The following is a 72,089-nucleotide window of genomic DNA, read 5'->3' on the forward strand; positions in this document are numbered from 1 at the left end:
ATTAATTCTTCAGTGCTCAGCTTTCTTTATTGTCCAACTCTTACATCCATACAGGACATTCTTCCAGTTTTTATATTGTTTTGTCTATTTATCGGCCGTGCCATGCAGCATTGTACTTGTACTCAGTCATATCGGACACCCTGCAATCCCATAGACTATAACCCTCCAGGCTCCTCTGTCCATGGAATTTTCCAGGTAAGAACACTGGAGCGAGTTGCCATTTCCTACTCCAGAGGACCATCCCAAGGCAAGGATTGAACCCATGTCTCTTGTGTTGGTGGGCAGATTCTTTACCGCTGTGCCAACTGGGAAGCCTCCTATCCCTTGGCATGAAGGATCTTGTTTCCAGGACAAGGGTGGAACTCATGACCTCAGCAGTAGAAGCACAGAGTCTGAACTGCTGAACCACCAGGGGAGTCCCTGTGGATAATTTTATACAACATTTTATAAAACAAAGTTTCCCTTGGCCTTTGATTGGAAAGGTCATCTTCACCAGATTTCTGAGGTCAGATTAACAAACAATAGTCTATAAATTGTTGCATGTTTAAAATTGTTTTTCTACAACCTGGATGATTTAAATCAGTTTGTCTGGAGATGACATGTATTTTTAATTAAGTTCATTTTTCATTTATCTTTTCTTTCCCTATTTTATTGTCCCTCCTACAGGCATATCACAACATGGCACAATGCAGAACAGTCAGTTTCTCCTTGAAAAATCATTGAACTAATTACCTTTATTTTATTTTTGTTGTACTGAATCATGTCCTGCGGGATGAATCTCTTATGTTGTTACATAAAAGCTTTTCATTATGCAAGAATTATTATGGATGACTAAGATGAGGGTGATCATTGTACAGCTTGTCTATCATTCTGCCTCTTGTATTTCAGTTTTTTTTTAAATCCTTCTTCCTCTTCATTTCTCTACATTCTTTTATTTTAAAAATATATATTCCGGGGACTTCCCTGGTGGTCCAGTGGCTAAGAATCCACACTCCCAATTTAGGGACCCCAGGTTCGGTCCTTGGGTAGGGAACTAAAATTCCACATTCAGCAACTAAAAAAGGTTCCATGCGCTGCAAATAAGACCTGGCACAGCCAAATAAATAAATAAAATGAAAATACATATACAGTCCTTTTGTTTCATCCTTACTGTTTCTTCCAAAACTTTTGGATTTAGAAATTTATCTCACCATGGTTCTTTTTGTTTATTTAAATGCCTAAAAGATATTTCTGTTTGATTAATAATTTGAGTTTTCCTATTAATATTTACTACAGAAATCAAGCAAAGGTACAATGTCTCATTAATCAATCAAAGGATAACTTAATTAAAAAAATGCATAACATTGTAAATCAACTGTACTTCAATAAAAAATTTTTAAAGATAAGTGTTAAAAAAGAAAAAAAACGGTGGTGAAGCCATTCACATGTTTTCATTTGATGCATGTATATCCTTCTGAGACCCAACACCGACCATCTTCTACTTTGTTGGCACATATGAAAAACATTTGTTTAATTTCTTTAGTGCATATTTACATATCCAGACACTGAAAATTTTACTGTGATTTCTTACTATGTTTTAGATCCAGGGAATATGGCAGTGAACAAAGAGAACAGTTAATCTCATAAAGAAAAGCAACACACATCAAGAAGGGAACCAAGTGAAGTCAATACTGAAAGCAGAGCATTTGAGAGGCACAAACTATATATTAGGTTCCCCTGAAAACTCCTATTTTAAAAAAAAAGGAGCAGAGGAAAAAGCTCAAGAGTAAACTAGGGTCCTTCAGTAAGAACATTTATAAGGAAAGTAGATAGCATGTATTACCACACCTTACATTGGTTGGGATTCATGAAGTATCTTCATATATACTGATTGGATAATAAAAAATATGTAACAACCTCTCTTTTCACACTGTCATATATATCAATTGGTAAATCAGTATACTTTATATGGGCACATTAGATCAATTATATATAACATGCTTAGTATGATATGCATTATTTATAAAATTATGTTTATAATGCACATGCATATAATATGTATATATATAATATATATCACTATGCATTATTATTTTGAAATAATAACAGCCTTGTAGAAAGTTGCAAATATAATACAGGGACATGTGCCATACCCTTCATCCAAGTTTCCCCAAGTGTTACATCTTGTATAATTAGAGTACAATATCAAATCCAAGGATTTGTCATTGTCTTTTTACTACATGCATAAGTTCATGTAATCACCACCACACTATATCAAGATTCAGAACCATTCCATCACCACAAATTTTTCCTCATTATCTTTTTTACTAAGTTTTATTAGAGTACAGTTGATTAATTTTTTATTATTATTATTAATTTTATTTTAATTTAAATTTTATTCTTTTACTTTACAATACTGTATTGGTTTTGCCATACATTGACATGAATCCACCACAGGTGTACATGAGTTCCCAACCCTGAACCCCCCTCCCGCCACCCTCCCCATACCATCTCTCTGGGTCATCCCAGTGCACCAGCCCCAAGCATCCTGTATCCTGTATCGAACCTAGACTAGCGATTCATTTCTTACATGATAAGATACATGTTACAATGCCATTTTCCCAAATCATCCCACCCTCTCCCTCTCCCGCGGAGTCCAAAAGTCTGTTCTTTACATCTGTGTCTCTTTTGCTGTCTCGCATATAGGGTTATCATTACCATCTTTCTAAATTCCATATATATGTGTTAGTATACTGTATTGGTGTTTTTCTTTCTGGCTTACTTCACTCTGTATAATAGGCTCCAGTTTCATCCACCTCATTAGAACTGATTCAAATGTATTCTTTTTAATGGCTGAGTAATACTCCATTGTGTATATGTACCACAGCTTTCTTATACATTCATCTGCTGATGGACATCTAGGTTGCTTCCATGTCCTGGCTATTATAAACAGTGCTGCAATGAACATTGGGGTACACGTGTCTCTTTCAATTCTGGTGTCCTCAGTGTGTATTCCCAGCAGTGGTATTGCTGGGTCATAAGGCAATTCTATTTGTAGTTTTTTAAGGAATCTCCACACTGTTCTCCATAGTGGCTGTACTAGTTTGCATTCCCACCAACAGTGTACGAGGGTTCCCTTTTCTCCACACCCTCTCCAGCATTTATTGCTTGTGGACTTTTGGATCGCAGCCATTCTGACTGGCGTGAAATGGTACCTCATTGTGGTTTTGATTTGCATTTCTCTGATAATGAGTGATGTTGAGCATCTTTTCATGTGTTTGTTAGCCATCTGTATGTCTTCTTTGGAGAAATGTCTATTTAGTTCTTTGGCCCATTTTTTGATTGGGTCATTCATTTTTAATGCTATGTTAGTTTCAGGTGTACAGCAAAGTGAATCAGTTATATGTATATCTACTCTTTTCTAGATTCTTTCCTCATTTAGGCTATTACAGAGTATTGAGTATAGTTCCCTGTGCTATACAGCAGGCCCTTATTAGTTATCCATTTTATATATAACAGTATGTATATGTCAATCCCAGTCTCCTAATTCATCCCGACTCCCTTTCCCCAGTTTGGTAACCATAGGATTGTTTTCTACATCTGTGACTCTCTCATGTTACCTTTTTATCCTTATATACACACCTCTCCCCCAACATTTTATAAATCTTGGCAATCACTAATTCCTTTGTCAGCTTTATAATATTTTTTTTAGAGAATGCTATATAAATATACTTAAATAATGTGTGGCCATTTTGAGATTGACCTTTTTCACTCAACACAATGCCCTTGAGATCCTTTCAAGTTGGTAATTCAATCAATTTTATTTCTAAGTGAAATTCCAGAGTATCACAGATGTTTAACCATTAATTTATGAGTTGTTTCCAGTTTTGACCACTCCAAATAGGGCTTCTATGAACAACCATGTGTAGGTTTTTATGTGGACATAAGATTTCATTTTGCTGAGATAATTGCCCAGTGAGTCTGAGTGAATGTTGCTCAGTCATGTCCGACTCTTTGTGACCTCATGGACTATAGCCTGCCAGGCACCACTGTCCATGGAATTCTCATGACTGGAATACTGGAATGGGTAGCCATTCTCTTCTCCAGGGATCTTCTCAACCCAGAGATTGAACCAAGGTATCCTACACTGAGGCAGATTCTTTCCCATTTGAGTCACAAGGGAAGCCCAAATAATTGCTGGGTCATTTGTCAAGTGTAAGTTTAACCTATTTTTTAAGGGAAGGTCAAACTATTTTCCAGAATGGTAGTATTATTTCACATTCCCATCAGCAATGTATAAGAGATCCAGTTTCTCTGTATCCTTGCCAGCATTTGATATTTAGTCACTGTTGCTAATTTTAGCTGTTCTATGAAGTGTGTGGTGATATTCCATTGTGGTATAAAATTGCCATTCTCTTTGGCCACCTCATGCAAAGAGTTGACGCATTGGAAAAGACTCTGATGCTGGGAGGGATTGGGGGCAGGAGGAGAAGGGGACGACAGAGGATGAGATGGCTGGATGGCATCACTGACTCTATGGACATGAGTCCAGGAGTTGGTGATGGACAGGGAGGCCTGGTGTGCTGTGATTCATGGGGTCGCAAAGAGTCAGACCCAACTGAGCGACTGAACTGAACTGAATGGCTAGCGATGTTAAACATGTTTTCTTGTGCTTATTTACCATCTAAAAATTCTCTTCAATAAAATGTCCCTTCATGGCTTTTCCCATTTCCAGTTAAATTAGGTTTGTAATTTTGATAAATTTAGATTCTATTTTTTAATTAATAGATTATGGTTTTGGTGTCATATCAATGACTCTTTACCAAGTTCTAAACCTTAAATGGATTAAGTTTTTAATTTTGATAAAATCAGATGTCTATTTTTTCATTGATGGATTGTGGATTCTATGTCATGTCTAGGAACGCTTCAACAAGCCCTGAGTCCGGAATATTTCTCTATGTTATCTTATCTCTTAACTTTTATGCTTTTATAGTTTTACACTTAAATCTATCATTCATTCCACGCTAATTTTTTGTAAAAGTTTTGAAGTTTAAGCTGAAGTATAATTCTTTAGTATGAATATACATTGCTCCAGCACAATTTGTTAAAGTGTTTTCACCTTTGTCAAAAATCAATTGGTTGTAAATGTATGGAACTGTTTCTGAATTCTCTATTCTGCACAATAGATCTGTCTGTCTATCCCAAGTCCCGTCCTGACTACTGAAGCTATGTAATAAATCTTGAATAACTCTGTTAATCTACTTTACCAGAATATTGGCTATTGTAGTTCCTTTAACTTTCCATAGAAATTTTAGAATAAACTGTAATTAACCTCCAATTAAAATAAATAAATTTATACTTAAAAAATTTAAAAAAACAAGTTTGCTTACATTTTGATAGGATAAACTTGTATAATAATTTTCAAAGAATTGACATCTGAACTTTGTTGAATCCCTTCAATCCATGGTATGTCTCACCATTTATTTAGGTTCTTTTTGAGGCGTAATGTATTTCATCTTTCAGATAGTTTTTTGTTTCCTTCATTCATATTTTATAGTTTTTAGTTTACCTGCATGTGTTTTGTTAGATTTAAACCTCTGGGTTTCTTTTTTTCTTTCCTTTTTTTTTTTTTTTCTTGAGTTGTAAATGGTATTGCATTTTAATTTTTGGATTCTGCAAGTTTATTGTTAGTATATAGAAATGTAATTAATTTTAGGGTGTTGATTTTATATCTTGGGGTTTTGGTGGACTCAATTATCGATACTTGAGATTTCTTTCTTCAAAATACATTCCTGATCACTGGGGTGCAAGCTGGCTCAAGGGGCAATGCTCCCCCTGCGCCCTCAGTGCTCTGAGGCAAGCACTGGGCCCCAGCCCCCAGCCCCTTTGGCTCAGCCTTGGCACTGGCCCCACGGAACACTGTGAGCCTGCTAGAGACCCCAGAGCTGGGCATCGCCGAGTCTAGCAGACCGTGAGCCCCACTGTTGCTCCATGCACTGTGCCCCGGAGCTGCCGTCCCGCCTCCTGCTGCCGCTGCTGATATTGCTGCTCTTGCCTGCAGCGAGTGAAGGTCTTGACCACTCTGTTGAAATGGCATTTGCTGTGGAGCCAAGCAGTGATGTTGCAGTCCCCGGGCAACCCGTTTTTAATGTTGGGCTGCGAGGTGGAGGGAACTCCTCCAGTGCTAATCACCTGGACTAAGGATGAGGTGGAGCTGCTAGACAGTCCCCACTCCCCTGTGCTGGACAATAGGTCCTTGATGATCTTTCACTTCCTGCTGGATGGAGGAGGCAGCCCTTCAGATAACAGGGACTATACTTAGCTGGCTAAGAACCACTTTGGGCTGGTGGTCAGTCAGAAGGCTTGAATCCAGGCTGCAACCATGTCGGACTTCCAAGTGTATTCCTAGGCCACTGGGAGTGAGGAGGGCGGTGTGTCCCACTTCCAGTGCCAAATCCATGTGCTCCCCAAACCCCTCATCACTTGGGAGAAGAACAAGGTCCTCAGTGACATGGACGAGGAGAGGTACACGCTGCAGCCCAAGAGGGTGCTTCAGATAACTGGCCTTCGATCCAAGGACAGTGGAGTCTTCACTGTGACAGCCTTGGGCTCTGGGGCCGCAAGCAGCCTACAGTCCTCGTGGGGCCTGAGAACCCCACCCTGACTGTGCACCAGACTGGTGTGCTTGAGTATGTTACCGCGCCCATTGTGTCCTGGAGTCCCCTGCATGAACACCCCATCAAGGTAGAGGGCACCCAGGTGCCAGGCATGGGGAACTTCATCATCTCAGAGGTGACTGTCCAGTGCTCAGGCGTCTTTATGTCTATGCTGCCAAAAGGCCTGGCACCTGGGTGAGGAGAAGGGCCCAGAGCCGGCTGGTGGTGCAAGCCCAGCAGAGTTTGTCCAGCACCCTCAGTCCATCTCCAGGCTGGCTGGGACTACAGCCATGTTCACCTGCCAGGCCCAGGGTGAACCGCCCCCTCACGTGATGTGGTTGAAGAATGGACAGGTGCTGGAGCCCAGAGGCCCTGACCATTTCTGGAATTGCCTGGAAGATGAGGCCATTTACCAGTGTGTGGCTGAGAACAGTGTCAGCTTCTCTTAGAACAGTGTCAGCTTCTCAAACTGACTCTGCTGTGGGTTGAGGGGCTGCAGGCCCCTGTTGTCCACTGAAGTCCATGTGTCCTGGACTGAGCCCCTGGTGAAGACCAAGGAGATTGTGGGGCTATGCATCAGGAAGGCTGCCGACTCCCTAGAGCTGGAGCATCAGGAAGTCATCAACAAGAGCACCTTCTAGCACATGGTGAGACACCTGGAGCCTTCCACTGCCTACAGTTTCTACATCAAAGTCTACACACCTTGGGGTGGGAGGGGGGCGGGTGCAGTTCAGCCTTCACTCCCACCCTGGCCAGCACTCTAGGCGAACTGCGACTCCCTCCTCAAATGTCAGTGTGGGTCCTGGGCAGCTCCACCTTGTAGCTGCTGTGGGAGTCCTGGAACCCACTGGCCTAGCAAGAGGGTGGCTTCAAGGTATTTTTACCACCCAGCAAGCAAAGGCCCCTTCACAGGCCCCATCCTGCTGCCTGAAACTGTCTTCTCTAATCGCCTAAGCCCGCTTAACCCCACTGCAGTATACCCTGTGAAGCTGCTTGCCTACAGCCAGCATGGGGATGGCAATGCCACAGTCTGCTTTGTGTCTTTGAGGGGAGCATCTAAAAGGGCATCCCTGAGCCCACTATGTGACTGTCGGAAAGAGGAGGCCACCAACTAGACATCCACCATGGGCACTGTCATCGGCATCCACACTGAGGTCACCTGCATCATCTTTTGCATCCTCTTCCTCTTATCTGGCCAAAGGGGCAGGGTCCTCTTGAGTAAGGGTGTGGAAAACCACCTCTCCCCAACTTAGGGCCCCTGGAGCCAGAGGAACCGTGGTGTCCCGGCGCTGAATGAGGTGGGACAGGGAGAGAGGGGCCAGCTGGGCCAAGGCAGGAAACGTGTGGACACGAAGGAACTGGGACAGCTCTTCCCCAAGGCCCTGCCCCTGTGTGAGGAGGCCCAGCTCTCCATGCTGCTGCTTCAGGGGTTCCACCTTCTGGAGGAGATGACATCAGAGCCAAGGCCCCCGCTTCCCTGTCACTCTAGGGGACATAGGCCCTGGCCTCCTGAGTGGAGGACTGGTTGTCCAACGAGCTCCCTCAGGACAGTAGCCGGTGTCCGGCAGGTTCTAGAGGGAGCAACCCCGCATTCTCAGGTTAAAGTCAAGATTTATCCTTTTATGTGGAATTCACCTAGGGGCTTCTCTGTGTTTCTGTCCTGACTGACCCTCTGATTGTCAAGACCTAAAGTAGCCTCAGCAAGAAACCCCTCCAAGGACCCAGAGTGGTTCCTGCAGGAGCCCCCACCTTGGGCCAAGGCCCCCCTTCACCTCTGCTTGTACTCACATGACTTGGAACTGAACTAATGTTTTCCTTTAAAAAAAAAGAACAAACATAAAATCAAAAAAAAAAAAAAAAGAGAGAGAGAGAGAGAGAGAGAGGGAGAGGAAGGTGAATTAGACAAAAATAATGCCCCTGCTGTGGCTGGGTGCCTGACACTGTCACTCTCCACGACTTTATTTTCTCAGGATGGAGTTTTGCTATTTTGGTTTCCAGTGCTTACCTCAGCTGGAATGTATGTCCTTGGGGGAGCAGGGCCATGGCCTCAGCACCCTGCTCCACAGAACGCTGAATGCATTCCTGCTTTAAGCCCCTTTAGGGGCACCCCTTCTTTCCTCACATTGTAGTCCAGACTTTAAAAAAAAAAAAAAAAAAAGTCCCAATTTCCTGGTGGTAAAGAAAACACCTACCTTGAGGTTCACTGGTTCTTGGTCGGCCTGTGTTGTATCACTGGACCTTCCTTCCTGGCTCCTCTCTAAAAATAAGAGGAAAATTTGTTCCTGAAAGTATAAGTTGTTGCTCTAGACTAGAAACTTCTCAGTATGCTACCAGGGCTCCATCTCATCTGCCCGTCCACTCCCATTTTGACCCTCTCAGCCAACTCATCCTTTACTGGGACCCCCAGAACCTTCTCTGAACCTGGGCCTTGGGAGGGTGGGCCATCACCCCACAGCCCGCCTGCCCCCTGTCTTGCCCGCAGAGCTACTGGAGCAGACTGGCCCCTGAAATGTACTGTGTGTGCCGGTTGTGTGTGTGTGGGTGTGTGTGTGTGGGAGGAGGGGCCAGCTCTCTCTTCCCTGGGACACTGCCGGCTTGACTCACCCCCTGGGCAGTGGAGCAACCACTATCAGTAGTTATGGCTGGAAACTATTTTTCCACAAGGTGTGTTTAAGGAATTATGTTCTTGTGACTTCTTGTTTCTCTTTTCTGTTGTGTTGCTTTTTGAAAGACTTAAAGATGAGGAAAAATTAAATGGAAACAAATATATATTTTTGGTTACACTCAAACATATTTTTAAATAGAAGAAACAAAACTTTTTTTAAGAAAAAAATGTATATTCCTTAAGTATAGATTAGGTCATAAAATCCCTGACTCCCAACCCTCTAGGAATGCCTGCCCCAAACTTTAGTGAATTTGCTGAAGAAGGTACTCTCGGTGGCATTTTCGTGAAAGGTTGCAGTCTTGTACCTGTGGACTTGGGGAAGGGCATCGTCCCTTCTCCCCAATGCTGGGCCTGAGACCCAGGCACCTCAAACCTCCCAGGCAGTGCCCCTTTGTCCCTGCAGTGTCGTCTCCACACCCCTTCCTCCTGGAACCCCCTCCCCCTAAGAAGCTTGGATCTGTGGGAGGGGATATGGGGGCCACCTGCCCCATCTTGGGTTTTGTCACACTCATTTTGACTGAATAAAAGCCCTGTAGCCAAAGTGGAAAAAAATAAAAAAGCACATTCCTCAGAGGTGTTTATATGTAGACCAAATTCCTTCCTATCTAGGCAGCCACTTATACCAACTTGGCTAGGAAGGACAGGGATGTACTTTTACTGTTCTACATGTGGCCTCCACTGACACCATGGAGAAGGTAGCACTGCTCTCAGTAAGCCTTAGTAGAAATGGAACTCTCCGTAAGAGCCCCTCTGCCATCCCTCCAAGCAGGCAGGAAAGAGGCTTTTTGTTACTCATAAGCGGAAGAGATCTATAGATTTCCTTTACGCTGTCAACTTAGTCTGAACAGAGTAGTGAGCTTGTTAAGACACTCCAAGGTCTTTGGTGAAGAGAATGCTGGCTCCTGACCATGCCTTCTCTGACATCACCCTGACCAGGAGTTTGGAACACATTATGAAATTTTGGTTTTCCACTCAGTTTTTGCTGATGGAATTGAGAGTGGGGTCCTTCCTTTTTTTTTTTTTTTTTTTTTAATGTGCTGTTTTACTGGAGTAGAGTGGTTATTTCCAAAACTTTCTGTTCTGCATGTCTACCCTTTCTTGGCCTTTTAACAGAGAAAGCATGCTTTTCTTGTTTATTTTTTATTTATTTTTTCTTAAATCTGTGTCCATTGACATTTCTGGGTGGTTGGCTTCACAGTCTGGTATATACAAGACAAAGAGAAAACCGAAAGAATTTACTACCTTATATCATCCCTTTGTTACCATATTCCTAGACAGGCTATCTACTTTTCTTCACCATTCAGCATATTTCTATGTTTGTTTTATATTTAATAATCAGGATTTTAAGTTGCATTCATCAGGAGAAATAGGAAAAATATGTCTAATACAGCTCACCAGAAGTCTGTAATCTATTTTTAATCAAACTGTTTATAGAAAGAGAGGCCCACAAAAACACTTGCTTGGAGCCCTGAACTACTGAGGGATGGCCCTGTACAGAACTGTGCAACATTGCTGTTACCTAGCACCCAGATGGCCTGGTAAAAAGCATATTTTTAGCAAAGCATAATTTCACCCCAATTAGAACTGGGGCTGTCTTAGTAAGCACAAAGAGAAAATGGGTATTTAATAGGAAGCCTGCTGTGTCTGCTTCAAACTCCTATAGTTTAACAACTTACTTTAAAATCATGAGTGTTATAGAAAGCCCAATGTGCTTTAGGTTGAAATTACATATGTACGTATACATATACACATATGTGTATACATATTCATAATTTATATATGCATATTTTAAAAATATATACATATTTGTGACAAAATACACATACATAAAATAAGTTCATGCCATGCTGCCATGCAGAAGTCAAACTAAAATATTGAAAAAGTCCAAGAGACCCAATGTATGTCTTAGAGCAGCAAAGATGAAGTGATGGCATCAATCCAGAGTCCCGGTGACCTACTTGGAGAGATGCATGGTTACCTGAGCAAAGTTTACTCAAGTAAAGCCCTTGGACTTTGGATTCTCAGAAATCCCTTCTTCACTCAGGTATAAAAAAGTCATAAAGGAAGCAGAGAATGTCATTCTGAGATTAGCAAACTATAGGAAAAATGAAAGGAATGGTAGAAATATTGGAAGATTGTAAGACATTTGATAAATAGTTTAGTTTGTATGCAGATCAATGAATATTTCTGACGTCCTAAGGAAGTTCTGGAAATTCACCAAGAATTTTGGAAGGATGATAATAATAAATAAAAAATTTAATTAGCTGATGGATCTTAGAAGGAACTCTTAAATTAAGTGATACTATTAATTAGGTATTGAATGACTACTCTATATACATTTTATTAATACATCAAAATACTTTCCAATATTATGTTTTCCCTAACTGTGTTATTAAAATTCTAAACAGACATAATATAAAGTAATGGAAAACATTTTGAAAACTTTAAATTGAAAAGCAAATCTCCGTTTTGTTACTGTACCCTATCTCTCTTCCAGGATAAACACTGTTTGTGGTTTTCCTCTACATATCATTACAATAACAATCATATATGTGTGCATGAGTGTATTTAATTTTACTCAAATGGCAGCATAATCACACACAATCATTTGTATCTCTGCATCTTCATAATAAAATACCTTAGAGATTTTTCTTTTCCCAACATTGATGAGATCTCATTTTTTTTTTAACATTTTACATACTCTTTTTTCATACTGATGGAAAACTTCATGTAGATAGTGTGAGCTAACATACATATGAAAATGGCCTTTTGCTTCCATCTCCAAGTTCAGTTGTATTTGTTATATTAAAGCTTTTACAATTATTGTGTTGTAATTCAATAACCTGATTACAATGTGGTTACATAGCTTTTCACTAGTATGTTTTTCTACTGTTTCTTCAGACTTGGTACGTGTTTTCATTACGGTTCATTTCCCTAGTATCTGATATAATACTGGCATATAATAATGACATCAACAGTCATTTACTGAGCATCAAGTGCTAGAAGCATGGTGAAGTACTTTGTAAATGCTTGCTTATATAACCTGCCAAATAAATTTAACAAAGAATAAAGTTATTATTCCATTTTTAGAGATGATGAAATCAAGGTTTATAGAGGTCAAATCACTCTTTTATAGATATAGCATTTATGCTTGTTGTCCATCATTCCTTTGAAAGTTTAAATCCTAAACACTGATCTCTGTAATTTCACTGTATGTATTTTTTGCATCATTTAAAAAACAAATTAATAACATATTTAAGAGCCAGAACATGTTTGGGAACACATGTAAGAATTAAAGATTTTAAAATTAAAAAAAAAAAATTAAAAAAAATTACAAAAAAAAAAAAAGAGCCAGAATCCATATGTGTCAAATCATGAAAACTTCATTTAAGCATGTCCTTTTGTTTCTCATGTGTATTTTTTAGTAAAGATAATTTTTTTAAATGACTAAGTATGCAGTACACATCATAGCAGTAAAATTTACTCAGAAAGGTTAAGGAGAAACATTTTCTATAGATTCACATGATATCCAGTTTATCTGGTTCCTAGCAATTCACACACACAAAAATGCTTTTTTCCTCACACAGTACATTTCAATTTAAATACTATGTTTTTCATTAAATTTACATAAAACTTGTATATCTTGTTTACTGCATAAATCCAAAGTCTTATATGAAATCAATATGTCATGTGCTCTATTTTACACATAACATGAGTAGTTTTTCATTTTGTTATAACTCTTTTTATCATCCTGGGAAACATACATGGAATTATGTTTCTTTCAGCCAAGTATACCCTTTTTAGTCTGTGTCTTCTGCTAAGCAACTGGATAAGTAGCAAAAAATCAACTACCTGAGGACCCTTACAAGTAATCTATAGATAAAAGTAAAAAATATGAGAACAAGCTGTATGTGGGTTGGATTCTCAATTTTCTGTTTCTTTTGTGCTTTACTTTGAAGGAACTCCCCAGTCATGAGGCTGTGTAGCAGTGAGTATGCTGTCAGCTAAATCTCCAATTGAAATTCCATCTTTCTAGCCACAGGAATAAGGAAAAAGAGACCACATGTTCCAAAGAGGGCAGGGGGTATCCATATTTTATTTTTATCTTTCCTCGTGCCATTTCCAATAGTGAAACTCAACTAGGGAGTTCCATGACTTGGGTGAGAGTGCTTCAGTCAATATATAACTATTATTTTTATAATATTTATGTGCATATTTTTTCAGATATGCACATGTGCATGTGTATTTAAGTCTCTTAAGTCATGCCCAGCTCTTTGCAACCGTTTGGACAGTAGCCCACCAGTCTCCTCTGTCCATCAGATTCTGTAGGCAAGAATACTGGAGTGGATTGCCATGTTCTCATTTAGGTGATCTTCCTGACCCAAGGATTGAACCTGAGTCTTCTGCGGCTCCTGCACTGCAAGCAGATTCTTTACCACTGAGCCACTGGGGAAGTCTCTAAATATACGTATATATATTTAGTTCTCAAACTCTTATATCTAGCATCCGGTCCCATCACTTCATGGGAAATAGATAGGGAAACAGTGGAAACAGTGTCAGACTTTATTTTTGGGGGCTCCAAAATCACTGCAGATGGTGACTGCAGCCATGAAATTAAAAGATGCTTACTCCTTGGAAGAAAAGTTATGACCAACCTAGATAGCATATTCTAAAGCAGAGATATTACTTTGCCGACTAAGGTCCATCTAGTCAAGGCTATGATTTTTCCAGTAGTCATGTATGGATGTGAGAGTTGGGCTGTGAAGAAGGCTGAGCGCCAAAGAATTGATGCTTTTGAAGTGTGGTGTTGGAGAAGACTCTTGAGAGTCCCTTGGACTGCAAGGAGATCCAACCAGTCCATTCTGAAGGAGATCAGCCCTGGGATTTCTTTGGAAGGAATGATGCTAAAGCTGAAACTCCAGGACTTTGGCCACCTCATGCGAAGAGTTGACTCATTGGAAAAGACTGATGCTGGGAGGGATTGGGGGCAGGAGGAGAAGGGGATGACAGAGGATGAGATGCCTGGATGGCATCACTGACTCGATGGACATGAGTCTTAGTGAACTCTGGGAGTTGGTGATGGACAGGGAAGCCTGGCAAGCTGCAATTCATGGGCCCACAAAGAGTTGGACATGACTGAGAGAGTGAACTGAGCTGAACTGAACTGAAAATAAAAACCTACTGTCAATGTGGTAATTTTTATTTTTAATATTTATGTGTATATTTAAAGTGAAAGTGAAGTCACTCAGTCGTGTCCAGCTCTTTGCAACCCGTGGACTGTAGCCCACTAGGGTCCTCAGTCCATGGGATTCTCCAGGCAAGAATACTGGAGTGGGTTACCATTTCCTTCTCCAAGGGATCTTCCTGACTCAGGGATCGAACCCAGGTCTCCCGCATTGCAGGCAGACGCTTTAACCTCTGAGCCACCAATATACACATAAAAGTATATTTAATATTTTATGTGTATATTCAAAATTTTTATTTTTTATTTGTAAATATATGCATAAATATTGAAAATAAAAATTACCACACTGACAGTAGGTTTAAGTGTATATAGATATATTTGACAACTATAAAATAAAGGAGAGTGATAATAGTAAGGAGTCTTACATGTTTTTAAGACATCTAAATTTCATGTGAAGTACTGAAATATTAAGCCAATTAGGTTGCAAAAGGCTAGACATATGTATGTTTTAATCCTCAAAGCAAAGAATGAAGCAGTAATACAAAGAAATATCACTAGAAGCTTAGTATGTAAATTAAAATGAAATGCTAAAACTTATTTATAAAATGAAAAATAAAGTGGCAATAAACAGGCAAAAAAAAAAAAACAGAAAGAGAAAAGTGAAAATGAGTAATAAAATGTAAGATCTAAAGAAACTGATATAAATAACTGCATAGAAAGTAAATGATCTAAATAGATATTTAAAGATAGATTTTACCTGACTGTGTAAAAAATAAAAATGACTCAACTATAAGCTGTATAAAAGAAGCTCAGCTGTAATATAAAGTCACGTAAATGCAAAAGTCAAAGAAAATGTAAAACTATATACCTTGCAAACAATAATCAAAAGAGGTCTGGAATAACTATATTAATATGATAAATGGTAGGCTTCAGAACAATGACTATTACTAAGGATAACAAGAGACATTAAGCAGTTACGAAAAATCAATTGTCCAATAACTGTCATGGTTCCTAAACAGCACTTAGTAACAGAGTTTCAAAGTAAATGAAAGAAAAACTGATAGAACTAAAATAAGAAATAAACAATTCCACAATTATAGTTGGAAACATCAGTATCTCTTTCCACAATCAATAGAGCAAGTAGATAGAAAAGTAATAAAAGTATAGAAGATTGAATCAACGTGTCAACAAATGAACTAAATTGTCATTTATACAGCACAACTATGGAGAGGCAATGGCAACCCACTCCAATACTCTTGCCTGAAAAATCCCATGAACAGAGGAGCCTGATAGGCTGAGTCCATGGGGTCGCTAGGAGTCGGACACGACTGAGCGACTTCACTTTCACTTTCATGCATTGAGAAGGAAATGCAACTCACGCCAGTATTCTTGCCTGGAGAACCCCAGGGACCTGGGAGCCTGGTGGGCTTGCTGTCTATGGGGTGGCACAGAGTCGGACACAACTGAAGCGACTTAGCAGCAGCAGCACCAGCATGACATCAAAATAGAAAATATTTTCAAAAACACCTGGGACATTCACCAAGATAAATCATATTCTAGGCCATGAAAACCACTAATGAATCTAAAAGACTAGAAACTATTCAAAGTCTTTTTTAGACTATAGTATATAATAGCATTAATACAAAAGTAATATTTGATAAGCTTAAAATATTTGGGGATTAAATATTTTATGTCTAAATCACTGAAGGGTTAAAATGGAAGTAACAAGGGAAGTTATAAAATATTTTAAATGGAATAAAAGTGAAAGCTCTATATAACAAAAATGTGGAAAATAGCAGAAGCAGTGATTAAAGGGAAATTTATAACATTAATACTTAGTAAAGAAGAACAGTGTTAAATAAATGATTTAAGCTCCAAACTTAAGGAACTAGGAATAGAAGAATAAGCTAAATTTAAAAAGAGAAGAGAGTGACTACAAACAGGAAAAGAAAATATTAAAAGAACAGAAAGGAATAAAATTAGGTGGAGGTGTCCGAGATGGCAGCATAGGAAGATCCTGAATGCATCTCTTCCCCTGGACCCACCAGATCTACATCTACATGTGAATTATTCCTTGCTGAAAAAGATCCAAAAAAAATAGATGAATTGCTTCTTCACAAGATAGGGATAAAGGACCACATCAAGACAAAGCAAAGACAGTCTCACTGTGAACCCCTGGTGTGATGACACATGATATAAAATTTGGAGGGATCTCATCAGTCTGTTGCTTCCCCTGGAGGAGTGAGGGGTTGATGCTCTTGGAATCTGTAGTGGAGAAGTGAAGCCCCAAAATATCTGCCAGAGGAAAGCAACAGAACTAAAATTCAAGGGGCTTCCTTGATGGCTCAGTAGATAAAGAATCTGCCTGCAATGCAGGAGACACAGGAGACACAGACTCAGTCCTTGGGTTGGGAAGATCCCCTGGAGGAGGAAATGGCAACATACTCCAATATTCTTGCCTGGAGAAGCCCATGGACAGAGGAACCTGGCAGGCTATAGTCCACGGGGTCACAAAGAATTGGACATGACTCAGTGACTAAGCACCCACAGAAACACTTTAAGAAAATGAGACCCTCTTTTTAAAGGGCTCACATGCAGTCCCACTTACTCTGAGATCCAGTGAGAAAAAGTTTGAAAGCTTCTAAACTCTATGTGAAGGAAACTCATCCAAAAATATCTGTTGAGGATCAAGGGATAATTGAAACTCTCCTGGGTGACAGGGGTACTGGCAGATACCATTATTTCACTCTTCACATGCCCTACTAGGATAGGTAAGTGAGCCCAGAGGTAACACCATTTCACAGCCTTGAAAGAGATAGAGGGGCAATGGATTGGGATGCTATCCCATTGCCTTACTAAAGCTGGAGAGTACCCACAGATGCAATACCTCCTCAATTCCTTATTGGAACTGACTGATCATGACATTTTCCTCCTTCCAGCCTAAAATTCACATGTGCATAGGCAGAGCACTAACCCACCAATGCATTACTGAAACTCGTAGGTGTACACAGTCAAGACATTTTCCTGCTGCTTTTCTGAAGCTAGTGAATGTTCAGTGTCCCCTGTACTCTCCGGCTGCCTAGCTAAAACCACTGGACACATACAATCCACACAGAGGCTACTTGATTGCCTTACTTGGTGGCCAAGGGGGCTGACATTCTTGAGTTGCCCAGACTGGGACAATCAGAAAGACAGTACTTGGCAGGCCTCCATCCCCAGGGTATCGCACACACAGCTGACTAAAACATAACTCCTGTTTTCCTGTAAAATAAATAAATAACAAATGAAATAATGAAAGGCCTGTTTATATAGCCTAGAGTTGTAGCCTAAAGTATAGGCTTCAGCTTTCCAATACATCCAGAGGCTAAGGAGGCATTCTAGAGAATGTAAGCAGTAAGATATCATCCTTGTGCACCCCTGTGGCCTTGCTACAGCTAAAATTTCTCCCAGAAAGGATCATTCATATATATATATGTTTGGTGTCACAATTTTTTACCACTGTCATCCAGGAGACACCTCCAGATTTCCTGGACTGAAGGCCAGTAGGGATTACAATTGAAAACCCATAGGACTGTATATATATATATATATGGCTTTCAATAGTCTGAAACTAGGTGCTGAATGTGCATCCTCTTCTTGGTGAACTGATAGGTCTCAGTGCACCCTCAATAAGAGGGACATGTCAGAACTAATAAAGTTCAGAAACCAAGGACATTACTGGTAAATTCTATTAAACATTCAAGATGAAGAAGAAGAGTCAGAGTGGTTATATAATGTGTCCAAGTCCATATGACCAGAAGTTGTGGGGCGGGGGTGCAAGCTCAGAGTCTCAATCCAAAGTCTTTACCACAAGACATTCACTGAAAGAAATCCCTGTAAACTTGCTAATGATTTCTCCCATTCATATGTGCCATTAATTTTGGAAATCTGTGTTATACAGATTTGTGATCTATAGTTGCAGAGTCCCCTTACAGGACTTTCTTGTGCCCCATTTGAGCACTACTGCCTTTAGAATCTCTTCCAAATACTCCATCAGAGCTGGCTTTATAAGCATTGTGCCCATGGGCCACAAGCACGTTGCTGGTGCTTGCTTCAATGCCATACTTTTAATGTCTTAAAATTTGCACTAATTTTCTAAAAGGCACTTCACATTATCATTTTGCACTGGGCCCTACAAATTTTATAACTAATTCTATGTGTTGTGTCTCATAAGTCCTTCTATCATTGTTTTATCAGTGCTAGGAATAGGATATTCCCTTTCTTGTTTTCTTTGAGTCCAAGATAAAAAGTAAAGTGGTATTCTACTATGTTATTTTAAATCAAATTCAAAAGTTTAAATAGTTTCTCTATGGCCAGAAAATTTTAGGTGAGGATTCAAGTGAGAATGGTTTTATTCCAGAGATCTTGCTCTTTACACATGACCATGATGCTATTCTAAACAAAGTCTTTCCAGGTGGCTCAGTGGGTAAAGAATCCATTTGTAATGCAGGAGAGGCAGTAGACATGGGTTCAACCCTTGGGTGGGGATGATATATAGGAGGAGGGCATGGCAACTGACTTCAGTATTCTTGCCTCAAGAATCCCATAGATAGAGGAGGCTGACGGGCTACAGTCCATGAGGTCACAAAAGATCAGACACAACTGAAGCAACTGAGCACACATATCCTAATAAAGACCTTGTAAAATTTAAAACTAATTCTGGAAAAATATCCACATTAAAATGATATATACAGTCAAGTCATGATTTTGAGTGGGATGACTGACTGAGTACACACAGATGTCTTTCCAACCCCATCACATTGAGATGCTGAATAAATTAAAATGACAAAAATCATTACATCACTGAACTTAAAGAAATGCAATAAAAACCTGTCTGAACTAGAGAATGAAAAAGGGAGTGATGGATGTAACCACTGCTGTGAACTTCCAGATGTTCAAGCTGGTTTTAAAAAAGGCAGAGGAACCAGAGATCAAATTGCCAACATCCGCTGGCATTGGATCATTGAAAAAGCAAGAGAGTTCCAGAAAAACATCTATTTCTGCTTTATTGACTATGCCAAAGCCTTTGACTGTGTGGATCACAATAAACTGTGGACAATTCTGAAAGAGATGGGAATACCAGACCACCTGACCTGCCTCTTGAGAAACCTGTATGCAGGTCAGGAAGCAACAGTTAGAACTGGACATGGAACAACAGACTGGTTCCAAATAGGAAAAGGAGTACATCAAGGCTGTATATTGTCACCCTGCTTATTTAACTTATATGCAGAGTACATCATGAGAAACGCTGGGCTGGAGGAAGCACAAGCTGGAATCACAATAGCAGGGAGAAATATCAATCACCTCAGATATCCAGATGACACCACCTTTATGGCAGAAAGTGAAGAAGAACTAAAGAGCCTCTTGATGAAAGTGAAAGTGGAGAGCGAAAAAGTTGGCTTAAAGCTCAACATTCAGAAAACTAAGATCATGGTTTCCGGTCCCATCACTTCATGGCAAGCAGATGAAGAAACAGTGGAAACAATGGCTGACTTTATTTTTCTGGGCTCCAAAATCACCACAGATGGTGACTGGAGCCATGAAATTAAAAGACGCTTGCTCTTTGGAAGGAAAGTTATGACCAACATAGATAGTATATTCAAAAGCAGAGACATTACTTTGTCAACAAAGGTCTGTCTAGTCAAGGTATTGTTTTTCCAGTGGTCATGTATGGATGTGAGAGTTTGACTGTGAAGAAGGCTGAGTGCCAAAGAATTGATGCTTTTGAACTGTGGTGTTGGAGAAGACTCTCGAGAGTCCCTTGGACTGCAAGGAGATCCAACCAGTCCATCCTAAAGGAGATCAGTCCTCAGTGTTCATTGGAAGGACTGATGTTGAAAATAAATATCCAATACTTTGGCCACCTGATGAGAAGAGGTGATCATTTGAAAAGACCCTGGTGCTGGGAGGGATTGGGGGCAGGAGGAAAAAGGGACAACAGAGGAAAAGATGGTTGGATGGCATCACCGACTCAATGGAGATGAGTTTGGGTGAACTCCTGGAGTTAGTGATGGACAGGATGTGCCTGGCATGCTGCGGTTCATAGGGTCACAAAGAGTCAGACATGACTCAGTGACTAAACTCAACTGAACTGAATGTGATCCATGCTCAAGGTGTTGTCAGACACTGTACTGAGCCAAGGGTAGGACACTGAGGTCCAAGTGCTAGGACAGGAGACTGGTTGACCATTCAACATGAGGAAGCTATACCTAAGTGCCTCCTAGAATCTGAAACCTCAAGAAGATTTTTTTTTTATCAAAATTTTTTTTATAAAAAAAAATTTCATTTTTTATAAAATAGAAAAATTTCAAGTCAAAGTTAGTGAAGTGGTGAGAAATCTTGACACTTTTCTACAGCATTGTGTAGAAAAATAAAATATTATCAATGAGAAATTGAAAAGCCAAACATTTCTTCATTAAGATTTATAATCCAAATGGAGAATGAGTTTACTATGCATCAATACACAAGTTTCCAAATTAAATGAAAATTGATCCTGGATTGCTACAATCTTTGGAGGCTTGACTTGGAATAAAGTTAAAACTCCTGTATAATAAATTGTTCATTTTCCAGGCTTTGCAACACTCTACAGAATGATCAAATTCCATTGAAGTAAGTTCACAATAAAAATAAATAAAAATGGAATTTTATTTGGAAGAGTTAGTGTACACAATAAACAGAATTAATGCACCAAGAATGATAAATAATGAAATCATTTGGAGAGCCTACAAAATCATTGCTGAAATGATTAATGATTTCAGGAAAAAGAAAAAAGAAAGTATGCATAATGAAGGAATAGAATGCTATAAGAAAGAATAGTTTAATTGAAAATGAATCAATTAGAACAATTACATAATGAAAATTCAGTTTTGAATATATAAAGCTTACTTTCAGTGGGTAACCACTGATTACACTCAACTGAAGAAAGAATTCAAGAATAGGCTAATTGATTTTTAAAAATTTGTTACAGCTTGCTAAAGAAATGGAAATTATGAGAGAAGGGGTTAAGAGATATGAAAGATGGAATCAGAGGTTCCAGAGGAATAGATAAGGAGATGAAATAAATGAATGCATTATTAAAGAGCTCAAGTCTAAGGATACTCCAGGATTTAAGAATGAGGTAACTATCCAGATTAAAGATGTATACCGTATACCAAGCAAACTAAATAAAATTAAATGCACTACATATCTCACTAAAATTGCAGAACACCATAGACAAAGACAAAATTTTGAAAAAAAACTGTCAGATTCCGCATTATAGTTTGACACGTTTAGACTTTTTGAAGGGCATCACTCCATACTCAGGTAAGAAAAAATTCTGAAAAAATTAAAATCAACATCTCTTAAATTTTTCAGAGAACTGAGGTAACAGGGTGAATCACCACTCCAAAACCTAGAAAGACAGAACAGAGAATTCAGCTTTCTGGGAGCAGAACCTGCTTAAATGATAAGCACTTAAACAGTAATTGACTAATTTTTGGACTTGAGCACTTGGAGTTGGAAGGAAAAAGCTCCTGGAGGCCCAACCTTAAAAGGACCCACACACTATCATGAATTTTACCATTTAGCCCTACCAGATTCTTGGGGTGAAGATCAAAGAAAAATTCCATCTTGCTTCCAGCTGTAGGAGGAATAAAAATATCAAAATATGCACTAAGTATCATGCTCTTAACAAATGCCTGACTTCGAATAAAAATATTTTCCCAAAGCCTAACTGACTTGGAAGAATGGATATATCCGCCTCAAGCCCATTCTACCCTTCTTGTTTCAGCTAAAAATGGAGGGAAGGGGGAACCTCAAAATCTCAGACTTTTGTGAAAGTCACAGCCCATGGACCCAGGCTCACTAAAGATTTATACTTAATTACAAGATTAGCCACCTGATGCAAAGAGCTGACTCATTGGAAAAGACCCTGATACTGGGAAAGATTGAGGGCAGGAGGAGAAGGAGACACAGAGGATGAGATTGTTGGATGGCATCACCGACTCAATGGACATGAGTTTGGGTGAACTCCAGGAGTTGGTGATGGACAGAGAGGCCTGGTGTGCTTTGGTTCATGGGGTCCCAAAGAGTCAGACACACCTGAGTGACTGAACTGAACTGAACTGTAATGGATCACGAAAAACTCTAAGAATCTAAAGGAAATGCTAGAGATAAGAAAAATATATAAATAATGTCTTGAATATACTTCTCAGTATATTGAATAGGAGAAGTAAAGAATTAGGGAACTTTAAGATATATCAGTAGAAATTTATCAAACTTAAAGAAAACATGTAAAAAGAATTATAATAAATAGAAACAGAAAATGCTAGAAGAATGAGACTATTACAAAGAGTGGAACAGATATATAGTGGGAATATAAGAATAACATAGAACAAAAGCAACAGAAGAAGTATTCTAAAGAAAAATTGTTGAGAATTTTCTCATCTAATAATAGACACCAAATACTATTTAAAAATCTCAGAGAACATCAAGGACAATAAATATATTTTTAAAAATCTATACTTTGGTATACTTTATTCAAACTGCAGAAAACCAAAGACAAAGGAAAAATCTAGAAAGAAGTCAGAGAAGAGAAAATATTTTCCATAGAACACCTTCAGTTCAGTTCAGTTCAGTTCAGTAGCTCAGTCGTGTCTAAACACCTTCAGTTCAGTTCAGTCGCACAGTCGTGTCTGACTGCGACCTCATGAATCGTAGCACGCCAGGCCTCCCTGTCCATCACCAAATCCCAGAGTTCACTCAGACTCACGTCCATCGAGTTTGTGATGCCATCCAGCCCTCATCCTTGGTCGTCCCCTTCTCCTCCTGCCCCCAATCCCTCCCAGCATCAGAGTCTTTTCCAATGAGTCAACTCTTCACATGAGGTGGCCAAAGTACTGGAGCTTCAGCTTTAGCATCATTCCTTCCAAAGAAATCCTAGGGCTGATCTCCTTCAGAATGGACTGGTTGGATCTCCTTGCAGTCCAAGGGAGTCTCAAGAGTCTTCTCCAACACCACAGTTCAAAAGCATCAATTCTTCAGCACTCAGCCTTCTTCACAGTCCAACTCTCACATCCATACATGGCCACAGGAAAAACCATAGCCTTGACTAAACGGACCTTAGTCGGCAAAGTAATGTCTCTGCTTTTGAATATACTATCTAGGTTGGTCATAACTTTTCTTCCCAGGTACTGCAACTAAATATCCCAAGTGCTTCAACTAAGACTTGTCACAGTCGGGAAAAAAGAAAAAAAAAAAAAAAAAGATCAATGTGGGCCCCTGGTGGTGGGTGCCTACTTGTGTGCCAGACCACTGGAGAGTAAGGATGGGTCCCGCATAGATGTCTGTGTGATCTGGGTGGCCCAGGCCTTGTGACAGCCCACTGGTAGGCAGGCAAGCCCAAGTCCACAGGTTAGTGGGAGGATTCCAAAATGGCTTAAACCAGGGTTATTATAGTAGAACAATTTCCCTAAAATGGCTACCATCAACATCTCTACTCCCAAAGGGAGTTCAGTTTCCTCCTGTCTCTTCAGGACACTCTCTAAGACCAGCAGGTAGGTCTGACTTGGACTTCTTTCAAACTTCTTCTGGTGCCCTGGGACTCAAAGTCTGTGTGCCTTTTAAGAAGAAAACTTGTTTCCTATTGCCCTCTTGTTCTTTCATACACAAGACCTTCTGCCCTGTAAGCCAGATGTTCTGGGAACTGGTCTTTCTAGTGAAGGATCCCTAGGCTGGGGAGTCTGATGTGGAGCTTGGACAACTCATTCCTTGGGAGGACTCAGAGGCTGGAATATTCCTCCTATTTGTAGATCATCTATCTGCCTGGGAGTGTTGATTCTGACTCTACTGAATCTTCACTCATTGTATCTCAATTGTTTTGGTCCTTCTTTAAGTCTTTAGTTGTGGAAAATATTTTCTTCTAGTCTTCAAGTTGTTCTCATAGGTAGTTGCTTGGTAAGAAGTGTAATTTGGATGTGTTTGTAGGAGGAAGTGAGCATGGAGTCTTCCTCCCCTGCCATTGAGGTCTTCCACCTGCTTCCAAAATTCTTTGTTTCATTAAAGTACACTTCAAGAGCAAGTCTAAATAAAAGTATATTTTGACAAAACTCTGCAGATTTACCACACAGACTCTTCTTGGAAGAATTACTAAAGGGTATATTTCAATCAGGAGTAAATTAAACCCAGAAAACAGAAGCTGGATGCAAGCATTAATGCAGGAAAATACTAGTAACTGGAAATCAAAAATTGCAATTGCTCAAGCTTGTTTTATCAACATAATAGTAAAAGCCATTCTTTTTCATCCTTTCAGTGCAACAAACACCAGGATTTAATATTTTTTAATTTATTTTTTTTTAATTTCAGTGCAACAACACCAGGATTTAATTTCATATGTCTAGAATATGGTAGACTTTGGATATGTGAATATACACACTTGAAAAACTAGTTTGTTATTTTCATATATCATTAGATACTACCAGCTTTATATTAAGCTCCTGTGCAAACCAGAAGCTATCCAGAAGACAATATTATTCAAATACATGTATCCTTTTGTTTATACTGTCATATCACACTAGCAACTTTTGTCCCTACCAGCTAATTGTGACAAACTGGTAATGACACCCACTGTCTGGGCATATTAACTATAGCAGAAAGGGTACTCAACTTAGGTCAAACAGGCAGCATCATGAGTCATTTTCTTTGGCACAATAAAAGATTTGTCAAGAATAAACAGAAGGCAGCCATAAAGACACTTCTTCCCAGATGTGCTTGCATATGGGTTGAGCAGCACATACTGAAAATACTTTAATTATTATCTAACTAAGCAAATTAATTACTCTACAGCCTTGAGGACATCTTGGAGGTAGAAAAAGCTTGGAGGGTTGTGACATACTTTTGCAATCTCCTCCAGCCCTTCTCTAATGAAGATGTAGTCTCTGGTACCCTTATAAATCTTCATTTTCTGAGTTACTTCAAAATCAGTTCTGGTCTGAAAATTGTCAGACCACAGATTTGTTTTTAATCTAATTTAGTTTAAGCCTATAAGCATATATCACCAAGGTTTATCTTCAAATTCTGAATGAAGCACTATATGTTGACGTGGTTGAGTCACTGAGTCGTGTCTGACTCCTTGCGACCCCATAGACTGCAACACACCAGGTTCCCCTGTCCTTTACTGTCTTCCAGAATTTACTCAGATTCATGTCCATTGAATCGGTGATGCTATCTAACCATCTCATCTGCCACCCTCTTCTCCTTTTGCCCTCAATCTTTCCAAGCATCAGGGTCTTTTCCAATGAGTCAACTCTTTGTATGAGGTGGCCGAATTATTGCTTGGTAAAGAATTCGCCTGCAATGCAGGAGACCCCGGTTTGATTCCTGGGTGGGGAAGAAGCGCTGGAGAAGAGATAGGCTACCCACTCCAGTACTCTTGGACTTCCCTGTGGCTCAGCCGGTGAAGAATCTGCCTACAGTGAGGGAGACCTGGGTTCGATCCCTGGGTTGAGAAGATCCCCTTGGAGAAGGGAAAGGTGACCCACTCCAGTATTCTGGCCTGGAGAATTCCCTGGATTGTATAGTTCATGGCATTGCAAAGAGTCGGACATGACTGAGCAACTTACACTTCAGCTTCAGCATCAGTCATTCCAGTGAATATTCAGGGTTGTTTTCCTTCAGGATTGGCTAGCTTGATTTACTTTTAATGTCAAAAAAAAAAAAAAAATCAGAAATGAAAACAGTAAAAAACAAAAAGTAAGAGTGTGTTAAGGAGGTAGTTATTTGGGTTAAGTTTAGTTCTGGTTTCACTGTGAACTCAATAAGGGTCTCCAGGTAATTAATTTTTTCTACTCAGTCTTCTTATGTGTCACAAATGAAAAATAATAGCTTCTTTAGTCATTTCATAGCATATGTTGAGAGTCCAATTAGTAATCAAAAAAAAAAAGTTTTTGAATGTGTGAATTATCTTATGAATATTATCATCATTGCACTTATTTTGCTAATTAATATGTCTTGGAAGAGTTTAAGTTTCCCAGTGGTTTAGTAACCATGACAGCTATCATTTTTCATTATCTCATTTACTGACTGCCTCAAAACCTCTAGCATAAAGGCTCATGCACAGATAGAAACACAAACATTCAACATACACAGGAATGTACAAACTAGATTCACACACCTCTGTGCTTACTTAACTCCTTTCCTGGTTTGCTCTGTAGAGATTTGTATTGAGAAGCCAGAACGGTAGAAATTTGTTTGACTAACAAGATGGGAAAAGGTGAAATTGGAAGATAACTGAGTAGAAAGCAGAAGAAAAGTCCTAGAAAAGAAATATAAAAACTAATTGTACTTACTAAAGATTTGCTTATTTCCCTCACCTCAAAATGAGCAAGGTCTCAAAGACTGAAAGTAATTATTCAAAAACCAAAAATAAAAAAGTATTTGCTATGCTAAATTATTTTTGGCTTTTGGAAGTTCAGTAAAACACAAGTATAGCAGACTTTCACAAAAGATTTAGGATGTTGTCCAAGGGAGTGGGCAGTTTTGCACACAGAATTACCAAGTGTTTGTAGGTTTGGATGGGGAGAAATGTGCAGTAGGGTTTCAAGACCAGGAGTTGAAACCATTTTTACTTAGAATTTTACAAAAGACTTAGAAAATATCTGTCTACATCAAGAAAAAAAAAAATGCATCTCAAAGATGGAGATTGTATGTGTGGGGGAAGGACTGCAGTGTGGAGATCTTGCACAGATATAGTCAGGGCCTCAGAATCCCACAAAAACATGCCTATGCTTCCCTATAACTTGTGTTTTTTGTTTTTATTTTTTGATTTATTTTTGCTTCTGTTAAAATGATTTAAAATGTACAGTTTGAGTGATATATAGAAACTTTATTGAACACTTCTTGAAGGGACCCACGTGGAGAACTGCAAAGGAAGGAAGAAAGTGGCAAGCTTTTATAGAGGAAAGCATAAGAAATGCTAAAAATAAAAATAGAAAACGAAAAAGGAACAAGGAACTAAGTACAGATCTTCCAAGATTCGCCATGGGGTTAGGTGCTGATAAGGCACTTCCCAGGTAGCTCAGCTGGTAAAGAATCCACCTGCAATGAAGGAGACCTGAGTTCAGTCCCTGGGTTGGGAAGATCCCCTGGAGGAGGAGATGGCAACCCACTCCAATATTCTTGCCTGGAGTAGCCCCATAGAGCCTTACAGGCTACAGTCCACGGGGTTGCAAAGAGTCAGACATGACTGAGTGACTAAGCACAACACACAGCACATGCACTAATAAATCTACTGTAAGCTAAAAATATCAAAAGTCAAAAATTGCATTTGAAAAACATTTAGAAATTTGCTGTTTGAAGCACCACTTTTCCCTCCTTCTGTACTTTCCAATGTCCTCAAGAAAATGAAAAATTTTAATGAATCTAAAATTTAAAATCATTATTTCCGAAAAGCGCTTTTTTTTTTTTTTTGGCATTTTTTAATATGCAAGACTTTTCTCCTTTGATGGAGGAGACAGGTTACTATCTGAATCTAAGTTGAAAAGTTTATGTAAAAGGAAATTATAGTAAAAGGGATACTCTGCTTTTCCAAAAAAAAAAGAAAATATATATGATATACCTAACTTGCCAAACAGCATAGCTTAGCCCAGCCTACCTTAAACATGCTCAGAACACTTAGATTAGGCTACAGTTGGGCAAAATCATCTAACACAAAGCTTATTTTATAATAAAGTGCTGAATGTTTCATATAATTTATTGAATTCTGTGCTAAAAGTGAAAAACAAACTGATTGTATGGGTATAGAATGGTTTTAAGTGTATGGATTGTTTACCCTTTCCATCCTAATGATGACTGAGAGTGCGAATCACTGACATTGCCCAGGGTCCTAAGACAGCATGCTACAACATATCACTAACCCAGGAAAATTTCATAACTCGAGTCAAAATATGGTTTCTATTGAAAGTGTATTGCTTTTACAATACTATAGAGAATTGCTAAGTTGAACCACCGTGAGTTGGGACTGTTTGCATAACATTCAGTGTTGTCTTGATATCTGGGGATTGGATGACTGGATACAGTGCACTTCTTGTCGAGCAGAGCATTTATCATTGAAGTAAAACTAATAACAGCAAATATTACTGTCATAGTCTATCAGAAAAACAGTTGTCCACTGCATGTTTTTCTTCTATATTTATTCTTCCATAGAGAGATAATTCTCTTAGACTGAATAATGAATGTTCTAGGCCCCCTGGAAGAACTTTTGAGTCTAGAAATGACCTATTTCAATATTTAGGGTGGTTTTTCTTTTAAAAAACTTCTAGATCTCCATAGAAAAATGAAGACTTTTGCTCATATTTTGTTTTGCAGACATACCTCTCTGTCTGATTTCTTAGGTGTTTAGATGACAGCTACTCAAAGAATACATAGATAGATGAATGATTGATTAGTTATAGAATCTGTTCCCCAGGGTGAATTACACAACTAAGGAAACTGAACTAGACAGAAACAATGATGGATGTCAGACATAACAAATGTCCATACTTTTTTACTGCATTATGGACCTTAAAATTTTCCACAGGAAAGAACTGCAAAGGTTCAAAAAATAGTAATAAAAATCCTTAAGAATGTAAAATTATAAGATAAATATTATCATAAAATTATGCTTATTAATTCTATATGATTCTCTCATATCCAGTTACATGTCTTTAGAGTAACTTGACAAAATCCTATACAGCTGCTAGGTATTATGTGGTCTTAACATGGAAGGATTACATCCAGTGAATATCAATTTTCTTTCCCATGCTGGAATTAAAAATTCAGACAGAAAGATATTTTATTTTGATCATCAATATTTCTATTGTGGTTATAACAAGATCCAAGCAGATCTACTTGAAGCTAAAGTCAACAGACAAATGGGTCTTTTACATTTAAAAAATAAATTTGGAGAGATTTGAAAATCACTATTCAAAGCTTCCCTGGTAGCTCAGTGGTAAAGAACACGCCTGCTAATACAGAAGGCATGAGTTCAATGCCTAGGTTAGGAAGATCCCCTGGAGAAAGAAATAGAAACCCGCTCCAATATTCTTGCCTGGAGATATCTGTGAAGAGAGGAGCCTGACAGGCTATAATCCATGGGGTCACAAAAGAATCAACACAACTTAGTGACCAAAAATCACAATTCACTATATTTCACAGACATATCTACACTAATTTGTAGCACCTAAGGGCCTCCAAAATCTTATTCCCAGTTAATATTTAATCTGATTTCATTTCATCATGAAAGATCTATTTAGAAAAAAAGGGGTGCTAAAATACAACTCACATGCTAGCAAAATAATACTCAAAATTCTCCAAGCCAGGCTTCAGCAGTACTTGAACTGTGAACTTCTAGATATTCAAGCTGGATTTAGAAATGGCACAGCAACCAGATCAAATTGCCAACCACTGGATCATTGAAAAAGCAAGAGAGTTCCAGAAAAACATCTACTTCTGTTTTATTGACTATGTCAAAGCCTTTGACTGTGTGGATCACCACAAACTTTAAGAGATGGGAATACCAGATCACTCGACCTGCCTCTTAAGAAATCTTTATGCAGGTCAGGAAGCAACAACTAGAACTGGACATGGAACAACAGACTGGTTCCAAATCGGGAAAGGGGTATGTCAAGGCTGTATATTGTCACTCTGCTTATTTAACCTATATGCAGAGTACATAATGAGAAATGCTAGGATGGATGAAGTACAAGCTGGAATCAAGATTGCCAGGGCCCCAGATATGCAGAGGGCACCACCCTTATGACTGAAAGTGAAGAAAAACTAAAGAGCCTCTTGATGAAAGTGAAAGAGGAGAGTGAGAAAGTTGACTTAGAGCTCAACATTCAGAAAACTAAGATCATGGCATCTGGTCCCATCACTTCATGGGAAATAGATGGGAAACAATGGAAACAGTGGCAGATTTTATTTTGGGGGGCTCCAAAATCATTGCAGATGGTGACTGCAGCCGTGAAACTAAAAGACACTTGCCTCTTGGAAGAAAAGTTATGACCAACCTAGACAGCATATTAAAAGCAGAGACATTAATTAGCCAGCAAAGGTCCATCTAGTCAAAACTATGGTTTTTCCAGTAGTCATGCATCGGTGTGAGAGTTGGACTATAAAGAAAGCTGAGCACCAAAGAATTGATGCTTTTGACCTGTCGTGTTGGAGAAGACTCTTGAGAGTCCCTTGGACTGCAAGGAGATCCAACCAGACTATCCTAAAGGAAATCAGTCCTGAATATTCATTGGAAGGACTGACGTGGAAGCTGAAACTCCAACACTTTAGCCACCTGATGTGAAGAATTGACTCATTGGAAAAAACCCTGATTCTGGGAAAGATTGAAGGTGGGTGGGGTAGGGGATGACAGAGGATGAGATTGGATGGCATCACTGACTCAATGGACATGAGTTTGAGTAAACTCCAGGAATTGGTGATGGACAGGAAAGGCTGGTGTGCTGTAATTCATGGGGTTGCAAAGATTCAGACACAACTGAGTGACTGAACTGACCTGCTGCTGCTGCTAAGTCACTTCAGTCGTGTCTGACTCTGTGCGACCCCAGAGATGGCAGCCCACCAGGGTCCTCCATCCCTGGGATTCTCCAGGCAAGAACACTGGAGTGGGTTGCCATTTCCTTCTCCAATGAATGAAAGTGAAAAGTGAAAGTGAAGTCGCTCAGTGGTGTCTGACTCTTGGTGACCCCATGGACTGAAGGCTATCAGGCTCCTCCATCCATGGGATTTTCCAGGCAAGAGTACTGGAGTGGGTTGCCATTGCCTTCTCCAAACTGACCTGACTGAACCGAAAATACATCAATCGATTTAGTGTGATGATTATAAAACTTCATTGTGTATTCTAACAGGACATATTTTCCAGTTATTACTTATGTATTTGCAATAGGTTTGGATGGCCAAAACTTTAATAAAAGCCAGGGTTACTAAGTCTCAATTCTAAATACTCTATACTCTCTCCAAAGAACAAATGAAACAGCACATCATCTAAAAGGTGAATTTCAGAAAATATTGTATTTGTAGAAAAAAATTATCATAAAGCTCATCTGAGTAAAATTCAAATTTTGAAGTACTTATTTACTTATTCAGATTGTGACCTCATTAATTGACCTTATTTATGGAATAAGGGCAGTACTAAAGAATGCTCAAACTACTGGACCGTTGTACTCATCTCCTATGTTAGTAAAGTTATACTTAAAATCCTTCAAGTTAGGCTTCAGTATTACATGAACTGAGAACTTCCAGATGTTCAAGCTGGGTTCAGAAAATCAGAGGAACCAGAGATCAAATTGCCAACATTTGCTGGCTCATAGAGAAATCAAGGGAATTCCAGAAATATATCTACCTCTGTTCCATGACTACACTAAAGTCTTTGATTCATAACAAACAAAGGAACATAACAAACAACGGAAAACTCTTAAAAGATAGGAATACCAAACTACATTACCTGCTTCCTGAGAAATTTGTATGCATGTCAAGAAACAAATCAGAACTTAACATGGAACAACAGACTGGTTCCAAATTGGGAAAGGAGATGTCAAGGTTGTGTATTGTCACTCTGCTTATTTAACTTATATAGAGAGTACATCATGTGAAATGCCAGGTTGGATGAAGCACAGGAGTCAAGAATACTGGGAGAAATATCAATAGCTTCAGTTATGCAGATGACACCACCCTTATGGCAAAAAGTGAATAATTAAAGAGCCTCTTGATGAAAGTGAAAGAGGAAAGTGAAAAAGTTGGCTTAGAACTCAACATTCAGAAAACTAAGATCATGTCATCTGGTTCCATAACGTCATGGCAAATAGAGGGGGGAAATGTGGAAGCAGTGACAGATTTCCTCTTCTTTGTTTCTAAAATCACTGTGGATGGTGACTACAGCCATGGAATTAGATTTCTTCTTGGCAGGAAAGCTACGACCACCCTAGACAGTGTGTTAAAAAGCAGAGAAATCATTTTACCAACTGATAAATGTCCATATAGTCAAGATTGTGGTCTTTCCAGTAGCCTTGTACAGATGTGAGAGCTGGACCAGAAGGAAGGCAGAGCACCAAAGAATTGATTCTTTAGGACTGTGGTTCTGGAGAAGACTCTTGAGAGTCCCTTGGACAGCAAGGAGATCAAACAAGTCAACCTTAAAGGAAATCAACCCTGAATACTTATTGGAAGAATTGGTGCTGAAGCTGAAGCTCAAATATGTTGGCCACCTGATGTGAACAGCCAACTCATTGGAAAAGACCCAGATACTAGGAAAGATTGAAGACAGAAGTAAAAAAGGGTGACAGAGGATGAGATGATTGGATGGCATCACCAATTCAATGGATATGAACTTGGGCAAACTTCAGGAGATGGTGAGAGATAGGGAAGCCTGGCATGCTGTAGTCCATGGGGTCACGAAGAGTCAGACATGACTTGGTTCCTGAATAACAGTTTATTCATTCAAATTGTGACCTCACTAATTGATCTTATATATGAAATATTTAGTTTTAAATGTGATAGACCTAAAATCAGAAGCAAATGTGGTATTTTCTTGTTATAGATCATCATTATTAAACTAACATTTTTACTAAAGAAAAATTAATTTAAATAAACAGGGCTGGATCATCACAACACTTTTATTTTATTAAAGAATCATAGAACATTATAATTAAGAAATATACACCTTAAAAGCTAATATAATTAATAGACATGTTTTCCTTAAGTCCTTCATAGTAGGAGATGGGTACATATGTCTACATATGTACATGTATGACAATCTTTACTGTCAAGACTTATGCTATGTGGTTAGCAGATGCATTTTCCAATCTGTATAAAATGCTGCCAAATAAGTAAGAAATAAAATAATTAACTTAGAAGAACAGAAATGAGCATGTACTCCTGACTAGAACCTTCAGGTTACAATTGAAATGATTATTAAGATATGAAGGGAAATCATAGAATATGCCATAAATTAAAATCCAAATATATTTTAAACATATTCATTTATAAATATGAACGCTTATAAACTATTTAATTAAAATGCTTCCTAGAAATTCACACATGCTATGTATACCCAAACACACTAGATCTGTGAAATGTTAAAGAGTGATACCACTCCATAGCTTTCTTCTGAATGCATGCTCAATTTTCTACAAACAATACCCCTGAATGAATATAAATGAAGGAAATATTCCTCTATCTGCTAGTTTGACTATTCATGAAAAAAAAAAAGGAAAAAAAGAAAGTTTTATGGAACTAGTGCAACCTAAATTCCATTGTATTTCCTATATCAGTGAAAGGCTAACTGTCTTCTCAACTGGATTCTTCATGAACCATGATACCAATCTAAACACCCATATTTTTCACACTTGTTAAACAAAAGATCTAATTTTAAAAACAATTATTACTGAGAAAAATTTATTTCTCTACTTCAAAAGTTAATAATTTCTTTTAAAGGCAAGATGTATTGATGCTGTCTTTTCAACTGCCTTTAAATGTGATGCATACCCTGTATTTACCTAATAAATAAGAGGTATTGATTTGGTAAGTGAGCTTCTTGCCCCTGGATTATGGAAACAATGAATGGAAACATATGTTAACATCACCCTTGATACAACTTCAGTTATAATATCTAGTAGGGCTGAATCAGACAAGGTATTCTGGATTGAGAAGCTTTAACAACTTCTAATAAATCACACTAACATATTCAATTCAATGCACTGTTATTAATACAGTACACCCTTTACATATGAACCTTCAAGTTTTAAATTTTCAAAGGTGCAAACATGCATCTGGTTCAGGCAAGGAACCAAAACCCGGTGCCATCAGCATCAGGTGTGAGTTAAATTTCAGCTTGCCTTCCCTCTCATATTGCTGATGATCCTTTGTTCCACCATCTCCCACCTTCTCTCCCTCCTCAAGTCTGTAATTCATCTAGCTTGTTCATTCAACACCAGCCCATGGATGTCAACAGTTGAACTGTACTACTGTACTTTTCAAGGTACTGTACTGCAAGGTTTAAAATGTTTCCTTTTTATATATTTTTAAAGTATTATTTGTGTGAAAAGTATTATAAACCCATTACAGAATAGCAGTATGTAGCCAATTATGTTAGTCAGTACCTAGGCTAACATTGTTGGACTTATGAACAAATAGGACTTACCAGCGTGCTCTTGGAACAGAATTTGTTCTTATGTAGGGGACTTACCGTATCTGCAATATGCCTAAACAATGCATATTCAGGGATTAAAGGAAGCTTACCACATTCCCCAGCAATTACTGTAAAGAAATAGAGGAAAACAATAGAATGGGAAAGACTAGAGATCTCTTCAAGAAAATTAGAGATACCAAGGAAATATTTCATGCAAAGATAGGCAGAATAAAGGACAGAAATGGTATGGACCTAACAGAAGCAGAAGATATTAAGAAGAGGTGGCAAGAATACACAGAAGAACTGTACAAAAAAGATCTTCATGATCCAGAGAATCACGATGGTGTGATCACTCACCTAGAGCCAGACATCCTGGAATACAAAGTCAAGTGGGCCTTAGAAAGCATTACTATGAACAAAGCTAGTGGAGGTGATGGAATTCCAGTTGAGCTATTTCAAATCCTGAAAGATGATGCTGTGAAAGTGCTGCACTCAATATGCCAGCAAATTTGGAAAACTCAGCAGTGGCCACAGGACTGGAAAAGCTCAGTTTTCATTCCAATCCCAAAGAAAGGCAATGACAAAGAATGTTCAAACTACCACACAATTGCACACATCTCACATGCTAGTAAAGTAATGTTCAAAATTTGGCAAGCCAGGCTTCAGCAATACATGGACCGTGAACTTCCAGATGTTCAAGCTGGTTTTAGAAAAAAACACCAATACAGTATACTAACACATATATATGGAATTTAGAAAGATGACAATGATGACCCTGTATGCAAGACAGGAAAAATGACACAGCTGTGTATAATGGACTTTTGGACTCAGAGGGAGAGGGAGAGGGTGGGATGATTTGGGAGAATGGCATTCTATCATGTATACTATCATGTAAGAATTGAATCGCCAGTCTATGTCTGACGCAGGATACAGCATGCTTGGGGCTGGTACATGGGGATGACCCACAGAGATGTTATGGGGAGGGAGGTGGGAGGGGGGTTCATGTTTGGGAACACATGTAAGAATTAAAGATTTTAAAATTTAAAAAATAAATAAATAAATAAAACCAAAAAAAAAAAAAAAAAAGAAAAGGCAGAGGAACCAGAGATCAAATTGCCAACATCTGCTGGATCATCAAAAAAACAAGGGAGTTCCAGAAAAACATTTATAATTGCTTTATTGACTACACCAAAGACATTGGCGATGTGGAAACTGGAAAATTCTGAAAGAGATGGGGATATCAGACCACCTGACCTGCCTCTTGAGACACCCGTATGCAGGTCAAGAAGAAACAGTTAGAACTAGACATGGAACAACAGACTGGTTGCAAATTGGGAAAGGAGTATGTCAAGGCTGTATATTATCACCCTGCTTATTTAACTTACATGCAGAGTACATCATGAGAAACACTGGGCTGGAAGAAGTACAAGCTGGAATCAAGATTCCTGGGAGAAATGTCAATAACCTCAGATATGTAGATGACACCACCCTTATGGCAGAAAGTGAAGAAGAACTAAAGAGACTCTCGATGAAAGTGAAAGAGAAGAGTGAAATTTAGCTTAAAGTGCAACATTCAGAAAACTAAGATCATGACATCTGGTCCCATCACTTCATGGCAAATAGATGGGGAAACAGTAGAAACTGTTTTATTTATAAAAATAAATAGTTTTATTTATAAAAATAAAGCTGACTTTATTTTGAGGGCTCCAAAATCACTGCAGATGGTGATTGCATCATTGAAATTAAAAGATGATTGCTCCTTGGAAGGAAAGTTATGACCAACCTAGACAGCATATTAAAAAGCAGAGACACTACTTGGTCAACAAAGTTCCATCTAGTCCAAGCTATGGTTTTTCCAGTGGTCATGTATGGATGTCAGAGTTGGACTATAAAGAAAGCTGAGCACCAAAGAACTGATACTTTTGAACTGTGATATTGGAGAAGACTCTTGAGAGTCCCTTGGACTGCAAGGAGATCCAACCAGTCCGTCATAAAGGAGATCAGTCCTGGGTGTTCATTGGAAGGACTGATGTTGAAGCTGAGACTCCAGTCTTCCACCTGATGTTAAGAGCTGACTCATTGGAAAAGACCCTGATGCTGGGAAAGACTGAAGGTAAGAAGAGAAGGGGATGAAAGAGCATGAGATGGTTGGAAGGCATCACCAACTCAATCGGCATGAGTTTGGGTGAACTCCAGGAGTTGGTAATGGACAGGGAGGCCTGTCATGCTGCTGTTCATGGGGTTGCAAAGAGTTGGAACACGACTGAGTGACTGAACTCAGCTGAACTGAACTACCACATGGGTCCTATGAACTTGGCAATTGCAGAAAAATTACAGACTTTTGAGGGAAATGTGTCTTCTATTGTTCTGTCCTTGATCTCACACATAACAAATAAGTGTATTAATAATCCTTGTAAGAGTCATATGAAATAATATATAAGGGTATATATTCATGTATTGCTAGGTGGATATAGATATGTATTTGGTATATACAAATATATAGAGAGAGAGGGAGAGAGAGAGAGAGCAAGATCCTCAGTCATGAGTGGCTCCATTAACCACTGTCAAATCTGGATGCCAATTTCACTTTCTCACCTGTTCTCACTCTCTTGACCCCTGGTACCCTCCAAACCTACACTTCAGATGAACTGAACAGCAAACAGCTCTTGAAAATGGGAAACTTTCTAGGTGTTCTGGTTTGGGTGTGGAATGGCTTTTAGCAGAAACAGGAGTCAGAGCAGAAGCAGTAGTGGTATTTATTCATAAACCTCTCCACAATCTCTGCTTCTCTTGATTCACTGATGCTCTAATCTTTAGATGAAGCTGTGATTTAGGTTTTCTTTTTATCAAATACGATTCTCAGCTAGAAGTTGTTCTGTTTTGTAAGGAAGTATTTGAAAACTTAAAGGCACATTATTGTTTGTCCCAAGGAGTGAAAAATGCCCCTGCCATTTGGTGAGCACAAGGCAGAGTTGCTAAAGGCATTGGAGTGTCCTGTACAAGGCAGAACTGCACATCCAGATTGTTGATGATATGCCATTGAAAATCCCAGAGGAATTGGGGAAGGCCATTCTACACAGTTACCAAGAGGAATATCAACAACCTCAGATGTGCAGATGATATTACTCTATTGGCAAAAAGTGAAGAGGAACTAAAGGGCCTCTTGAAGAGGGTGAAAAAGGAGCATGTAAAAGCTGGCCTGAAACACAACATTTAAATAAAAAAAAAAAAGTTAAGATCAGAGCATTTGGCCCCATTGTGCTAATTTGATTCAGTCTTCTCCAACTCTTTGTGACCCTATTGACTGTATCTTGGAGTCTCCTCTATCCATGAGATTCTTCAGGCAAGAATATTGGAGTGGGTTTTTATCACGCCCTTCTCTAGGGAATCTTCCCAACCCAGGGATCAAACCTGCATTTCCTACGTCTCCTACATTGGCAGGCAGATTCTTTACCGCTAGTGTCACCTGGGATTCAGTCCCATCACTTCATGGCAAATACAAGGGTAAAAAAATAGAAGCAATGACAGATTTTATTTTCTTGGGCTTCAATATACCTTCAGACCGTGACTGCACCCATGAAAATTAAAAGACACATGTTCATTGGAAGGGAAACTAGGACAACATAGACAGCATGTTAAAAAGCAGAAACATCACTTTGTTGACAAAGGTCTGTACAGTCAAAGCTCTGGTTTTTCCTGTAGTCATATATGGATGTGAGAGGTAGATCATAAAGAAGACTGAGTGCTGAAGAACTGACACTTTCCAATTGTGGTGGAGAAGATTCTTGAGTGTCACTCTAACTGCAAGGTCAAACCAGTCAATCCTAAAGGAAGTCAACCCTGAATATTCATTGGAAGGACTGTTGCTGAAGTTGAAGCTCCAATATTTTGATTACCTGATTCAAAAACCTGACTCATTGGAAAATACTCTAACTCTGGGAAAGATTGAAGGCAAAAGGAGAAGGGGGTGGCAGAGGATGAGATGGTTAGACAGCACCATGACTCAATGGACATGAATCTGAGCAAACTCCAGGAGCTAGTGGATGACAGAGGAACCTGGCATGCTGCAGTCCATGGGGTCACAAAGAGTCAGACATGACTCAGAAACTGAATAGCAAGGACAAGTGCTACACAGAATCACCAAAGTCTATTAGACCGTTCTAGGGCTAAGACATTCAAAACTGATTTATTCTGATATTCTTTAGCTCCTGAAAAACTGTAGATTTTCACAAATTGCCTGTAGAGTGAACAAGTGAATAAAGGGAAATTTGAATAATTTCCAGCCCCTTCATAGTGTCAGTGTCCCTGCTTTGTCCTCTGTAGGTATCAGGTGCTTAACCTTAAATATAATTATTTAGTAATTACCTCCAGCTATATATATAGCATTTTTAAAGATGATACAAAAAGTAATGGGCTTCCCAGGTGGCCTTAGTGGTAAAGAATTTTCCTGCCAATGCAGGAGACGTGGGTTCGCTCGCTCGGTTGGGAAGATCCCCTAGAGAAAGAAATGGCAACCCACTCTGATATTCTTGCCCGGGAAATCTCATAGACAGAGGAGCCTGGTGGAGCTACAGTCCATAAGGTTACACAAGAGTTGGATATGACTTAGTGACTAAAAAAAAACGATGACAAATAATCATGGCAGAAGTATGAATAAATACATAAATGCATTTCACATCCAAAGAAGATCTGTTTAAGAATGTATGTAGTTTGTACCTTATACTCAGAAATGTTTATTAAGTACTAATTCTGTGACAGGCTCTTTTTATAAGTGCCTGAGAAAATCAATGATAAAACAGACAGCATATGAGGTTGGTTTTTGTGCATGTTGTTTGAATCCTGGACTCCTTGATGAGCCAAAATTACTTCAAAATACTGGCAAAGCTTTACCACACAAAGAAATCTAATTATCCATATTTGAGGATACCTCACCTCTGTATGCCCCCAGCATCACTTAAATCCTCTTCTTACAGAAATTGACATTAAACTTTATTAACAGAACTTCATCACTAGATTTCTGCTGGTAAAATCCATCTCTCCATCTTTCTGTGCTAAGTCAATCCTCAGATATTTCAGACAGAGGGAGAATTGTAAGGTTTCTTTCATACCATGTGCCAGGGATGAGAGGAGAGCTAGACTTTGTTCCATCTTGTGTGACTGACTACTACTATGTTGAAGAAACTGTCACATTCGTGAGATCAGTGAATACTTAGTATCCTGTGAATGACCTAACTACACTGGATTTTGCTCAACAAACTTTTCAAAACTTTCCCTAGTTTTGAAAGGAATAGTTGACTTTAATTGACTAAAATTTCTGGATTAGTGGACTTTCAAGCTTTCTAGCCCCGTTTTCTGATATTGTCTTTAGAATGTAAAATTTGAAGTCAAACAGACTTGATTGTAAATTATAACTCTGATGTTGGCTTTGTTATTTTGGATGTACAACATGAGTCTATACTTTTTATGAAAAAATGAAAATAATGTCTCATAATTGAAAAGTGCTAGGCAGAGATTTCACTTTTGGGTTTCAAGCAATTCAAGACTTCACTGAAAACATAAACTTGTGTATCAGTCTCTCACATGTCCTTTTACTATTTTTTATTAAGATAAAATTAATATATAGCTTTATACAAGTTTCAGGTGTGCCACATTATAATTTGACATATATAGAGACTATAAAGTGGTCCTTTACTCTTAAGACTATGCTTGATTTGTGGAAATGACTAGGAAACTCTAAAATGCATCTGAGATACTCGAATGTGAAAGTTGGACCATGAAGAAGATTGAGCACTGAAGAATTGATGCTTTCAGATTGTGGTGCTGGAGAAGACTCTTGAGATTCTCTTGGACAATGAAGAGATCAAACTAGTTAATCCCAGAGGAAATCAACCCCAAATATTCATTGGAAGGACTGTTGTTGAAGCTGAATCTCCAATACTTTGGCCACATAATAGGAAGAGCCAATTCATTAGAAAAGAACCTGATGTCTGGAAAGATTGAGGGCAGGAGAAGATGGTGGCAGAGGATGAGATGGTTTGATAGCATCACCGACTCAAAGGACATGACTTTGAGCAAATTCCAGGAGATAGAGAATGACAGGAAAGTCTGGCATGTTGCAGTCTATGCTGTCACAGAGTTGGACACAACTTAGCAACTGAAAAACAACAGCAGAAAACTATATTAGGCTAAATTATGGAATAAGTCATGGAATAACTAAGAACCAAATCTCTTTCTATAAGATTGCTATGAAATAGTGTAATATCATTTTTTATATACCTTTAAAATATAAAATGGCCATAATTTTTTTAACTTTTCTTGAGTATTAGAAAACACCTTTAAATGAACACAATTGTTAAAGTACGCTCTTATCTGAGTTAACTACTCCTTCATGAGAAATATCAGTGACCGTAATTTCTTTAAAAAATAAAAAATAAAAAAAAAGAAAGTTTGCAGATATTCTGGACCCAGATTGGCCAAATTTGAAGCGTGATTCTGTTTACTACTAGCCCTATGATGCTGATAAATCATTAAAAATCCCTGTGTCTCAGTTTCCCTCTCTGCAAACTCGGTAACGACAGTAAGCAGCTACATCGCAGTGTGTTACAAGAGTTAAATATAGAATGTTTAGAAGAGTGTCTGACACATAGTGAATGCTCATGCTTATTGTTTTCTAAGGACACCTCAATTTGTGGTCTTACTCAAACGTTTCAGAATGACCCACAGATGCATCTTGGAAATCTACAACTGTCATTACCTTTGTTTGACCTGCTATGACCTAGTTTGGACTAGGTGCAAGTAATCTTCATCAAAAGTAAATAATATATGTCTTATTTGTGTGTTTTCAAGATCTAATGCAAGCATGTTATTTGAAGCACTTAACAGTTATTTATTCATAGGACACACATTAGAAAAGAAAAAAGTTAGAAAATAAATCTCCTCTTCCTTTCCATATTTTTCCATGAAACTGGCATGGCTTTATTTCTGAATGTTGGTCCATTTTTCTACTACTCATTTTTTACCATACCCAGTAGCAGATCTGAATCTAGTTTATTTAAAAAGTGAAGGAGAGTTTAGAAAATGGCTATGCTCCATAAAATGGCTGGATTGCTCTGAAGGACAGCTTGCACTCAGCTGTTTTCACAAGACATAGTTTCCTCTAACTACCTGCTCCCTTTCAGTCTTCTCTAACAACAAAAAGAGCAGAAAGCTGGACTGGGGGAAAAAAAATGGCAGGAACAGATGGGCAGCGATTCTTCTGGCAACAGATCTTGTTTTCACTATGTTTTTGCTTTGGTTGAATTTCATAGTTCAGGACCTAGAAGTTCTGGGGACAACTTTTTCATTTAAGTCATTAAAAATTTATATTGCAGAACTTCACCTTCTCATTCTGCCTGGTTTTAAGACTGATGAATGAGGTGTGCTGAGGGTAAAACTCTCTGATGAGCATATGTGGGTGTATATTCAAGCTCAGATTATGGAAGCTGTGTGATTGATTTCCACCAGAAGCTTATATGGTGGAGCAGTGGGTTGATTTGCTGGGATGGAGTCAAATAAAATATTTGTGATTTAAGTAGGCAGGCACGGTAAAGGAAGAAACTAATTTGGAGAGATTTAATCACTGTTAAGATTGAGTGAAAGAACAGAAATGATCAGATCTTTCACTGCCTTAGAGAATGTTTTAAGTCATGCTGCCTTTACTGCCTGTTTTGGGGAAAAATAAGAGTGGTTCCACTGGGTTAATTGACTATTTAGTATATCAGCTGCTAATCCCACTTCTTTCATTATCACTCTTTTTTTGTAAGTCCTGTATTAGAGGTCACTGAAGTGGACAAGATAGGCACTTGATGAAAACTGGAAAGGAGAATTTCAAGTGCGTTAGTGGTGACTGTTCTAGCTTGCAAATGTACAACCCTAATTTGAAATATTTGAAGCAAAAGATTTTCCCAGCTCAATGGTTCTGGGTTGGACGTCTTAATGTTTGTTCCTCTTGATCCAGTCATGGTTTTTTCTACCTGCTCTATTCTTGGGATGCTAACCCATATGAATTATATCTATGATATCCCTGTTCTTTGGCCTCTTGTTGGTCCTGGCAGGAGATCATACAGATGAGCAGAGTGAGGTTAGTATACTCTTCTTGCATCACCTGGTTTTGGCTATGGTTCTTTGTTACCTTAGATTTACTGTCATAAATCCTTCTCTACAGAATTTTCTTTCTGCCTTCTGGTAATTTTTTCCCTCTCCTTGCTCCTATAACCTTAGGAGAGGTGATCCATTCAGTTCAGTTGCTCAGTAGTGTCCAACTCTTTGCAACCCCATGTACTGCAGCATACCAGGCTACCGTGTCCATCACTAACTCCTGGAGCTTACTCAAACTCATGTTCATTGAGTTGGTGATGCCATGTAACCATCTCATCCTCTGTCATCCCCTTCTCTTCCTGCCTTCAATCTTCCCCAGCATCAGGGGCTTTCCAAATGAGTCAGTTCTTCCCATTAGGTAGCCATAGTATTGGTGCCTCAGCTTCAGCATCAGTCCTTCCAATGGGTATTCAGGATTGATCTCCTTTAAGATTGACTGGTTTGATCTCCTTGCAGTTCACAGGACGCTTAAGAGCATTCTCCAACACCAGTTCAAAAGCATCACTTCATTGGCAGTCAGCTTTCTTTATGGTCCAACTCTCACATCCATAGATGACTACTGGAAAAACCATAGCTTTGACTAGATGAACCTATGCCAGCAAAGTAATGTCCTGCTTTTTAGTATGCTGTCTAGGTTTGTCATAGCTTTTCTTCCAAGAAGCAAGTATCTTTTAATTTCATGACTGCAGCCAGCATCGACAGCAATTTTAGAGCCCAAGAAAATAAAATCTGTCACTGTTTCCCCTGTTTCCCCATCTATTTGCCATGAAGTGATGGGACTGGATGCCATGATCTTAGTTTTCTGAATGTTTAGTTTTAAGCCAGCTTTTTCACTCTCCTCTTTCACTTTCATCAAGAGGCTCTTTAGTTCCTCTTTGCTTTCTGCCATAATGGTGGCATCATCTGCATATATGAGGTTGTTGATATTTCTCCTGGTAATCTTGATTCAAGCTTGTGCTTCATCTAGCCTGGCATCTTTCACAATATACTATGCATATAAGTTAAAAAGGCAGGATGACAGTTTATAGCCTTGACGTACTCCTTTCCCGATTTGGTAGCAGTCCGTTGTTCCATGTCCAGTTTTAACTGTTGCTTCTTGACCTGCATACAGACTTCTCAGGAGGCAGGTAAGATGATACGGTATTACCATCTCTTTAAGAATTTTCCACAATTTGTTTTAATGCATACAGTCAAAAACTTTGGCATAGTTAATAAAACAGAAGTAGATGTTTTTCTGGAACTCTCTTGCTTTTTCAGTGATTCAGTGGTTGTTGTCAATTTGATCTCTGGTTGCTTTGCCTTTTCTAAATCCAGCTTGAACATCTGGAAGTTCTCGGTTCACGTACTATTGAAGCCTGGCTTGGAGAGGCGATGGCTCTCCATTATTACTCCCCGATGCCTTGTATTTCCCCGGCTCTAATAATTGTATATATCTCTTGATAAAATTATCCTCAGTTACCCAGCTTAAAGGAAGCATGTCTCACTGATCTCTTTGAATTTGGGTTAATCATCATCATCTTGATTGTTTTAAGTACTGTTAATCCTCAGTTCCAGGGTTACTTTTTTTCTACTTGAATTCAGTTTTCTTGGGATGGTGTTAGATGAAGCAGCTTATGTCATGACTATAGTCTGGTTATCATATCATTAACTTCCTCTACCTGGTGGTGTTTCAGTATCTACGACAGCTCACAGGATATTGCTCAGAATATTATATAGCTCCTGAGGAGGAATTAAGGGTGTTGGCTTTGTTTAATACCTAAATTTTGATTATTTTGTCTTGCCTGACCATTTTCCTTTGTTTTTGTGTTTTTGTGCTTCTCTGATTAAATTTATTCTTTAGAAATAGGGGAAGCCTTAGGAGGCTAAAGTTTTTCTGCAAACAAGAGATAGGCAGAGGACATGACAAGGGAGTGTCTTATCCCAGGAAGGCCCCATAGAGGTCCTGCTCAGTTACAGTCTCATCAGTCATATCTATTTATAAGAAATCAGAAGTCTTTCTGCATAGCCTCACTTTTGCCTATGTGGTTGGCCTGGCTTCTATGTCCCTGTTTTCTGTATCACAGCTTATTAGTATTACCTGTTCTCTCTGGACTGGGTCAAGTCCATACATTTCCTGATTATGTTTCATCTTAGTGTTCTCTCTGCTGAGATCTTAGTGTGCTTATTATCTGGGTTAGTAAATTGTTGCTAATAGTATGCTTTGAAATTTTTTACCTTTTTTATTTTCAAAACTAGATTTTTAGGCTTTTGAGTATAAAATGAATCATCTAGCATTAATACACTCACTATGCTAACATCTACACTGACACACTCTCATCCTCAACTCTTTCTATTTCCAAATGGAAACAACCTGAAGAAATTCCATAAGCTCTCATGAGCTTGACTGTGCTATCTTCCCAAGGGAATTTATCAAAGCTACACTCCAATGTGACTTCCACTGACCCCAGTGATCTTCAGCAATGGCAGATATAGGGAATCCCTGACTTCTCTCTACTTCTGAAATCTGAGAAGTCAGGTGGCTCAGATGAAACTTTGACCATGCAAGTTGACTTTCTAGAAGCCACCTGGAGGAGTTGGGTTACCCAACCTAAAAGTGTGGGGAATCAATCACTTGGGAGTGAACCTTGTCAGTTGAAACATAGGTATGCAGGACCCAGCAGATATATATTCTCTATCCTTGCTGTCTTTAAAGGACTGTTTCTAGTCCCGTGACTTCACAGGGCCTTTCTGGAGAGTGCACCATGGAATCAAGCAATGGTTTGTGTTCTCTCAAGACTGTGTACTCAAAAAATTTTGTGAACTGCTTTGTAGTCCTCTCTCTCTCTCTCTCTCTCTCTCTCTCTCTCTCTCTCTCCTGCTTCAAATCCCATTTTTCCTCCTCTTGCTACCCTGCGATTGCAGTCTTCAACCTGGATGACATGGCTCAAAGCTCTGTTTTCTAGGGATCATGCTCTGTGACTAATCTATTATCAATGTTTCTGAGACATGAAATGGAAGAACTAAAAGAAGTAACTTTAATAGGGAATCAACAGCATCACAGATTGTTTCAGGCATTTATAGAATTTCATGTTTACAATAGTATTCTAAGATATTATTGCCTTTCATAAATGAAGAAAATGAGTCTCAGAGTGTTAAAAGGATTTCCTCAAAGTACTATGATTTGTATCTCAAATTCACTAACCCTACTTCAAAGCAAATAATACTTTCATGATTGAAAAGATGAAATTTGCTCTTATTACTTGCATACCATCAAGGATGGGACTTGGGGCACATAGTTCTTACATTATTTCAATGAGATAGGAGATGCTCCCTGGATGAGTGTCTTTCCTAGAGAACCTTGGGGCAGCCTTGGCCACTTTATACAGCCTTATGTGATTAATTACCATTCAACAGTTGGGTAGGGTATCCTGACATTACCCTCATGTCTCTATAGGCCTCCAGAGTTTTGGCCATTCTCTTAAGCTGGCCAATCATTGGGTTTTACAGAAGATTTAGAGGCTTTGAATAATTAGGATATAATTGTATACAACTTAAGAGTCCTCTACTTTCTTTTTTTCCAGACAGTTAAAATTTTCTAAATCATCACAGGCACACTTAGCCTTTTATGAAAGATCTATTAGGAAGATAACTTCAAAGCTTTCTCAGTAGCTAATTCAGAGGCTAATAACCTTTCCAGTCAGTTTTCCCTGCAGTTGAAACTAAATTTCTATGACAAGAAAAACTCATTTCTCTTTGGCATCTTAGCTGAGACACAACATAAACCTGCAAAGCATTATAATAGATTATGAATTTCAAAAACACCAATAGTAATAGACTTATAATTTAATAATAAGACCAAGGAAAAAAAGTACTTGAAGCAATAGCTTGTGAAAAGCTGCTAATTGAAACTAGTGCCCCACAAGGCACTCACCAAAATGGGAAACATACAAGATTAAGTACCACAAGAGAAAGGAGAGAAAGAGAAGGAAAATATTTCTACAAATAACAAGAGTTCACATAACCACCATGCTTTAGGTCTGACACAGACTATGGAGGGCAAATAAGTTGTCCAGGGTCTCTCTGCTATGTAGATCAAGAAATAATATTAGAAAACACTATTCCTAGCAAACTAAGGTAAAGCACTTCCTAATGATTTCACTCAGCAGGCCATAACAAAGAACAACAAGAGACATCAGGTCAATAGGAAATTTGGCAACCTCTCACTTCTGTGACATATCCCACTCTAGTCGTGAGAGGGCCATGGCAGACACTGTCAGCTTCCATGGCAAAAGATATTTAATCTTTTTCCTTTGAAACAAAACCTTATTTTCAAGTATTGGGGAAAATCACACAATTTTCAAGTGACTATGTGTTCATGTCTAGCCCAAGAGGTAAATCTGGGTCCATCTAAGATAATCATGATTATTATATGTTCCACAACAGGATTTAGGATGGGCTTGGGGTGAAGTTTGGGTCAATAAGACAAAAAGTAAAGTCCCCAAGAAACACTCCTATCCCTCTTTAAAACTAGCTGAGGGAGACATTTTTTCCCTCATCTTGTCCTTGGACCTGGCTTCATAAAGCTGTGGTAACCTGGAAGAATAAGGGCCATCATACAGCCATACAAATGTAAAACCTGAAAACCATACCATTGACTTGAGTAGGCATGGTGAAAATCTGGAAATAGAAGACTTGCCAGTTCATGAATTAACTACACTGGGAACCACAGGACCTCCAGAAAAAGAGCTGCATTAAATGTTGAATCTCTGAAACATGGTTTTGGTGAGTAGACCCAGTGGAAAAATTAGCAATTTTTTTTTCCTTGCTTCCTTCCTCCCTCCCTCCCTTCCTTCTTGCCTGTCTTCTTTCTGTTCATCCTTTTATTGACAAGGAATTGGTAGAATAAAGAATGTAGATAATCAGCATCAGCTCATTCAATTCAAAATATGTTTTATAAGCAAGGGATAAGATAAAAACATGATGCAGAGAAAAGGGGGAAAAAAGTTAGACAGTGGTTGAGCAGTAGTGGAGGAGAAATAAGCATCTAAATGAAAAGCTTCCTTTATAAAGGATTCATATTTACTGACAAGGGAAGGATGAGAATCTTGGAAGAACACATAGACTTATACCCAATAAGATGGAAATATGATGAACTTATAAATTAATTTATTAGAAGAAAAAAAGATGGGGGAGAAAGTAAGTAAACTAGAAGTGATTGACCTTTGTCCTATTTCTCTCATTCAGTCATAAGCCAGGACAGAACTTCCTCTCTGTACATGGTAATAATAATGCATGTTCTAGTCACCCTCAAAATATCTTTAATATTAAAATAAAATAATGAGAAAATGCTTGGAAAAGCATAAAATAAATTATCATCATGGTAATAACATGAAAAAATACATTCCATTTACAGGATAACTAGTTTATCATATTTGACACATATTCTTGCAAAGAAATTATATGGATGACATTTTCAGATGAGAAGACTGAGGCTTAGAGAAATTCTTATTTGTCTAAGTGTACACAGGTAATCAATGAGAGAACTCTTCTAAGCTACAATTTCACATATATACAAACTAAAAAGTTATACCTCTTTCATCCCCTTCCCTTTCCATTTACACTGGGCTTGTCCTAAATTGCTGTCTGTAATTTCCATTTACAATAGGGTTGAGATCGACATTTTTACTGCAAAATATTCTTGATAAATTCAAGGGTGATTGACACAGTGGAGGTTAATCATAGCCAATAGGCACTTATTCCCTTATCACTACAGAGCACTGCCACAGTCTAACTTTCAAACACACTGGACACATTTCATGTTCAGCAAGAATAGAGTGGTCTTCTGGCTGAACACAGGTCTATAGGAGTCTAAGTCTTTTCGTTATTAATCTTATGATATGGAAAGTAGTTCATTTGTATGGAAATAGCTGAATTGGGATGATGTGTTCCTTGTTCAGAATGAAACACAGATTTCTGATTAAAAGCCAAATCATTCTTTGAAAAGGTCGAAATGATGACTTCAAATGAAACTATTTCAGCTCTATTTTCTGCGGGTCACTGATGAAATGCCCTGCCAAAATATGATCCAGTTATCCGGTGTTTCTATGTGATTGCAAATTTTAAATTCTTCTTCCACTCAAAAGTTTTGAAAGTAGATACACATTGAATGCCTACATACATTTTGAATGCACACATTTTGTGCTTTGTGAGAAAAAAATAAATTGTATGTTAAATTGTGACTGCAAACTATCAGTACTATAGACAAGGATTACATAAATCAGAGTCCTGGTGGCCATTATATACATTACTTTGTAAGGATGAGCATGCTATTTTATGATCCTGCATTTTTTCTCAAAACAGAGGGATGTACATACCTACAAAAATGAGTCTATATACCCTAAAAACATGTGCATAAGTTGTGCATGGAAAGAATACTCATAAAAGACCTGAAAAAAACCCAAATGTCCACCAACAATAAATGAAAAAATAAAGATGGGTCACACAGATATGATATGCAAATAAGTTACACCCAACAGAGGGCATATGGATGACTTTATTTCCATAAAATATAAGAATAGACAAATATTACCTATGGTGCTCTGGAACTTTCTTGCTTGAAGGCAGGAGGATAAGGGGATGAGAGAGGATGAGATGGTTGGATGATATCACCAACTTGATGGACATGAGTTTTAGCAAGCTCTGGGGGTTGGTGATGAACAGGGAAGCCTGGCATGCTGCAGTCACAGGGTCACAAAGAGTTGGACATGATTGAGCAACTGAACTGAACTGAACTGAACCTATGGTGTTAGAAGTTAAAAAGTATTTGGAGGTTTTTGAAAGATTAAATTACAGGAGTTACAAGAGAATGTGTGGGCTGCCAGAGATGCTCCCTTTTATCCATCTCTGTACTTCACATCTGTAAAAATTCATAACACTGTAAATTTAGGAATGTGCATATTACTATAGTAATTGGATACCTAATAAATAATTCAGAAATAATGGTTTCTCAATTCCACATTTAAAAGAAAGAATTGCACAGATGTTTTAGATCTTTTAAAAAGTGTATGAACGGGCAATTCTGAGTTGATTGGTTTGTTTCCCAGAACTAGTTCTGTAGTGGCTAGTAGAACCAGTTTCCAACTTCCTGTGAATTAGGATAGATAGCCAGCAGTCAATTTGAATTCAGATTTTAGGCAGATTTATAATAATGAGCTCTTCTTACATTTCATTCCAATAGTTGTCTTGTTAAAAGAAAATATATGTTCACAATCTCAAAATCCCTTTTATTAGAAAAATACTATCAAGGTTTTTTTGGTTCATATAAATCTCCTTTACTTTATCTAGAAAGGGTATTCTAATCTGCAATTGCATTCCAACAGTAATAATGATTATAATAAAACTATTTAAGTATAATTAATAAGTATAATTATCATTACATTCTGGGCTGCTTTTCTTAACTTTACATAAAGAAAAAAAACATGAAATCCTTTATGATTTCATTTATGAAAACACTGGCTTTTTGAACTTTATTTTGTATTCTTGGTGCCATGTACAGTGTACAGTTTACAAGGAAATCTATGAATCAAGTTCTGTTTCATAGGTTTGTTTTTTGTTTTTGTTTTTGTTTTGCATAGCTGGACTTTGAGGGATAAATTGGTTTTATTTAAGAAGCTATTTTTAAATTCCTATATTCCTTATATTTTTTCACCTATGTCCTTAACTACATTTTAATGATTTTGAGTTCCAGATAATGATTTATTCTCACAGACCAGAGAGATCCAATTTTAGTCAAATATTTTATTTGTTCACCTCTTATTGCATTGCCTTTTGATTTAGAAAAATTTTGTTTTTAAGGGCATTGACTCAATTATATAAGAACTATTCTAGTTGATCATGAACTTCCAGATGTTCAACTGGTTTTAGAAAAGGCAGAGGAACCAGAGATCAAATTGTGAACATCTGCTGGATCATGGAAAAAGCAAGAGAGTTCCAGAAAAACATCTATTTCTGCTTTATTGACTATGCCAAAGCCTTTGACTGTGTGGATCACAATTAACTGTGGACAATTCTGAAAGAGATGGGAATACCAGACCACCTGACTTGCTGCCGGGGTCCAGCCCCGGTGGATCCAGGGAATTCGAAGGTGGGGACGGCGTCGGCGTCCTTGGAAAAATACATATTTAATTACAGATATATAGAGAGATTAGAAACGGATAGTGTAGTAAGAAAATTAGTGGAGAAAAAGAGGCTAAATAACTTGGTTTACGTGGAATAGCAGCCATGCTCCAGATGGGAATTCAGCCAGAAAAACGAGGAGCAAGAAAGAACGACATGGAGGTATCAGTCTTTCTGGAAACTGATCCAATTTCTTTATTTTTGGGTTTGCTTATATACCTTTTGTTACATATAGGGATGAATACAGAGTCACGCGGGGGTCAGCAGTCCTGACCTTTATCAAAATCAGGTGCTTCACATAAAAAGATCTTAGGGATTTTACATCATTTGGCCATGAGACCTGCTGACATTTTATGATCCTGTCTTTCTGATAACCAAAAATCTTATTTTTCCAAGGATGTTTCTTCTTAAACCAGGCACCACCCTCCAAATAAAGTTGCATTCCTATAGGGTGAGGGTGTAGTGAGTTACAATCAAGAAAGGCATTTATTTAACCCAAGGTTAACATGATTAATCTTAAAGGTTAATGCTTATTTCTCCTATATGCTTAAAGGTTAATATTTATTTCTCCTATATGCTAGTTATATTCATTATAAGGACAGGGAATATGGAGATTTAGCAGCAAACATCAACCCAATAAATGAAAATCCTTTCACCAATGTTCCCCTTAAGATCTATTTAGTCTTAAGATAGTGATAAAGTTGCATTTTTACATAGCAAGGACACAGTGATTTATAACAAAGTACAGTGACCTATTACAAAAGAGAAAATTCATTAACTCAAAAAGTCTAGTATTGCTAACCTTAAAAACTACTATATTTCCTTTTCTATATTCCAAATACATTGATTAATATATTCCCAGGTGCCTAAGGATATGGAGGCCTGGTGGCAATCATTGACTCAACAATGAGAAAAGCCCTATGCTAATTAAGACTCTCAAAATACTCCAAAACTCTCGTGCTGTTTATGGTTCAGAGGTAGTAAATAGTCATGTGCGTAGTGGCAGGAGTATGGATAATCCTGTCAAACGAGCTAGTCTGTCAGCAGAGAAGTTTGACCTAAGACACCCTTGTCTCACCCAGGGAAGGGAATTAGCAGCAATTATTGACACAACAAATGAAAAACCCTTCACCAATATAATTCCTAACCAACCCACTATACTAATAATTTCCAGCTCCCCAAAAGAATTTGCCTTTAGTAAGTCTAAAACATCTCATGCCTCTCAGATTGGGAGGCTGTAAACAATCACATGTGGCTGGACGTACCTATACAGGTGGGCTAGATAACCTTCAGAGGAGTCCGTAAGCTGAAACACTCTTGTCACACCCAGGAATTTTTATTGCCTTGGAGCTGCACGTTTACTCCTTCTCCGAGAGAAACGGTTATGGGGGAGAGCATAAAACAGACTCTGGTTTTGGGGTAGATGCTCGGGAACAGGGGTTTCTTGAGGCTTGATCATGCCTTTACGTATGCCAAGCCTCCTTCCTCATGAACTTTGCCATGGGCGGAGTTCCTCACGCTGGCCCCCCGGCATATCCCCCTTCTTTGTTTTTTAAATTAATCAGGTGCATCTGAATGCTCTGCTGAAGAATCCTGACAACAAAAGGAAGAATGATTAAAAGAAGCAAAATTAAAGCACCAACAGCAACATAACTGAAGACATTAGACAGAATGTTTTTTCCAGAAATAAAGTTAGAGAAGGTGTGGAAAAAGTCATTAGCGGCTCCAGAGGCAGTAAAATCCAAACGAGACTGTTCCAAGGTCTGTATCTGATTATGAAGTTTCCCTTAGTCTAAACTAATATCTGAGCTATTCCAAATACCTAAAATATGATTTTTTAACATATTGGGCATTTGCACTTGTTGAGTCAATGATATTGCTGCCACAGTAACAGTAACAGTAATAGTTGTTGTTATTAAAGCTGAATTCCCTAAAATTAGTAAGCCCACTAACCATCCTGATCACATTAAATCTTAACAAGATGAGAGCATACATTGTTTACAAGACACTACATTAATTCCACCTGTGTAATTCATATGACCATTAAGTTTCCCAGAATCCTTAACAAAGAGAAAAACATAAGGAGAGGGTAGACAAGCTAAAATAGAATAAGTAGAATCATTTTTTCTGCTCAGAGTTTGCACTGCAGCAGCTGTCAGTCCCCCCAGGATCTCGATACTTATCTTGCCTCTCCTGCCAGCGGGCACCAGGTCGCCGCCCTCTCTCCCTCACTGAAGCAGCTTCAGGCTCAGCGGTGCACTGGGCCCCAGCAGCCAGGCTGGTCCCGCCCATCGCTCCTGGTGTGCGGCTGTTCATGCGGCGGCAGCGGCGGCAGCGGCGGCAGGGGCAGAGGAGTGCCCTTCGAAGCAGTGGGGGATCAGTCAGTCCGAGATCCAAATCTAAGAATCTGTGTCCTGTTGAAAAATACAAGCAAACCCTTGACCGCTATGGGTCGGGACCTTTCCATTGTCCGGAGAGGAGATCCTTCCACTTTACCAATGGCTTTGCATTTTGTATTACAAAGAGAGCATGTTGTAAAATCTGATGGGGAGACCTATACTTAAGCCTGCCTCTTGAGAAACCTGTATGCAGGTCAGGAAGCAACAGTTAGAACTGGACGTGGACCAATAGACTGGTTCCAAATCTGGAAATGAGTATGTCAAGGCTGTATATTGTCACCCTGCTTATTTAAGTTATATGGAAAGTACATCAGGAGAAATGCTGGGTTGGAAGAAGTACAAGCTGGAATCAAGATTGCCGGGAGAAATATCAATAACCTCAGATATGCAGATGACACCACCCTTATGGCAGAAAGTTAGGAAGAACTAAAGAGCCTCTTGATGAAAGTGAAAGAGGAGAGTAAAAAGTTGGCTTAAAACTCAACATTCAGAAAACGAAGATCATGGCATCTGGTCCCATCACTTCATGGCAAATAGATGGGGAAACAGTGGAAACAGTGGCAGATTTTACTTTTTCGGGCTCCAAGATCACTTCAGATGGTGACTGCAGCCATGAAACTAGAAGACTCTTTGGAAGAAAAGCTATGACCAATCTAGACAGCGTATTAAAAAGCAGAGACATTACTTTGTCAACAAAGGTCCGTCTAGTCAAGGCTATGGTTTTTCCAGTGGTCATGTATGGATGTGAGAGTTGGACTATAAAGAAAGCTGAGTGCAGAAGAATTGATGCTTTTGAACTGTGGTGTTGGAGAAGACTCTTGAGAGTCCCTTGGACTGCATGGAGATCCAACCAGTCCATCCTAAAGGAGATCAGTCCTGGGTATTCATTGGAAGGACCTATATTGAAGCTGAAACTCCAATACTTTGGCCACCTGATGCAAAGAGGTGACCCATTTGAAAAGACCCTGATGCTGGGAAAGATTGAGGGCAGGAGGAGAAGGGGCTGACAGACAATGAGATGGTTGGATGGCATCACCAATTCAATGGACATGAGTTTGGGTTAACTCTGGAAGTTGGTGATGGACAGGGAGGTCTGGTGTGATGTGATTCATGGGGTCACAAAGAGTCAGACACAACTGAATAACTGAACTGAACTGAACTCATTCTAGTTTAGTTAGCTTACTTGACTGGAGTATATAGTAATAAAGTCAAGTTTTGAGTTTTCATATCTGAAAGGAAAATAGGCTTTGCCCTTTACCCATAAGTCAGATGAGCTGTTCTGTAAATGCCTTTCATGGGCCCAGGGACCTGAGTATCTGGGATCTTTCACCTTTAAGTGAATGAGTGAATAGATGGGTAGATGACAGATACACAAAATTAAACCATTTTCTCAGTTGATAATTTGCTTACCTGTAAATATCTGATTTTTCAGAATTTTAATAGTGTTAATAACATGTTATGCCTTGAAATATGTATTTTACACTCTTCTACATATTTTGAACTAAGGCTCAAATTAAGAGCCTAAAATAAGGCAGACACTTTTCACTGAGCTTAACATGTCGGAATAAATATGGCAAGTCAAATACTCAGGTAATTCATAGCTGGGTGGGGGGGGGCGGGGGGAGGGGGGGCTGTGTATGAAGATACTTTAATCAAGAATTAACATTTAGAAAGTGAAGAGATAGTGAAGTTACTCAGTCGTGTCTGATTCTTTGTGACCCCATGGATTGTAGCCTATCAGGCTTATCAGTCCATGAGATTTTCCAGGCAAGAGTACTGGAATGGGTTGCCATTTCCTTCTCCAGGGGATCTTCCTAACCCAGGAATCGAATCTGGGTCTCTCACATTGTAGGCAGATGCTTTAACCTCTAAGCCACCAAGGAAGCCCATTTAGAGTATACTGGAAAAAAACTGATATGCAAGAAGAGATTACAGAAAGAAGAAAGTGAGTAACTTTATATGAATACTTATGGGTAAATGTGGAAATCAGAGGAAGCTTTTGGAGAAAATCAAAAAGTATCTATGATAGAAGACCTTTCCAGTTTTCTACTTTCCTCTCACCCTTCTGTTTTCTTTCTATCCTAGTGGAATAAGCATCTTCTTATATCCTTCCCACATTTGAAAAATTTGCCTCTTCCTTTAGGGTATGCATGTGGCCTCCTTCTACATCCATCCTCTTACTTCACATACGTTACGCTTTCTCTTCACCCAGAAACTTCTCAGTTTTCTCAAAAAATTGAAGCAACAACTATAGTGAAACATTTCTTAATTTCCATCTTTGACTCTATTCTTTGTCCTATTTAATTCCTTCTTTACTTGAGAAGTTGAAATTACCCTGTCCACTCAGTTTCTATGTCTTCCTCTTCCCTTTACTTACTAGTCCGCTGTGGAACAGATGCTGCTTTTACTAAAAATCACCCAATAAATTCCATTTTCAAAATATTTTGAAATATCTCTGCACTTTCTGGACCTCTCTAGTGCTTTGCTGTCCCTCTTTCTTAAAAGAGTCCCTTCCTTTAATTTTTGTGTTAAAACATCTCCTGGACTTTCTTCTATGTCACAGAGAAATTTCTCTCATTATCTTCTAATGGTTTTCTTTTTGTTTCTTCCTAAGCATGAGTAAGTGGGGATGGCAATGGCAACCTACTCCAGTACTCTCGCCAGGAAAATCCCATGGACGGGGAGCCTGGTAGGCTGCAGTCCATGGGGTTGCTAAAAGTCAGACATGACTGAGCGACTTCACTTTCACTTTTCCTTTCATGCACTGGAGAAGGAAATGGCAACCCACTCCAGTGTTCTTGCCTGGAGAATCCCAGGGACTGGGGAGCCTGGTGGGCTGCCGTCTATGGGGCTGCACAGAGTTGGACACGACTGAAGCAACTTAGCAGCAGCAGCAGCAAGCATGAGTAAGACACTTTGATTCTAACCCTCCTCAATCTACATATTCTTAACTTAAATGACTATCCTTATGATTTCCCAAAGCTTTTCTTCAACATAAGCCTTATTGTTGATTTCAGACTGAACTTTGGAAAATGTTTTTGAAATCCACATACAAGCACACACACATTTGATGGAGGGATGTTAAATCCAAATTTTAAATGATAAAGAGTTGGCAAATGGAACAAAGATACAGATATACATATACTTATTAATATACATATACTTATATGGATATATATATAAGTATATACATATACTTATAAATGCAGTATAGGTAACAGAAATAGAATGTGGAAAACAAATATTTTGGGATGAAGAACAACTTTGATTGTCAGCATTAAAAAAATTAGGGACAAGGAAATAAAAAAGTCAGAAAGATAAAGAGAATAAAATTATAATAAAAGCAAAGCAATACAAAACAAAATGTGTATAGCATCCTGATGAATTTGTTTTTTTTTTTTTTTATCTTGCAGTGGGCTCAGCATGTGAAGGCAAATTTTGGGAAAAAGTAAGTTTAATCTGCTCTGGTTGTTATGTGGACCACGAGGTAAGGTGTGTAACAGATGGAAATAAAACGAATGTGAGGGAGCCCAGGAATGACTGGAAGGTGCTGTTGCCTCTGATGCTGTCACTCTGTGTCCACCAATCTTCCCCATCAAGACTATGCATTGTCTTCTGTCTTTTATATCTCTTCATCTTAGGCTCAAAGAAATGCTCTCCAAACTTTTGAGTAGCATACCTGGTCAGTAAAGCAAACCAAGAAACAAAATTTTAGAGGACTTCCAATAGAGTCATAGTCATTTGTATATTATATGCATGTCCTATTTTCCTCATATGAAATAAACCTTATAAAACATGCACAAGATAATTTTTTAAATTATAAAGTTGAAATCAAATGTTTTGAAATGTTTAATGTCTTTAAGTTCAAAAATCCTTTCAGCTTGAGTGGATGTGTGTTTATATACATTGTATTCACATATATATGAAGCATACATATGTGTGATTTCTTTTGCTTATTTTTAAAACATTAGTAACATTTTTCATACAACATTTCAAAGACTTGATTTGAAGTTTAATTTATATGAATACTGTTTTTAATGATTGTCATACATTAAAAAAAAAACCTTCACCAAGGAACAACTTATACATTCTTTACTTAGGTAAACTTCTTGTTAATAACAGTGACTATGGATTTGTATCCATATTTCAAGTAGATTTTATGACTTTAATATTTTTGCTGATCTTATTGCTATATCTGATTACATCCTCATTTTTTTAACCTCTGTGTTTCAAGTGAAGAAAATGTCAGTTCTGCTAAGTATTTTGTTGTTGGTTTAGCTTGTCGGTTTAGACCATTACTATAATCCTTATAGTTTCCTGGCAGGTATCTCTTGAAATTACAGTATATTTTTTAAGTTATTTTTGTTGAAATTAGATTGCATACTTTGCAAATTCTTTTAACCACACAAAGCTGCAATAAAGTTGAAATATACTATAAATAAATACATGAATGAAGACACCATTCTAAACCCTTTCGACCTTCTGAACAATAGACCCCAGAAAAAAGGAGGAGCTTTAAAGTATAATTACAAAAATTTCAAAAATTATTCTATAAATACAGAATAAACTCCTGTCAAATATGTTATTTAATTCATTAATTAGTGACATAAAGAGTTAAAAAGGGAATGGTAGTTCAAAGACTAGTTAAGGAACTGAGTACTTACAGGCAATATAGTAAGAAATGTTAGAATAAGATAAGATCTTTTTGTTACCTATCGTATAGGACAAGAAACCATATCTCTTAGGGTAACCTTCTGTGCCTTGCATTTGCATTTCTACGAGCAAAAGTTGATGAATGAAAGTGCAGTTGCATTACGTCTGGCACATTTAATTAAAAAAAATAATAGTGATTTGAACAAAGTACATTTCAGTAAATGGTAATTCTTAGGTGTACTTGTACCTATGGTTGATCAACTTTAGTCCAATTTCTAAGTTATAAATTGTTTTCCTTAACACTTGCAATGTGTTGTTTTCAACACTGTTCATAATAAGGATAAAATGCACGAACAAAGCCAAAATAATCTAAGAGACCAAGGCACAGTTTGGCACAATCAAAACCACTAATGATCAGTGTTCTATTTCCCTCAGGGCTGTTATCTGAAACAGCATGATCACAAAAGATATTCTATAGCACGTATTATTGAGATGAACAGAGAAAGAAATGCAATGTGAGACATTTTACTATATCAGTCATAAGTTTAACTGAGAGTAAAGAACTCTCTTAGGTACAGAAATATAAGGACAAAGGACAAAAAATTTTCCTAACTCCCTGAAAGATAATGCAGGAAGTGCAGAGAAGAAAAAGTGAGGCAATGTCCAGAATTCTGTTTTACAGATTTCTGTTGTTTTATCAACAATTTAATATGAACTGACTTTGTCTTTGTTTAGAAATCAGATCTTAATCTGTATTCTTATGAATTTATTTATATTGGGGAGAGAAAGAGACAGAGAGAGTAATGCAATGAGTTACAGAGTTAACGTCATAGAAGTGTATAAGAACAGAACAGAATATGGATAAATCTTCCTGGGCACATGTTAGGAGAGGATTCATAGCTGAGGGGACACTTAAGCTCTAAATCTTAAAAGATTACAAAACATTTTCCAGGTAGACAAGGTGGAGAAAGGCAGGCCAATTGGACTTGGCAGTGTAGACAGTAGTGGAACTATAAAGAGTATTATGAGCTTGGAGAGATGAATGTGGTTTTTGGTGTGAGATGGATTGTGAGGAAAAAGTCTGGAGATCACAGAGGGCAGAATAATGAATCTTCTAGATCATACAAACTAGTTCGTATGTCATCAATGACAAACCTCCCCTACACATGGCAGGTCATGGTCAGGAAGAATGGAAAAGCAAAACCATCTACTTCCATCAGAATCACTGGTAAATTTCCATTATAATAATGAAAATAATGCCCTGATTCACCTTTGAGGTATAGGTTCCTGCCAATGCTATTAGCTTGGCCCCTTCTACTTTCCTGTCAATTGTTATTAGTAATGATCTCCATTATTGCTATAAGCTAATCAGCATGTTATAAACTGAACTCAACATTTGTTTATTTTATGCTCTTAATAGAGCTTACTTGGTAGCTCAGGTGGTAAAGAATCTGATTTCAATGCAGGAGACCAGAGTTTGATCCCTGAGTTGGGAAGATCCCCTGCGTGCTCAGAATAAGAATGGGTTAACCAAATGGACAATAGTAATTTAGCTAACAGCAAAATCACTTTAAAGAAGCCGGGATGAAGGGCAAGCAAATGACAAGTAAAGCTTTAATAGTCAAAGAGCCAGCTGCTTCTCTAAGGACTGACCAAGAGAGGTGAGAACCTTGTTGTGAGTGGATACATCAGACCTTTAGAACCTGAAGCAGGCAAATGTCTTAAATATATATCCATTAGCTTTTGTGCGAAAGCCTCTGTTAGCCTTGCACCTTTGAGTTATTGAATATAATGTGACTTCTCAACTCTTTCTCCACATGAAGAGAGACACAGCTGCTGCTGCTGCTAAAGTCGTGTCAAACTCTGTGTGACCCCATAGACGGCAGCCCACCAGGCTCCCCCGTCCCTGGGATTCTCCAGGCAAGAACACTGGAGTGCGTTGCCATTTCCTTCTCCAATGCATGAAAGTGAAAAGTGAAAGTGGAGTCGCTCAGTCATGTTCAACTCTTAGCAACCCCATGGACTGCAGCCTACCAGGCACCTCCATCCATGGGAGTTTCCAGGCAAGAGTACTGGAGTGGGGTGTCACTGCCTTCTCCAGCGAGAGAAACTATGAGCCCCCATATATTGTTAAATTTCCAAACAGCTATGTTTCTCATATAAAGTGACAAAACTGGTAGTGTAAGCTTAAATCTTGGCTACTAAGTATCTACCATTGTGAAACTGATTTTTATCTTGCTATATTAACATGACCAAATATTTCTGCTTGTTAGTGAAGACTATTCTTAGTAAATGAACCACATGAATTTTGTGATGGCAGGCTTACCTCAAAGCCTGTGTACATGTTTTCTTTTCCATTTCAGGAACAATTGTATCTGTGTTCATTATTTTACATGATTAATAGAAGGACAAGTGTATATTGAAAAGTAACAAAGAGCTGAAGTATTATTTCCACTGATTTTCAAATTTTAAAATATTATAATTTACATATTGCATCTAAGCCACTATTATTTGTGGTAATCCAAGGACAAAAGAGCAGATAAAACCAAGGAGATTCTTGGAATGCAGGTATCGAAAAACCAGACCCTTATCATCCTATGTTGTAATTACATTACATTATATTGCAATAATGTTGTAATGTAATTAAGGTTGTAACTATTAATGGATTTCATGTCCTCCTGAGGAGTATAACCTGTCTCCTCTTCTACCCCATAGGGAGAAGGTATTTGCCTTACTCTTCCCACTACCCAGTATACATGCTTCATTCAATCAGCAAATGACCCGCAAGACCCCTATCCTACTCCTTGTACCTGGCTATAAAAGTGGACTAAGGTCCTCTGTTCAACGTCAGTTCTCCCGTGAGCTGGCCTGCTGTACTAACAGCATCTCCCACTCTAATAAACTTTATTTCCTTCTCATTCTGTTTCATGTCTGGAAATTATTTTCCAACATGTGCTCAGACCATGACATTATTCACAATTTAAAAAAAATTGATGATTATTCTACTACTGTAATAAATACATGCCAATTAAAGGAGTTTCCTACAAACTTAATTGCTAAATTTAGAAAAATAATTCTATTGTGCAATTTTAATCCCTAAATTACTGAGTCAATATGAGAAAAATAAGTGACATAATCAGATACAAATTTGATTTACTTACAGTCTAACCAAGGTTCCATTCAAGTTCTGCAGTCTTTCAGTTTTACAGAATAGATATTTTGGAAAGCTTGGAAATAACAAAATATATACACCATCATTATTACTTTTGAAAATTCTTAAGAAAAATTATCTCAAATTTGTAAATAAGGTAGTGATGGTTAGGCAAAACTCTTTAAATATCAAATAATACTATCTTACAGTAAGCCCAATAAAATATTATTTCTTTTGGAGGATATATTTGGGTTCAAATTTATAATTTACCATTTGACTAGAGCTCAGTATTGTGAACTTGCATGCTAACTTGCAAATTTATTTTCAGTAGTAAAGATAAACTCCAAGATTATATTCTTATTGCCTTATATGGGATTATCCAGTTTTATTCTAATTCTTTTTTCTTTTTTTAATGCTGAGAACTCCTGGTTTCTCCTCAAATGTTCTTGGGACAAGCTCTATCATTTTTACTGGCCCTTTTGCTGTTGATTTGAATAAATTTATAAACTGTGCATTTTTCCTGTTGTTGTTGAAAGTCATGTTTCTATATATTTTTTAAAAAATTATGTCAATATATGTAAAACATATGTAAACATATGTAAACACACAAAAATGTCAGCTATTAATGTCATTCTCTTGGTAATATAATTCATAGGTTAAGGATATGAATTTTAGCTTGAGAAATATTGGATCAAAAATTCAAGTTTGTACTATATTAAGCATGTGACTTTAGACAGATCTCATAACCACTCGAAATTCTCATGACTGCATATTACACATATGACAGCAACTGCATTTTTTGTTTCTTGTAAGGACTAAATGTTGTCTAGTCACAAAGCTGTGTCTGACTCTTTTGCGACCTCATCGAATATAGCCCAACAGTCTCTGTCCATGGGGTTTCCCAGGCAATAATACTGGAGTAAGTTACCATTTCCTTCTCCAGGGGATCTACCTGACCCAGGAATCGAACTTTCGTCTCTTGCATTGCAGGTGGACTCTTAACCACTGCGCCACCTAGGAAGTCCAAGGACTAAATAGCATAAAGCATTTTGAAGTTCTTGGCAAAAGTCGGACACTCACTAAATGCACAATAGTCACCGGCTTTACTGTACAATTCAGTTAAAAGAAACTTGTTCTTGGAATATGGATGAATAAACAGTGGCCATGATGGACCGTGCAGTTCCATATTTGCAAGAGGATGGAGGAGGACAAAGCACCCTCTTATACATCTACTGCTGTAACAAGTGGAAGAAAATTGCCTGTGTTTTACTGGAGGATTCCCCCATCAAATGCCAGTGAAATTGGTAAAGAAACATTTCCCATTTCCTTAATGTGTAAATTGCTGAAATGGATTTTCTGAAGTGAAAGATTTCTACTCCTAAATCCTTTTAAGTGTGTCCTAGTTTTCAGAAGACAGGTTGGAAATTGCTCCCCGGCACCAGACACACATTTCAAAGTGCAATATTCAGTGAACCTTTCAGAATCTGCTTAGTAATGAACACTTGTATGTTGACATGAGACTAATCTAGCTGATATATTGATTATAGTCTAACTGAAATATGAACTTTTCCTGCAAAATGAGGGTGTTAAAATAAGAAATGTGGACTCTCTGCCTGGACCAATTAGCAGCTGCATGAATTTCACTTGTCCTATTACCTCCCAGAGTTAATATTAATAAAAGAATTGGAGATACTAATTCAGTTTTTTTTTGTTGTTTGCTTTGCCATGCAAAGCAAGTAAAAAATTATTAGCCAAGCACCATGCCTGTGATTAACTGGTAAAAACATTTAAAACAGCAGGGACTTCCTGGTGGCCCAGTGGTTAAGTATCCACCTTCTAATGCAGGGGACAAGGGTTCAATCCCTGGTCTGGGAACTAAGATCCCACATGCTGCAGGGCAACTGAGACCATGCACCACAACTACTGGGCTCACACGCTTGAGAACCTTTGCACCTCAATAAGAGAAGCCCATAAATGGCAACAGAGACCCAGCACAGTCAAAATAAAATTTAAAAAAAAAAAAAATATAAGAGCAGTGCTAATCAGTGGGGACTCAAACAGTTCAAATAGTTTTGTACTCATGTTGCATAAAGTTATAGCCAAGAAGAAGGTAGCATGAAGAAGAAAAGAGTGACTCATTCACAGACTTTCATTGCCATCCTTGGAGAATTCTTAAACCCAAAATGGTTTTCACTGAACATCCAGCACATTCACTGCCTACTGCTGTGTGTGAGAGAAATACCAACTCTAACATTATCCCAACATAAGAGCAATCAGAAAGGTAGCCTACCACCAAAAATGTATATGTATGTGAGAGAGAAAGCACATGTTACTGAAGACATTTCCAAGAAGAAAGTGCTATATGACAGAATGCTTTAAAAAGAAATTGAGATTTTGAGGAAAAGAGACTTTATTCCACACAATTGTGCTGTTACATATGCTCATTGCAACACTGGTTAAGTCTTTAAACTACCTAGGCTCAGTTTCCTCATCTGTAAAATGGGAATAAAACTACCAAAACTTGCAGGGACAGGAATGCTTTTAAGTCTGATCCAATGAAATAGTGGATGTTGGTGTTAATTTCCTTCATTAATCAGTTAATGCCCCTTACTATTAATCTTAATGTACATTTTTGTCCCCTAATAATAAGCATAGACCACACTGAAGACTTTTGCTGACTATTTGCTCCTTGAGAGAGGTCTTCCAAGATGGTTGGTGATCTGTAACATCTAATTCTTCCCTACTTGAGAGACTTTCAACATGGAAATATTTCATAGAGCAGTAATGATTTTTTCTATATTGATAACAATGTTGATTTAGCTAGAACAGAAATGTTTCTGGAAGCATCACCATCAAGTCTTTTTTATGACAACTGTAGTTTATAAAACCCATGGTCTTAGATGGATATATTTTTGCATTTAAGAATAATTTGAAAGTTGGATACTACAGGAGCAATTGGGAATTTAAGTGGCATCTGGCCCACTGGAGAATGTCAAACCACGTAAATTCATTGTTTCTATATCAACCAAAAGGCAGGTTAGACTGAATCGTCTAATGTAATTCTGCTAAATAATTTTAAAAAGGAAGATCAGTGGCCAAATTTTGGAAGGAATTCTACTCCTACCCTCCAAGTTCCGTTAGCTCCTCTGACTGAAATGAACGCCAGTACATTGAAATGAATTGATTCCAAAAATGTCAAAACTCTGTTTTAAACTACTATCTTTGTCAGCAAAATCCAGGATAAGCCCATAATCCTGCATCTGATGGTGACTTTTAATATTCATCATCTACATGGATGTATTCTTTTAAATGTGGTACTTCTTAACATATTACATGTATTGCCTGGGTCTTATGAAATACTTGGGTGAAACAAGTCAAAAGGGGAAACAGACACTGTACAATCTCACTTACACTGATGATCAAGTGGCTGTTCTATTTTAAATCTTTTGAAGAACCTTCATACAGTTTCCATACTGACTGAACCAATGTATATTCAAACAACAGTGAACAAGGATCTCCTTGACACCATATCCTTGCCAAAACTTGTTATTTCTTATCTTTTTACTGATAACTAATCTAAAAGGTATATGGTGATATTCTGTGGTTTTTATTTCCATTTTGTTGATGATTAATGATGTTGAGCATATTTTTATGTAACTGGGGGCTATCTATATGTATTTCTTAGAAAAGAGAAAGTATATTCAGAACCTCTACCCATTTTCTAATTTTATTTATTTATTTTTTGCCACACCATGCTAAATGTAGGATCTTAGTTGCTGGACTAGGGATCGAACCCCTATCTCTTGCATTGGAAGTGTGGAGTCTCAAGTACTAGACTGCCAGCGAAATCCTTGCCCATTTTTAAAATGGATTATTATTGCTATTAAATTGTATGAGTTCCCCTCTGATAACTGCTGGCACTCTGAAGCACAGCAGAGGGAAAGTGAAAAGATAATGCCTATTCTCTGAACTCTCCAGAAATGTTTACAGTCATTAGATGTGTGTTTAATTAGAAGCCTGCCCCTCAGGCTGTTTATAATTATAAGCTATAATCTAATAAGCCTCTTTCCAGATGGATTGAGCTCCTCTTTCTGTTGCCTGGTACTCTGCTATGGCCTGGAACTCTTTCTTTGTTGGTTAGGGTCATGGGAGCCCTGTGAGCGGTGGTCGCACTGTCCACCAGAATCGGGCAACACAGAATTGTTCTCTGGCAGCATCCCCATTATAAGGGCACCAGAGAAGGGGCAATAAGCTTCTTTCTTTATGTTACTGGTGAGCTGGAATGAGGCAGAAGAAGAGCACAAAGACTGAACTCTCTAGTCTCCTTTGCTTCCCTACCTCTTTCATGTTATTGTTGCTGTTTAGTCACTAAGTCATCTGACTATTTTGCGACCCCATGGACTGTAACCTACCAGGCTCCTCTGTCTATGGAATTTCCCAGGCAAGCATACTGGAGTGGGTCATCATTTCCTTCTCGAGGGGAACTTCCCAATCACCCAAGGATCAAACTTGTCTCTCCTGCATTATAGGCAGATTCTTTACTTCTGAGCCACCAGAGAAGCCCCCAGCCCCTTCTATAGATATAGATGATATAGATATAGATATATAGATCTATATATAGATACATAGGCATCTATAAATTTGCAAAACCAAAAACCTGCCCCACAGGCCAGAGCCCCTGGACGAGCAAATAGGTGTCTTTCCCAGAAGGACAAGTGGTGTATTTTATTCAACTATCTGTATAGTGCCCTAAGTGTGGAAGTCATCTAAAGACTATCTCTCTGATGATTACAATCCCAGGGGACCCAGGAACATAGGCTCCTCTGGTCTCTAGAGACAGGTGATCAAGGAGTATCCCCTACATGGAGACCACAAAAAATCAAGTCACCAGATATAAATATTAGGACACCAGACACATGTAAGTGCTTCCTTCACCAGGAGATACTGGACCAAAGACAAAAGGGGAAAATAAGAAATATTTTTTAAAAAGGAAGATAATTAAAAAAAAAAAAAAAGATTGTAACTACAAGCTGTAACATAAAAGTGGCACCTGCAGGAGAGAAAAAGAAAAGATAGTACCTGAAGCTTCAACATGATTGGAAGAGAGCATGGATGGCCCCCACTGGCTAGAGGGAGGCAGAAAGGGAGTATGAAAACTCAATAAATATATAAGAAAAGAAACAAGAAAAAAAGAAGGGAAAGAAGAAATAGGAGAGAAAGGAAAATTAAAAAATATAGAAGAACAAAAGCAAAATAAAAATTAAAAAAAATTAAAGATAGTACCCACAAGCTGGAGCATAAAAATGGTACCTGTTGGGGGGTAAGGATACATGATTGGTACCTGCAACTTCCTCAAGGATGAAAGAGAGGGTGAAGATGCTGCCTGCCAGCCTTGTTCCCTGGAGACGTTCACCTCAGGTGCCTCTGCCCCTTCGGCTAATTCCTCTCAATTAGGAAATGAGACTTTTACCTACAGTCTGGGTGCTTTTCTGAGAGTTATCTCTGTGCTGGACTCTGAACCTGATGAGTCCCTGCCTGGGCCCTTTAAGAAACATACCTCCATTTGCCACAGTGTCTTGGATTTCATGAATGAGAGCCCCATTGGCCTTTAAAGTCAGAGATTTTAGGGGCTCTCCTTTCAGGTGCTGGTCTTCAAAGTTAGGGTGCCTGATGAGGGATGAGCCCTTTTTCTTCAGGGAGAAATCCCAGGTTTCTAATTACCTCCCCTGCTGCTGAGATCTACGGCAAGATGGTCTCTGAGCCTTCTCACCTGCGTTATTGTGTTTCCCCACTCACTTCCTGATGTGAAAAGGTCCTTCCACCAGTTTTTAGGGATTTTTTGCAGAGGAAATTTTTCCATATGTAGCTATAGAGTCAGTGTGTCTGTGGGTTCAGAATCTCCCTTCATCTCTTTCTTGAACCAGAACTCTCACTGATTTTTTTTTTTTTTGAAACAACTTAAATTTGAGACTTGCAGAGATATCCCTAGCTGTCCAGTAGTTAAGACAGCATGCTTCCAATGCAGGGGGCAGGGGTTTGATCCTTCAGAGGGGAACAAGGATATCACATGTTACAAAGCACAGCCAAAATAATAATAATAACAGAATAAAATACTTGGGAAAAAAAAAAAAAAAGACTTGAAAGATGTTGCAAAGAATAGAATAGAGGGACTTCCCTGGTAGTCTTGTGGTTAAGACTCTGCTTTCCAATATAGGAGGTTGCAGGTTCAAACCTTTGTAAGGGAGCTAAGATCTCACGTGACTTGAAGCCAGATAAAAGCAAAACATGATACAGAAATAGTATTGTAACAAATTCAATAAAGACTTTAAAATTGGTTCACTAGAATACACAGAAGAACTCTACAGAAAAGGTCTTCATGAATCAGATAACCATGATGGTGTGATCACTCACCTAGAACCAGACATCCTGGAGTGTGAAGTCAAGTGGGCCATAGGAAGAATTACTATGAACAAAGCTACTAGAGGTGATGTAATTCCAGCTGAGCCACTTAAAATCCTAAAAATGATGCTGTTAAAGTGCTGCACTCAGTATGTCAGCAAATTGGAAAACTCAGCAGTGGCCACAGGATTGGAAAAGGTCAGTTTTCCTTCCAACCCCAAAAAAGGCAGCACCAAAGAATGTTCAAACTATCACACAGTTGCACTAGTAAGGTAATTCTCAAAACCCTTCAAGCTAGGCTTCAACAGTACTTGAACTGAGAACTTCCAGATGTTCGGCTAGATTTAGAAAGGGCAGATGAACCAGAGATCAAATCTGTTGGATCATACAAAAAGCAAGAGAATTCCAGAAAAACATCTCATTCTGCTTTAATGACTATGCCAAAGCCTTTGACTGTATGGATTACAACAAACTGTAGAAAATTCTTAAAGAGATAGGAATACCAGACCACCTTACCTACTTCTTGAGAAACCTGTATGTAGGTCAAGAAGCAATAGTTAGAACTGGACATGGAACAAGACTGGTTCAAAATTGGGAAAGGAGGACATGAAGGCCTGAGATCTTTGCAGAATTGATAATTAGCGATGCTATAGTCTTATATAATATGCATGGCTGAAAGGACATTTAAATGCCTTAGATGTTTGGTTGACAATAAACTTTTGAAAATTCTACTTATAAATTTACTGAAGAAATGTTTAGGGAAAAGTTGGTGTTGATTTGTGAGTAGCAGAATGATAATGTAGACCTCATTGTCCTTGTATTGAAATCATTTTACAGACAACATTCTATATTAGATTTTATCAAAGATTATGAACAAAACTACTATAAACCATGAATGGATCAGACTTTCAAACTGTTTTCAGTGTCAGGTTGAAAAGTTCATGATGACCAAAAAAAAAAAAAAAAAAACAAATAGAAAGATGAAAGTTAAAACTTTTGGGAAGAGAATATTTTGAGGCTACTTTCTTCTATAAAACTCCAGAGACATTGAGAAGAAAATGTGAAGTACTCTCTGCTACATTAATGGAGAATTTAGGTCTTAGCAATGTACATGTTCTCTTTATATTAGAAATAAAAAATATAAGCTCCTTAGCACCTAATTTTAAAAAAATAAAATAAAATAAAACTGGTTCACATCAAAAAAGTCTTTAAAAAATATATAACAGAGATAATAGCGTACCCTTCACTCAGATTTATACATCTCATTGATTCTTAAAATTCAATAGTTTTTTTCCCAAATTTTACTGTTTTCTTTATATATCCACCTATTTTTCCATTATATTCCACCTTTTCATGATGTTTTACATACCTTTAATTCTCTATTTCCTTATACCAAATATGTTTATTTTATTGTGGTTTACACTATTAAAAAATTTTGTAAGGCATTCAGCCTCAAGACTGATGTTATGATTCTCACTAGTCACCTAGTCTATAATTTCTGAGTATGGGTATAAAGTCATATTTACCTCTGTTTCTCCTTCAGGGCCTGTTCCCTTTGGTAGAAAATATTCCTGCAACATGAAGGAACAATACCTCTGCTAGGTGCTCTGAAGAATCACTGGACTGGGTCCAGGTTTTAAAATAATATCTCAAGTTGGAGTGTTCCAAAGCATGTGGATAATGCAAAGTTTGATTTTATACACTTGGAGTTTATATTTCCCAAAGGACATTTCTCTTGCCAGCAGTGACCTGAGGCAACAAAAAGCTGCCTTGTAGTTCCCTAGGGCAGTGAACTCCTCCATAGGCCCTGATTCATCAGAGGGCAACATTTTTTGGTCTCAGCTTTTTGTTATGACTTCAGTTTCAAATCCCTGTTTTGCAGGTATCTAACTCCAAAATTTCCTTCCCTTGTATGATCTTTAATTTCTTAGTTAAATACCCATTTCCAATGCATTCCCAATTTCCTTTACATTACTATGGAAGTTAACTGTGCTGTCTTCAAGTCTCCTTTTGTCTGATGCCAGGAAATCTATTTTATTTATACTCATATATAAATTAAATATTTAAAATATGTTATTTAGAATTTTTATATGTTGGTGCATGCTAAGTCACTTCAGTTATGTCTGACTCTTTGTAAGTCCACGGACTATAGACTGCTAGGCTCCTCTGTCCATGGGGATTCCCCAGGCAAGAATACTGGAGTGGGTTGCCATGCCCTCCTTCAAGGCATCTTCCCAACCCAGGGACTGGACCCACATCTCTTATACCTAATGCATTGATGTGTGGGTTCACTAATACCACCTAGGAAGCTCCTATATGTTGGTAGAATTGCATATATTTTGTTAACTTTCTAAGTGTAAGAATGTACAAGGGGGTAGAGGTTATTGACTTTAATTCCAGTAAAGTATTATTAGATATTTACGCAGCCACATACTATATACTTACCTTGTAGACTGACCTGACACTTTGTGTAAGACTGAATGTGTGTTTGTTCGTGCACCTTAGATTTTTTTTTTTTTTAATCAATAATGAGACTCTTGATTTTTCTTTTGGTTTCTGTCAAAAGGCCCAGGGAAAATTCCACCTCAATTTCCTCACATTTAAAGAAAAGGAGCATTCCTTCCCACATCTTCCTAAGTTAGCATCCTGTGTTACTCTTAATTATTAGGCACTTACATCTTTGTGCTCACACCACTGAACTGAGCACTGCTGTGAGAGATACAACCATAGGCAGCACTCTCCCCCTCAAGTCGTTGGGAAGAGGAACATGCACAAAGAAGATACACTTTGCTGAGGGTTCTAATAGAGATAGAATGCTTTACAGGGGCAAAGCAATGTTATCACCAAAGACTGCACAGCAGCTAAGAAACTTCATGAGAGAGCAAAATGACATGAAAAGGATTCTAGGAAGGAGAAAGACAAACAAAAGCTCAGAGGATGGAAAGGACAGCAGGGAATCTAGAACAGTGAAGAACCCCTAGTGTGTAGCCTGAATGACTGTGTGGAATTGAGAGAAAAAGAAAAGTGATCCCAGGTCTTGGTGAATTTCATTTATTCAAAGGAATAGTTTTGAATATTAGAACAATGAACATAAGATTGAAGCAATAGTGGAAATATAAAGTTGTCTAAGTATGGTCTGGGGGGTTAGAGATTTATTTCTTATAAATAACAATATGTTTCTTCAAACAACATGTATACTGTCATAAATAGCTAGTCCCCAACTTATACAATTGGTGGTTGACATTAAACTAGGGAAAACACAATTATCTATTTTACTACAAATGTGAATTCACAAAAACAGATATTTACCAACACCTGCATTGTGAAAGTCTAGTGTCTGAGGAGCAATTATAATTATTATTGCTACTTTGCACTTATAGAGCTGTATTTTATTTATAAGAGCTTTACAACTGTGTTTGTATGTGTGCTTTTATTTGCTTTCTCTTTCTGCAGCCCTGTGAAGTATGTCAAGGTTATTGGCCTTATTGTGTAGATTAAACATCTGAGGCAATTAAGATTTGAAGGTAGTTTCAATTTATTTTTGGCTTTGGAAGAACAGTTCACAGGTAACAAGAGGTCCATTTACAAGTGCAAAGGATGTGTTTACAGAATATAGCAATAAAAGAAAAACAAATACATTCTGCTTCCAGTAAATTAAGATAAGCCCCATTTCACATTAAAAGCATTTTTAAACTCTGAAGCTTCTTTTTTCATTAATCAGTAGAATATAATGCACCTGTTTAGACCAAAAGCTTTTGATTCAAGGAGACTTAGGCTTAAATGCTATTTGCTAGCTGTGTGGTTCTGATACATTCCTTAATCTCATTGAGTTTCTAAGTATAATGCATAAATAATAATGTATTCTTAATTGGCTTTCATGAATATTAACATCTTGTTTGTACGATATCTAACAGGCTTAGAAATATTATAAGGAAAGAATGAATAGCATTCATCTTTAACTTAATTGTCATCATGATTAAGTATTTATTAAATATTCAACTTCAGTGTCCTCATAAGAATAATAGAATAACATAGAACATTATCATACACTAAAACACTCTACAGCATTTTTAAAGATTATATAATGTTTTCTTTAAATATTTGTCATAATGTTTACAAATGTCAATGACATGCATGTATATATCATTGCTTCACTTTTAATACTTGGTTTACCAAAACTTTAGACTGCAGTCAATAATGTATACCAAATTGCACAGATATGTGCAACAAGTACAGATGGTTTTAGAATTCAGAGCTTGATTCTTAATAAAGTAACACCTGGAACAATTTCCAAAAATGGTTTTATTAAATAGCTAATTCCCAGAAGAAATGAAATAATCAATAACCTGAATAGCATTGTAGAAAATAAGACTAAAGATTGAGTGTTTAAGCACAAGATTTTGTCATATGTATGAACTGTACTATAAGAGGAAGGAGGTGGGGATAGTTCATGATGAATCATTGCATGTATCATGTCAATATCAAAGGGTTTCTTTGAAACTTGAGCACATTCTCCATTGTTTA

General features: G+C 38.1%; 1 pseudogene; it reads left to right on the forward strand.

The window, feature by feature from the left end:
- Positions 1 to 5,970: 5,970 nt before the first annotated feature.
- On the forward strand, positions 5,971 to 53,527 carry LOC138076305 (immunoglobulin superfamily DCC subclass member 3 pseudogene; annotated as a pseudogene).
- The last annotated feature ends 18,562 nt before the right edge of the window (positions 53,528 to 72,089 follow it).

The sequence above is a fragment of the Capricornis sumatraensis genome, chromosome 3 (genome assembly GCF_032405125.1).
Source record: "Capricornis sumatraensis isolate serow.1 chromosome 3, serow.2, whole genome shotgun sequence".
Taxonomy (NCBI): Eukaryota; Metazoa; Chordata; class Mammalia; order Artiodactyla; family Bovidae; genus Capricornis; species Capricornis sumatraensis.